Raw genomic sequence first — 72,089 nt, 5'->3', positions numbered from 1 at the left:
TTATGTTAATGCAATGAAAGGGGTTAATCTTAGTATGTGAATGGTTATCATAATAGTCGAAGGTTGGTTAATGGTAATAGGAACATTTGGACTTGGTATATAAAATGAAGCTAAGGAAAAGGAAAATGGCTATGCATTGAAAGATAGAATCTCATATTAACTAAATGATTAGGTAGATTGCATATCATAAGTGTTAGGTGTTGCTATGTTGCACCTATGATTGGATAATGATTAATATTATTAGGTATTGTTCTAGAAGAAAGTGAATGTTTATTTCTTATGTAAGTAGATTTAGTAATGGCATTGAGATACCCTAGGGAGTTAGTAGTAATGATTTGTTATATTCTTCTTGCATAGTTGATTAATAGTTTAAGTGAATTATTCTATGTTTGTATCTTTTAATGTTGATGTGTTCTCACTACATTTCTTAAGTGATTGTTATGTGTTGTATTGAAAAAAAAATTAAATTAGTGTGTGTTTAGCTATATTTCTCTGGGGTATTTTGGCGGTCATTACATGTGTGATCTTGTTCTCCTTATGTTGTGCTATGCAGTGCTCATGTTTGTGACATGGGTTAACCACCTATTGTAGACTCATTAACACTCACTGTTGTATCAAGAATTAACATGTCAATCTTTTGGTGCAACGACAAGCATGTCTCTAACATGAGTACATTTGTCGATCCTATTTGGCTCCTAGAGAAAGTTTCATACAATTAAGTTGTGGATGCCCACACCTCCTTTCACTTTATTTGAACATAGATGTTTTATTTAGATCAAAGGTATCTTTTACTTCTAATCTATATTGTCTTTCAAGAGGAATTGCCTGATGCATTTTTGAAATTGTGCTAAAATTGTTTTCGGAGCTTGGAGAACTACCATGAAGTAGTTGAGGATTGTAGATAGAACCAATTTGAACATGAAAATTCTAATTATATTGAGATCCATCTGTCCTTCCAAGTGGATATTTTGTTTTAAACAACAAGAATGATTTTATTCCAATAAGTTATTTTGTTGGCTTCCATAAAGAAAGGAATTCCCAAATACTTTCATGGTAACACAACAACTTGAAACCCAAGGGTATTGTAAGAATTTGCCAATAATAACCAAGATCTAGATCCGAATGAATAGCACAACATAAGAGAGACAAAGATAGACAATAAAAAATTGTATTTTCATCAAGATGCAAAAAATGATCAACTAGATAAACCATACAATGAAGATGAGCTTTCTTATAAAGGCAAGGCCATATGGTGAGAGCACACAATCATGACATGTGGCCCAATGAGATACACGGGTAGGTAGGATAAACGATAGAATATTCCACTAAAGGTGGATCATCCATTGAAGGTGGAATGTGACAACGAGATATCACCACAAAAGGTAGAATTTCTCCTACAACCACGTTCCCTAGATGCACACTTCCGAAAGTGTCTCATACGAAAACTACAATGAATGCATTATCCTAAGTCAACTTAAGTAAAGTCTAATTATGAGACATAATTTACACCAACACCCCCCCTTAAGTGCAACTTAGGGGAATGTAGACTCAAGCTAACAATGTAAGATGGGTCTTGGCTACCAGGCCATGTTAGGTACCCATGCACAAATACAAGGCAATCTATCATAAATGGAGAAAGGGAGAAAACCCAGTGGTTAAAAACTCCTCCCAAAAGAGAGATGAAAAAAAAATCTCAAAGAAGAAGGACAAAACCTCAAGAGAGGAAAAATTCCTCCCCCATAAGAGAGCAATGAGAAGTCAACTAACCCCCCTAATGAAATATCCCACACCCCCAAGAGAGCTCACAATTGATAAAAATTACTCTCAATGAAGGGTTTGGTGAAGATGTCTGTAACCTACTTTGTTGTAGGACAATATTGCAAAAATGACCTACTCTTGAGTCAACTCCCTCATGTAGTGCATGTGGATCTCGATGTGTTTGGTTTGCTGATGATGGACCGGGTTCTTCAAGATTTGAATGACACTCTAATTGTCACAATGAAGGACTGTAGGCCATGGAGTGGTGAAGCCAAACTCTATGAGATTATTTTGAAGCCAAATATCATTAGTAGTTGCATTAATAGCCCCTCAATACTCAACCTCAATCAAAGAAAGAACAATAGAATGCTACTTCTTGCTCTGCCAACAAATGGGGCCCAAACCAAGATGAAAGTTGAAACCTGAAGTGGACTTCCAATCATCAAGATCACCAACCCAATCTAAGTCTATGTAACCAACCAAGGTAAGTCTTGTTCTTGTTGCATAGTGAATCCCATAGTGATGGGTACCCTATATGTAGTACAAGATGCGTTTGGCATCTTTCCAATGAAGCTCAAGTGGTTCCTGCATAAAGCATGAAACCATGACAACTGCAAAGGAAATATCAAGGCGTGTGTGAGTCAAGTAGATGAGACTCCCAACAAGTTGATGATACAATGAGGTAACAACAAGTGGAGTGGAACACTTAGCCTCAAACTTGACTCCTGAAAGAAAAGGAGTATGAACCAAATTTCTTGCAATATAACCAATTTGATTCTTGGAAGAAGATGAAGAATTACCTTGTTGTGGAGAGTGATAGTTCTGATACTTAATACAGATCCGATAGCCAACAAGATGAGAGGGGGGGGGGGTGAATCATACAAACTTAATCATCAATGAAAACATCATATTCAACCTCGGTAACATATATCAATCATAGAATAAAAACTGTCAAACATGTAAACTCAAAAGCATATGAACAATATAAACCTCATAACACCAGATTTAACGTGGAAACCCAAATAGGGAAAAACCACTATGGGATTTTGGACCCACTAAGAAATATACTCTTCTAGAGTATGCTCAATTAAAAGCCAATCATGTTAAAGATTACAAAACACATTGCTAGATGTGACCCAGTTAAGGGATTTCCCTCAGATCTGTTAGGATCTTCACTTTGTTAGAAGTGACCTTGTCAAAGGATTTCAAACACTCATTTAGAATGTCACCTTGTTAGAGGATTTACTTATAAGACTGTTAAGTCCAATCGGTTAAGAGATTTCCTGTTACTTTCACAAGCTAACAGTAATACAATCTATCTGCAACTTTACATCTAAAATGCTAAAGCAGATTCTTATTTGTTCAACACAATCTAGACATAGAACTATTCTTGTCTATCTACTGGGCATCAATACTCTGTTATTCCAACAGGTCTTCAAGCTTCTGTGCTCGGTGATCACTATGTAGCATCCCTATGCATACACTTGCCCGCATCCACTATTTATCAACAGTTCCTTATTTATAAACAATCATCTAACCACTTAATCTCCTTGATCACATTTCCCATTGTTGGTTGAAAATTTTGTACACTTGGGGAAATATACAAAATTGTGGTTTCAACCACAGCACATGAGTAAAAACTCTCCTAATTAAGGAAAGGTTCCCCCTATCTAACTACAACTTGGAAAGTAAAATGGGATGGGACAACAATCTTTCTTCTTTTTTCAAGAAAGACAATATCATTTTCTCTTCATAGAAAAGGATAGCAATTGAATAACAGTAGTAACCACTTTTAAGTGAAATAGGAGAAAGGAAATGAAGTTTCCTGAAAGTGCAAAGACTTCCGTCACTTCCTTCGGGATGGGATAGCAATATAAAGCTCAAAGACTTGACTATTGGAAGTCCTATCTACCCTTTGCTATACTAAATTTTTACAACGAATAAAAGATAACAACTCAAAGACTGGAAAAATCTATTCTTTCAATACAAAGATAAGAACTAATGCAAGCTCAAAGACTTGCTGCTATTTCTTATCAAATAGTAATTTTTCTCAAGAATGGACGCAAGCTCAAAGACTTGCTGCTCCTTCAAGAGAGTTTCCTATTTTAATTAATCTTCTCTACTTGCAGCTCAAAGACTTCAAATCAGATTGGACTAAGCTCCTTTAGAAATACTTTGCATAGAAGAAATAAAAAGATTCAAACTCAAACATGTAGCTCAAAGACTCAAAACTTGAGTAATCCTTCTTTATTATTCTTCAAAAACTTTCAATCCACATACATAAGCTCAAAGACTTCTTGTTGTAAATTTGACAAAGTTTTTGCTTGCTTTCCAAAAGATGATAATTACAATGGACCTCTCAAGTATTTATAGAAGAGGAGCCTTGAGAAAAAGGTGGGAGGATCCTAACTAACTTGAGAGATTCTCTCAACCACCAAGACTTATTCAATAAATAACTGAGACTTCATTAACTAACTAAGAGTTATTCTAACTAACTAAGACTTATTCCAACTACAGTCCTAATCGGACACAACTTGTAGTTACCTTACATGTAATTACAAAAGTGCAAGTAATGTGTAACTTGCATTTTACAAAAAATACTTTTACATGTAATTTGTCAAAACAAAATTACAACTAAAGAATACAAAAGAGGGAAAATCCAACTAAGTGTTGAAAAACACTTAAGTTGCATTTTGTGAAGACACAAATCCTTGAAATTTTCGGATGCTCACTTGTAGTTCCTCGGGATTTGGTTCATGGGTGTTCTTGGCAACAACCATAGTCTTCACAATAGTGTCATGACAGCGGAGGAGCATGGAATTGTTTTTATCCAAGATAAACTGGATCTCATGCAAAAAGGCTTGGTGTTTCATCAATGCTTGAATTGAAGCTGTCGAGAATTGTTCGCTCCTCCATTCATTATGAATCCTCATCTGTAAATCAGCAAGAACTTCTTCTTCTGGAATCAACTTTCCATCCTGGCTTACTATATTGCAAGAGGCCCTTTCAAAATGTGAGACAATACCTTGATAAACTTCATCTTGGAATCTCCTTGCATCACTGATCTCCTCAATGAGGGATTTAAGAACAAGGGTCTTGTTTTCCATGAGTTCTTCAAATTCCAAGTACATGACCCTGGAAGAGATGATGGCGTGCTCTTGCAAAATACTCAGCTATTGTTGGGGCATGGTATGCTAGATTGCCAGACTTTTCTCAACACTTTCCAGATTCTTTTTGAAAGTGTTAGAAGTCTGATCCAGTTTCTCCTCAATGGTTTCCAACTTAGACATTATTTGAAAAATGTCTTTTACCACTTGTACACATTGATCATGAAGCTGATCAACCCAAGAATCCAGTGCTTGTACTTTCTGAGTAGCCCTTTCCACTCCACGAAACAATTCTTGGGAACCAGAAGAACCTATGGAGTTACTCCCTTTAGTAGCAGGTTTTGTGATTTTATGAATGGCTGCCATAAGCTATCGATTTTCTTCTTCTAGCTTGTCTTTCTTCGCAAGAAGATCGTCACACCTTTGCACTAGTGAAGCAACGGAAAACTGAGCATCATGTTTAATGACCTCATGTGTTTGCTTGCCCAATTCTACCCTTGTAACCTTATAATCAGCAACTGACATTTCATCAAGTGGTTTATCTGCAACAGGTTCCACAATTTCAGCTACTTTCATCTTGTTGCTATCAACAGTTACCCTAGAGATAGTCTTTGCCTTCTTAGCAACTTTGGATCTGGACTGTTTGAGTTGCTAGTAGTCAAAGGCATTAGGTGAGATCTCTTGCTTCTTCCTTTTCGGGGTGAAAGAGCTAAGCCATGGAGGCAAAGTCATCAACTCACTTCCAGTAGCAGCCGTAGGCAAATGAGAAGCAGTTTCTGTTTGAATTATCGTGGTCACCCTAGGAGGAATATCTGTTTGGACAGCGACCACGGTTTGCTCAGTTACCAATGGACATGAAGATTGCCTCATGAATTCTTCAAAACCAGAAGTGGAAGTATCAATTTTTGATAACTGAATGCAAGTGGGATTATCTTCAGGAACTTTCAACACACTTTCTTGTTGCCGATCAGGAGAAGGCTCATATGCTGAAATGGGAATTGCATTCTGAGGAGACTCATCTACGAGCAAATCAGGAGGTGAAAGAGGCGTCTCAATGGAAACTGGAGGAATCACCTCGTGAGGCGAGTCTGAAACTGGAGACTTAGGAGCATCGTCAGATTGCTGCCCCTCTTCTGGATTATCCAGATCGATCACCTGAACATGGAACTGTGATTTCTCCTTCCCACGAATAGTCGTCTCCTCAGGAGGAAGCACTACTGCACGACTAACTCGTAACTTGATCCTTGTGCCCGAAGATGAAGCACCCTCCTTGTTATCAATCTGAATCTCAGACTTCCATCCAAGAGGCCCTGTAGAATCATCTTCTTTACCAACCTTGATTTTGATAAGTCTAATAGCATTACTTTTCAGCCATGCGTTAGTGTTGGCCAAGATAGGCTGAAATCTGTCAAGGATGGAGACGCACTCCTTGTGTGACCATTGGATCAAAGGAAGTGGAGCTTCCTCAACCCTTCGTGAAGTGTATTCAGGATCAAGTATATGCCCGTCATCAATCATCTCTTGGGGGATATCTGCCAAGTTCAAGTCAACAATTTGCTCAACAGTGAGCCTACAGTAATCCATCTTCAGAACTTCGGCTTCCGTGCAGAGATCTACCCAGATGTCTTCAATGCGATGAACATGCACAAAGTATTTCTTGATCTTCTCCTTCATACCTCTATAATCAAAATCAGCTCTAGGTTTGAACCTCTTAAGCTTGATTTCCTGCAATTCAGCCTCCATGGCCTTAGCCTTCACAGATGTGACAAGGGAGTATCGACCAATTTTTAATGGGTTTGTGGTAGAGATCCCCATTCCAACCTTGTGTCTAGCAAACTAAAAAGTATGAACAGCCATGATCTATCTTCCCAACTCCATAAGAATTATCTTATCAGTTGGGTATCTTGGAAGCATGTATGGCTGACCATCATAACATCCAATCCTCATATAGGTGAAGGTGGGAAATTGCAGGAACAAACACCCATACTCAGACACCTTGACCCATGCCTCATCTGATACTCTTTTGTTCCTGAGATCCATGTCAAACTGACACATGAAATATCCGAAGAATGCATCTTGGACTCTTCTGAAATGCAATCTGCTGGGTTTCATTTGGCAACTGGTCATAATATTCCCAAACTGGTATAAGTGAGCGATCACCTTTGGTAGAAAGGCATGGAAAGTGTCTAAGTGACATTGCTAAATATACCAAATAAGAATTCATGAAGAAGGTCATAGTGGTAGGAACTGCTGCAAGTTGTTCACACAAGGCATCGTTGATGATTTCACCCCATGAAATGTGATGTGACTGTCGTATGAACATAATGAATTGATACATCCATGGCTCAAAGACATTGGAGTGCTCAAGGCCCATCATCCTGCTGAGAAGAGTGATGGTGTCTCCTATCTTCCATTTGAAATCACAATGGTACAACTTTGCCCACCTTGAGAAGGAAGTACGTGGCTCTTGGATCCACCTATTGATGTGTCGCTTGCAATCTTTTTCCCTTTTCACATAATACTCTGCTGCACTTTCTTTGGTGATTTCCATATAAACAGGTGTAGGAGGTATTTTGAAGACCTTCTCGATTGTATCCGCATCAAGACGAATTATAGCTTCACCATCATCATTTTTGATGACTCTTGACTCCTTGTCAAAATGATGGGCGCATGCAAGAACAAACTCAGGTTCTAGGGCAGCCATTGGGAAAGAAGATGCATGATGGATATGGCTGTCCAACAACCGCTGCAAGTTGTTATCATGTGGATCTTCTACCCTGTTGATGAATTCTGCCATATCAACATGCCCTATCTCCGTGTCCCTGATGCAATCCAAAGGAGAAGAAACCTGGGAAGGTGCAACCTCATTCTGATATTTGTCATATTTGTATTTCATTTTCTTTGGAGTTGGAGATGCTGGCAAATCTGACATTGATTTTGAACCTGGAATGCTGTGATGAAGACTTAAAAGAGTTAAGGCAACATCATAATCAGCTGCAAATATCATTCTTCCTTCTTCAAATGGGTAAAACTTTGATTTCTGAATTTCACGGTTTTGAGAGAGGAAGAGGGAAATATGTAGAAATGGGAAAATCTTGACTTTAACCAATTTCGGATCTTGGGAGAATTTTTGCAAGTATACAAGTTGGAAAGGACATACATGCAATCCGGATTTTAAAACCCGAATACAAGTACACTTGTAAATTCGAAAATGGAGAAATGGACAGAAAAGGAGATTTTGACTTGCGGGAAATGATGGAAATGGAAAGTACGGATATGGGGAACATGAATGGATAGAAATGGGAAAATCCGGGAAAGTCATTTTCATGAAAATGGGAAGAACTCTTCAACATGTAATCCAGTTTTTAAAACCCGAATTTGCAAGGGAGGGGTATTTCACACTTTCCAACTTGGAATTTTAACCAAAAATGATTAAATTCCTTAACCATAGGGGAAGAACAAAAATTTCCAGCGAACTTGTAATCAAGATTAAAAATCCCGAATACAAGTAAAGAGAAAATTTTGAGAAGAACAATGCAATTTAACAATTGCATACCAAGGGGAAGAACAAAAATTTCCTTTCACAAAAAACAATTTTGGGGGAAGAACAACACATGCCAAAAATGCAACTAATAACAAAAAATAAAGAAAACAAGAAAATAATAAAATGAAGGGAAGAAAGGAAAGAGAACATACCTTTCTTAAAAATGCAAATACTTCTCCAATAATGCAACAATTCTTGGAATGAAGAAGCAAAACCGGTAAAAAGGAGCAATCCAGAAATTCAAGCCCTTATCCCATTTTTTGCAAAAATGCCCCAAACTAATAAATGTAGCAGCAATCCCAATCTTGGAGGACCAAAATGCCAATGAGAGAGTGCATCCAAGTGGATTAGAGCAAAATTCCTAAGGAGGAAGAAGAAGGAATGATGCCAAATGTTAAAAAACGCAGCCAAAGGGAATCACGTGAAAAACGTGGCCACCATTTCAAACTCCAACGGCATCATTAAATGGCTCGAAAATCCTCCCACCCTCCACGCCTAGGTAGGAAAGGGCAAAATGATTTAAGAGAGTGGAGAAAAAATGCCCAAAAAGTGGATTAAAAGAACCACGTTTTGCTGATTTGGCACCAAAAACTAGTTTCAATAAAAGTGCACATGTAATTGGTCAAAAATTCCCCTACAAAGACCAAAACAATGAATATCATTAAAACTTGCAGTTTGAAGAAAATTCTCCACCTGCAGTCGGGGTTTTAAAACCCGAAATTGAAGGAAAGGCATAGCAAACGAACCCAGAATTGGACAAAATTTGAAACGTAGTTCGAGAATGGACTGAAGATTAAGCCAGTCCAAGGATTAGTCGAAATTCTACCTTGGGAAGCATGCCATAGAGTAAAATTTTTCATTTTTTCATAAAAATTTCATCGTAGTGGTCCTTCATTTTTGGAAACAAAAATGAGGACAACACCCATGATCAATCATAGCCATCAAATCTTCAATCTTGTCCAGGTTCATTGTATCTTACGATCTGAAAAATGTTTTACCCTGCCTCGGAACTTGCACAATCATCTTGGAACTTGTGTTAGGGTAATGCGGTTCAATCTAAGTTGTAGATCTTCTTGCCGACTTTCCATTGCCTTAGATTTGTTAACAAACTTCTTCCACGGCTTGCCAATCATTGATCCGCTCTAGCTCAATAGCTTCTTTCATTAAATATCATATGTAAACATTTAATGCATTTTGTTATAGCTCGGTTACAACTCAGTGAATACTAAACTTTACTCGGTAGACATTCTGTCTTCATTAACCGACTGCGATAACCTTAGGGTTTACCGACTAGGTTCCTTAGGGTTTACCGACTAGGTTCCTTAGGGTTTACCGACTAGGTTCTTTGCCCAATAACATAGTGTAGTATTAACCTTTACATTTTACAACATATGTATGATGTTAAAACAATCTAAAACATCAAGATCTCATCATTGTCTGACTCGGTAGAGTTGCCCATTGAATAACTTATCCCTTTATTCGTCATATTCTTTCCTAAGTCTTTACCGACTTCTTTATAATCTTCATATCATATTTCTTAAGATATGGCAACATCATACTGAATTAGAAAATCAATTTCTTGACATCAATGACAAAATAATAATATCAAGACAGTAAAACATCTTTAATCAGTTATGTCCATAATCATCAACAACCTTCTTAATATCCTTGTTATATTGCCAACAGAGAGGATGGTTGTGCTCTATCTTGTTGTGGCTTTGGCTCAGAATACTTTTGGTTCTTTCCTTTTCATTGATTCATTTGATTCCCTTGATTAGCCACCACAGATTTGGACTTTGATGACTTGAGAATCCCCATTTTGATCAACTTTTCTTGCTCAAGTATCAACATCTCTACGAATGCATCAAATGATGGTGGAGTGAATGAGGCACTTAAAGTCAACAAATGGGTGTGGAAGCTAGAAACAAAGGCTACATACTCTGATGGAAGCTTGTCCAATAAATTTTAAACCAATTGAGCATCCTTCTTGTTAATGCCACAATCCTTAAGCTTTGCTCTTAGCTTAGTTTCTTTCGTGACATAATCTTGGATCATATCAAAATCCTTGGGATCTAACATTGTGAGTTTATTGTCAAGCTTGTAGCCTCTAATCTCATCAACTTGACCATACAATTTGCCAAAAAAATCCCAAGCCTTTTTTACTGTAGTACATTTCTCAATGTGAAAAATGAGGTCATCTGATACGCACTTTCTCAAAGTTTCAAGAGTCGTATAATTTTTAGTGAGCCATTCCAATTGAAGATTTGGATCAAATTTAGGATCCACTGGTGTTGTTATTGTTCCATTTATGTAAAAGTGAGTCATTTTCTCATTAACTTACTCCATGCTTTAATTTTCTATGATGCATAATTATGTGGAGTTAGAAGTTGAAATTTAGGAGAACCCATAGCAAAAAAATGAAAGAACATAAGATAGAGAGAGGCACAATTACACTAGACACCCCCCCTAATTCACACAATCAAAGAACCCCCACCCCACGCGCCCCCCCCCCAATAATATATATATATATAGAGTGTGTGTGTGTGTGTGTGTGTACAATGGGCCACTTGCAAACAAGGGTGAAGTGGACTTTTGATTTCAATATTACAACTACCTCAAATAGGCTATAGAAGATTCAAACCAATAATGCACAAGATCTAAGTTGAGATCCAAGCAAATTGCAAGTACCAAGTAGGCCAAAAAATACCAAATTTTGAAAGTGATATTTCTACTCAAAATGGTGAAAAATTGATAGCACTATGTGAAAGTAGACAAAAAAATTATGCACTTAAAAAAAGGCACTTGAAAAGGAGGTTGTATGAGCCTGAACGGAGCTCAAGAAGTTGCAGAATTGAGGATTAGACAAGCACAACTATGAAAAATTAAAAATTATTTAAAACTTCTCCACCAAAATAAAAAATAGCCACACCATTGTAGAGAGCACAAAAAATTAACCCAAATAAAAATAAAAAATTGCATTGAAAAAAGCCTCAAAATGACCAAGTTATGAGCCTTCGAAGTTGGACTACAAAAATGAAAACTCAAATGGTGAGGGGTCAAAAAAATTTCAAAAAGTGTTGACGCAATGCTGATGTTAGCAATTTATGGGATTAAATTTGATGGTTGTATGGAAGTCACTTCAAAAACCCTCCTTTCCTATCTAACAGTCTGTATGGTATGAACTGTTGACGTGGCAGTACGAAAATGTTGATTGGGTTGTTGAATGGACCATACAGATGATGAAATAATGTTGACTAGAATGATGATGTGGCAATATGGTCGACAACTAGGTAGATGACATGGCAATACAAATTCTGACTATGTAGTGTATGATCGATGACGTGTCACCTATACGACTTATGATGTGGCTACTGGCTATGCAACTATAGCTTGTTGATGTGGCACAGACTGGGTGTTGTGCAAACCAATAAAAAAGTGCCATGTTTCACTATTGATGGTGTTAATTGTGAAAAGATTGTCTGCTTGGGCGAATGAGGCAATGCCATGTGTCACTATATTAGCAAAAAATCATCACGTGGTCATATGAAGGGCCACCACATGGCAAATGTGTTGGCATTGGGGCCCTGCCGGAGGCGGAGGTACTGATTGGGGCCCAACTAGAGGAGCCAATAAGTGGTAGTGGTTGCAAAGATCAATGTTGATGGTGGAGGCTGCTAGGGGAGGATGTTGTCACTAGTGTGGAGCACGGGGTGGCTGGAAGATGAGGCATGTAGTAGAGGAGGTGGCGGGTGGTGCGATCGAGCTACGATGGTGAGGACCAGAGAGGGAGCACAGTGGTGATTGTCGGGTGGTAATTGCCAAGAAACATGGACAGTCATCCATGACTAAGGTGATGAGCAATGATAGGACCGTCAATAGGTATGAACCTGCCAAAAACCTGCTACGGATTTGATTGGGGGTTCTGTGAACCCCTCAAAAAATATATAGTTTTTAATTTTAAATAAAAACTTTACAACTCATAAAAACTGCGAATTAGAAAAATGAAAAATTTTAAAAACTTCGCAGAATTTTTTATTTTTTTTTGAAAAATTCGTACTATACCGCTTAGTAGGCGAAAATGTTTTCCTGATGCCCTAGAAATGACTTTTTTCCAATATACGAAAAACTATAGTCAAAATTTATGGAAACGACCTCCTGGATTCAATGGCAATGTTGGATTTGGTGTAGGACACTCCCAATTGACATTCCTCCTCATATCTGAATCTCAAATGCACCAAGATCTCTCCAAAATGACTACGCAATGATGCTCAAATGGCTTTGATACCATGTAATAATTTACCAATAATAGCCAATTTCTAGAGCGAAATGGATAAGATAACACAAGAGAGAAAAAGATAGACAAGAATGAATTGTATTCTCATCAAGATGCAAAAATGATCAACTGGATAAACCATACAATGAAGATGAGCCTGCTTATATAGGCAACACCATATGAAAATTAGAGCACACAACCATGACATGTGGCCCAATGAGATACAAGGGTAGGTAGGAGAAATAATAGAATATTCCACTAAAGGTGGATCACCCAGGGAAGGTGGAATGTGACAATATATAACGACAAAATGTGAAATTTATCCTACAACCAAGTTCACTAGATGCACACTTCCCTAAGTGTTTCATATGCAAACTACAATGAATGCATCATCCTAAGTCAACTTAAGTAAAGTGTAATTATGAGACATAATTTACACCAATAGGTATGAACTATTCATCTCTTGATAAAGACAAGGGTATTGAAGATATAAATTTTGGATTTGGCTAAGTTAAATTTTTTACCCAAAGAAAAAGTATATTTTTATAATGTATTTTTGACATTTTTGGTTTCAATAAGTGAGGATCGTTAATACAATGCGGATCTAGTTAATACTGAGAGGAGGGGGTGAATTAGTATTAACAAAAACTGAAACTTTCAACACCAAAACGGATTTATCTCAGATCTGAAAACATTCAACACTTAAACTAATTCTTCATAACAGATTACCTTATCAGATCTAGACAATCATTTCTACTTATGCAAACTTATTAATTAGATTAGCCATCAACTCAATATTAGATCAAAAAACACTATTACCAACTTATTAGCTGATCAGAATGCTTCATCAACCATTTAACCATCAATACCGGTAACCACTTTAAGATCTCTGATAAAAAAACATAAACTATCTTAACCGGTAATCAGAAATAAAACATGAACATCACAAGAAAAGCATTTCACACATGAACACCATAATTTTGACGTGGAAACCCAAATAGGGAAAAACCACAGTGGGAGTTGGTGCCCACTAAAATTTGTACTCTTTTGAAGTACACCCTGTTAGGATTTTACAATTTAGGAGCAGACCCTATTAGGAGTCATCAGGTTAAGGGATTTACCTATGACTCCAACTGGGAGCTTAATGATCTATTAGGATCAAGCTCATGAGAGGATTTACCACCCTTTTTGAGAGTTTCCTTGTTAGGGGACTTAAATAATAAAGGCATGTTAGGACCTACCCGGTTAAGAGATTTAAGTTGTTGTAATTGTTAGGGAACAACAGTGAAAAGTGATCTGTTACTTTGCACTTTCAGCTTGCTAAATCAAATCCAATTATGCTTCACAGTCTGCAACACTCAGACAGATTGCTATCTTCCTTGGGATGGCTTAACTTGTTTTCCTAATACCACTAACACATAAAACATCAACTGTGTCATCCTAAATAGACATCTTAATTAGGACGGCCAATAAACGCTAATTACATCTTGAGATTACAATACATATCTACATCTAGATCATTACAAAAATTTACAATGCTATATCAACCGTTGGTTGATCATAACTCATCACAAAAAAATATGATCTATACCAAAGTCAAAACCTCAAAACACTCCACTAAGTGTTTCCCTGTTTCCCAAGAAATTCTTCCTTGAATCGTGCCAAAACAACATTTAAATCATCTTCGCAGGTTGTGTTGTGTTATCTCCTCCATGTAGACTCACCGTCAATCACCGTCATATCAAGAATCATTATCAGTTGAGTGATTTAATCACCGGTCCTTAAACCCTACTAAAACCCTAGCAAAACTTCATCAGAAATTCAAAACATGCCTTCTGATAACCATCATAGGATGCGGTTTCAGTTACATACTCAAATCCATCATAAAATATTATGTTTCAAACCACAAGTCACCAAACATCACCAATCACCTGATTCCATCAAAACTTATCTGCTTTACCGGTTAAGGTCCTAATTCCCAGTCTTGTCGATAAACCTTGTCAAACTGTCAAACTCTAACTCTGGTAGACCAAATCACTTAGCCAACAATTCAATCATCGAAAACCATCTGTAATCATCATCAAACATTAGTTGACCCTGGTTTCCATTAATGACACCACAAATAACTAATCATGTCATCTTTCCTCTACCGGTGCAGTCACCCATCATCATCTCATCTTCATCAGTTATGCCAATCATGCCAACATACTCTCCCTTTGGCATTGATGGCAACACCAACACCAATCAGGTATATAATCAAAGTGATCATCATCTACAATTGGCTTGCTAGTAACACATCATCTTTCGGTTCTCATCCTTTTGTCTTTTCCATATCTGGTCTATTCTTCTCCCCCTTACTGATAAATTCCTTTTCTTATTCCTTCTTTTTCTTCTCCCCCTTTGACAACAATGCCAAAGGTTGAAATTCATCACTTGTCTTCAATTATGCTATTGCATTTTCCATTATCTCTGCTGATCAAATTATTGCATCAAAGTACTAAATCAGGACTATATCGGCATATCATATCAGAGTTGTAAGTCAAAACATCTTATCAAACTTGCATCAGAGCTTCTCCCCCTATGGAGTATCCTGCATCTTCATCAATCCTTAGTGAAAGATAAACATTAAATCCACATGATTGATGCATCTCCAGCATCTCAGTTCTTTCGGTGTAGAGATCTAAACCCTAATTTACCTCTAAGAAACTCAAAGGTTGTCTTCAGTAAGGGTTTAGTAAAGATATCAGCTAACTGGTCTTTACTCTTCACATATTCCATCTTCATTCGATTCTCCTGAACTCTTTCTCTTAAGAAATGATATTTTAACTCTATGTGTTTGGTTCTAGCATGAAGTACAAGTTTCTTAGAAATGTTTATTGCACTTGTGTTGTCACAATAGATAATCAATGGTTCAAACATATCTATCTTGAATCCTTCTAGCACATGTCTCATCCATATGGCCTGCATGCAATTCATGGATGCAACAAAATACTCAGCTTCTACTTAGAAACACATGATTGTTTCTTGCTTGTCCATGCAACTAGTCTTCCTCCAAGTAGAAAAGCTCCACCGGTTGTACTTTTCCTAGCATCCACATTACATGCCCAATCTGCATCAGTAAAGATATCCAAAGTGAAATCTCCTTTGCAGGGATACCATAATCCATAGTCTAATGTGCCTTTGAGATACCAAAAAATCCTTTTCACAACCATTATGTGAATTTCCTTCAGTTCCTTTTGAAATCTAGCTACTAGGACAATAACATGAACAATATCCGGTCTGATATGAACAACATAATGTAGCTTGCCAATCATGGATCTGTATTCCTTTTCACTGATAGAAGGGGAATCATCTTTCTTTGACAACTTGCAACTAGTCACCATCAGTGTTCCTAGCAGTTTGCAATCTTCCATACCGAAAGTCTTCAATACTTCTTTGATATACTTGCTTTGACAAATAAAGATACCACCATCCAGTTGTTGGACCTATAAACCAAGAAAGAACTTTATTTAACCGATTAGAGACATTTCAAATTCATTTTTCATAATATCAGCAGAGTCCATAAAAATATCATCATTTCCTCCAAAAATGATGTCATCAACAAATACTTCAGCTATCAGCATCTTGTCTCCATCAGTCTTCAAATAGATATTATTGTCCTCACTAGTACGTCGAAATCCAATCTTGATCAAATGTGCGTGTAATCTCTCATACCATGCTCTTGGTGCTTGCTTAAGACCATATAGTGCTTTATGCAATTTACACACCATGTCCTTATCATTAGTCAAGGAAAATCTATTAGGTTGTTCAATGTATACTTCCTCTTCTAGGATTCCATTCAAAAAGGCTGACTTGACATCCATTTGGTAGACTTTGAAACCTTTATATGCAGCAAATGCCATAAGCATCCAAGTACACCTTCTAATCTTGCAACTGGTGCAAGTGTTTCACCATAGTCCTCACCTTCTTCTTGTGCATACCCTTTGCAGACTAACCTTGCCTTGTTTCTTACAATCCTTCCTTCTTCATCCAATTTATTTCTAAAGACCCATTTTGTTCCAATTGCATTCTTATCCTCCAGTCTAGGAACAAGTGACCAAGTCTGATTTTTCTCAATTTTATCTAATTCTTCATTCATTGCATTCATCCAATCATCATCTTTTAGTGTTTCCTTTACTGTCTTAGGTTCCATTGTAGAGATCAAACAAGAATTTTCTCTAATCTTTCTCCTGGTCTACACACTTGCATTCTTATCACCAATTATCTGATCTTGTGAGTGATTTAATTTGACATATCTAGGTATAGCCTGTGGCAGTTCTACATCTTCCTCTTCTGATTCTGCATTCTCTTCCTCACTGTCATCGCTTACCAGTTGAGCACCTAATTCGACATTCGTTGATTCTTCATTGTTTTGTGCTTCTAGTTCAATGATCACAAGTCTTTCCTCATTATCATCTTTTTCAGGTTCTGATATGCTTGTACCTTCAGATTTTCCAGATAGATCATCTACTTTCACATTAGCACTTTCAATAATTTTCTTAGTTCTCTTATTGTAACATTTATATGCCTTACTCTTAGAAGAGTAACCAAGAAAAATTCCTTCATCTGATTTTGCATCAAATTTCTCAGTGTAGTTATCCTTCTTAATGAAGCATTGACTTCCAAAAAATTTGAAATAACTTACACAAGGTGTTTTACCATACCATATCTCATAGGGTGTCTTATTGTTACATTTCTTCATAAGTACCTCATTTAATGTATATACTGCAGTATTGACCATTTCTATCCAAAACATCTTAGGTACATTACCCTGTAACAACATGATTCTTGCAGCTTCAGCTATTGTTCGGTTCATCCTTTCTGCTATGCCATTTTGTTGTGGTGTCCTCAGAGAAAACATCTATCTCTTGATATCTCGTTCATCACAATACTTAACAAATTCATCAGATGTGAATTCTCCTCCTTGACCTGACCTTAAACATTTCAAGTTCTTACTAGTTTCATTCTCAACTAGAGCTTTAAATGATTTGAAATTACTAAAAGCTTTAGATTTCTCCTTTAAGAATGTAACCCACATCAACTTAGAATAGTCATCGGTAAAGACCATGAAATATCTATCACCCAAATAACTTTTTGTTCTCACAGGGCCACATAGATCAGTATGTACCAAATCTAAAATATTCTCAGATGTACACTTCTTTCTCTTAAAAGAAATAGAGGTCATCTTACCAATTTGACAATCTTTACAAATCACATTATCCAGTTTAACAATTTCAAGCAATCCTCTTACATCACTTGACTTGCTTACCTTCACCAAGTTATCAAAAATCATATAACAACATCTCTTGTGCCACAACCAGCTATCTTATATTCTTGCAACCAGAAAATTATTGACATTAACATTCAAATGAAATAAGTTACCTCTAGTTTGCTTCCCAGTAGCAATCAGTTCACCTTTACCTCCAAGAATTCTGCAGACTCCACTTTTTAACTCAAGCAAATTGTAAGATTTTGCCAAGATCAAGAGGCAATGGAAAGCACAAATAAGAGAGACAATAGAATGACAAGAACAAAACTATATTCTCATCAATATGCAAAATGATCAACTGGATTAACCAATACAATGAATATAGGCCTACTTATATAGGCAAGGCCTTATGGATGTATGAGCACACAAATATGGCATGTGGCTCAATGAGAAACAAGGGTAGGTAAGAAATACTAGGGGTAGGTAGGAGAAATAATATAATATTCCACAAGAGGTGGATGACCCACCGAATGTGGAGTGTAACAGCAAAATAAGACCACAAAAGGTGGAATTTCTCCTACAAGCTCTATCCCTATGTGCACACTTCCCTAAGTGTCTCAAATCCAAACTACGAGGAGATGCATTATCCTAAGTTAACTTAAGTAAAGTGTAATAATATCCAAAATGAATATTTATTTACACCAACACCCCCCCTTAAGTGCAACTTGGGAAAATGAAGACTCAAGTCAACAATGCAACTAAGCAATGCAAGATGGGTCCCGACTACGAGGCCATGATAGGTACCCATGTACAATATGCAAATGCAAGAAAAACTATGCAATGCAAACTCTCATAAACGGAGAAAGGGAGAAAACCCAGTGGGAAAAAACCCTCCCCCAAAAGAGAGATGATGAAAGCACACAATGCTCTCAATGATGAATGAGAAGAACAAACTATGTCCCCCCCATAAGAGAGAAGAAGAGACCATGAAGCCCCCCCTCAATGTTGAATCTCCTGCAAAGATGGTCCAATGATGATGACCAAAATACCTCCCCATAAGGAAGAAAGAGAGCCAATGCTGCACCAATAATGTCAAAGTGTGACAAAACCAGGTACCAAGTCGATGACGATGAATCACTTGCTGCAACAAAAAGAAGATCGGGCATGGAGACAACCTGCTGTGAGCATCATCTGGATACTCAGAAATAGCAGAAATACTGGTACAATCCAAGTCTCACGGGAGCCATGCACAAATGTGTACAATCTAAGTCTCAACTGGAGCCATGCACCAAGTCTCACAAGATATTCCTAATCTGTGTATACAAGAGGATTACATCAAATATGTCAACAATGACAAGATACAAAGAGGTGTGGCACTTTATGATAGTGCGAGTACAACATTGCTCATGCAAGAGCATACAACATGATAGTGCAAATCTGGAAACATGAAGATGATGCCACCAAGAAGCCCTATAGAATACTACAAAAAAGACGCCTCCGATTGGGATGTAGCCAAGAGATATAAAGGAGCAAATCAACCCCCCCCCCCCTTGACTACCGGTTGGAAGCACTGCAAGACAGGTGTGAAGTGACAAGAAAAAAAGTGTTCCCAATTTGACTTATTAAATGATTTTTGTGTTTTTAAAAGATTTTAAAAATCTAAATAAAAACAATTATTATGCCTTGCAAAAAAAACTTTACTAAAAAATAAAGAAAAAAGCGATAGCCATTTTTTTTGAAAAAAAATGAAATCGAAAAAAACTTTAATAAAAATTTATTAAAGAAAAAAACTTTTATAAATTTTTTTTTTTTTTTTAATTATTAAAAACTTATTGAAAAAGTTTTATTTTAAAAAAAAACTTAAAAAAAATTTTAAAAAATAAAATCAATTTACCCCCCCCACATGCGGGAAGGGGCCCGTAGAGTACTGCGGGACCGCCGCAGTGCCTACGGACACCCGCAGGTACACTGCGGGGCCGCAGGTACTCTGCGGTTACCCGCAATGCCTGTGGGGCCGCAGGTACCCTGCGGTACCCGCCGAAAAACCCCCAAAAAAAATATTTTTTTCGCCCCTTTTTTTTAAAAAAAAAAACTAAAACAATAAAAACAACCCCCCCCCCTTAATATTTAATTTTTATTTTTATTTTTAATTTTTGAAAATTAAAAAAAATGGAAAAAATTAAAAAAATATTTTCAAACCTGTACCTGCAAGTCCTTACGGTGGGCTGGGAGGGAGATTTTTTCAACTCGGGGTAATGGAGGCCGATTTTGACGAATTGACAGTCGATCTTGGGGTTTTTGGGCCTTCTGAGCGCAATGGCAATGACAGATTTGACCAAAAATGCTCCAAAATTGCAGATCGCTATCGGGACAAGTCACCACCCTCCACCTTCAAACGGCTCTAGATTTGGCCTCGGATGTCGGATTTGGACGAAATAAAAGGCGATTATTACTTTCTTGAACCTCCTCAATCCAATGATGACCTCAGATCTGACCCAACAAGCTCCAAAATGCAAACCCCAAAATTCTCTCAATTGGCAAACCAATGGCACTCTAATGGCTCTGATACCATGTAAGATTTTGCCAAGATCAAGAGGCAATGGAAAGCACAAATAAGAGAGACAATAGAATGACAAGAACAAAACTATATTCTCATCAATATGCAAAATGATCAACTGGATTAACCGATACAATGAATATAGGCCTGCTTATATAGGCAAGGCCTTATGGATGTATGAGCACACATATATGACATGTGGCTCAATGAGAAACAAGGGTAGGTAAGAAATACTAGGGGTAGGTAGGAGAAATAATATAATATTCCATAAGAGGTGGATGACCCACCGAATGTGGAGTGTAACAGCAAAATAAGACCACAAAAGGTGGAATTTCTCCTACAAGCTCTATCCCTATGTGCACACTTCCCTAAGTGTCTCAAATCCAAACTACGAAGAGATGCATTATCCTAAGTTAACTTAAGTAAAGTGTAATAATATCCAAAATGAATATTTATTTACACCAACACAAATATCCTTTATCATTGAGCTGACCAACACCTCCATCAAATTCATTAAGGGTTATAAAATTGCTTTTGTCTTCAATCATGTGGTGTGAGCAGCCACTGTCTATAATCCACTCATCATTATTCTCCATATGAGATACTAGTGCCTTTTCATCTAACAGTTCCTCCTTTACGGCTACAAATACAATTTCTTCATTGTCATCTTCTTCTTCAAACTCTTCATCGGTCACACCTTCATCTACTGCAACATAATAGTGTTTCTTGCCCTTTCCTTTGAATCTAATAAACTTTTCTTTCTTATTGGTGTTAGGAAAATTAGCAGCAATATGACCAATTTTACTACAAGAGAAACACTTCGAAGGTAGCTTTCATTTATACTTACCAGTGCCTCTTGGAAATCTCTTTGCTAACAATACCTCAAGTTCCATCACTTGATCTTCATTGTCTTCATTTCCCCGGTTACTTCCATGACTTGTCCTGCACTCATGATTATGAAAAATATCTTTTCCTTTTCTAGTAGATGAACCGGTAACAGAAGCTTTAAAGGAAAACTCAATAGATTTTGCCACACTATTGTCAAAATTATTTAACTCAAAATTTGTAAGTTTACCAATGAATGAGTCAACAGTTACCTTATCCTTTGAAATAGATCTAAGTTCTTGGATTGCAGAAACTCTTATAGAATACTGAGGTTGAAGAGTTCTAAGCATCTTACTCACTATAGCATCATCTTCTATCTTATCTCCAACACTCTTTATGCCACCAACAACTTCTTTTATTCTCTAACCATATTGTGCAATATTTTCTCCTTCAATTTTATCTATAGGAAAGACGGGGTGTTGGCTCTGCAACCAAGGATGAATACGAATGGTCCTTGGCTGCAGGTCGGCTCTTTGTTCAGGGGCTCCCAAGCCTACCGAGAGGCCCCCACACCTACTTCTTCTCGTGTCTCCATTAATGGAGAAAAATAGGGTTGGGGTTGGTATTAACACCAACCAGAGCAATAATAGAGTGAAGAAAACATTCCGCCAAGCCGTTGAAGGACACTGCACGACTTTCCCGGAGGATTCGAGGTTCGAGTCGGAGGTCCTTCACGATGAAGTAGCAAGCCAGGCCCGCGAAGAAGGTGAGGTTGCCTTGGCTCCAAGAGTTGTCATTAAACCTAATACTTCCATGACTGAATGCATTTCTAAGGAAATTTCTAGACTTAGGGATTCTGCGGTTTTTTTAGCAACCCTTGATGTAGATAGAATGTCGTCTAAATAGTATTTAAATAGATGGTTTCAAGATATTTGGTGTATAAAACTTGGCATTCATTTTTCTTTTTGTAGAATGTTACAAAAAGGGTTATTCCTTATTTTTTTCAATGATAAAGAAACACAGAAGAAAGTGCTCGATAAGCAATTTTGGAATGTAGGAAATGCTTGTTTTAGGGTCGTTCCTTGCACTCCTGTTGCATGTAATGAGGAAATCATGGCACTATCTAACCCTAAATGGGTCGTTATTAAAAATGTTCCTCCATTCTTATGGAGCTGTATCTCAAAAATTACTAAACCTCTAGGAAAAGTGATTAAAATTGATTCTTTTGCTTCTTTATTACCCCATATGGATGCGAGGGTACTCATTGCCTTCAATCTTGGCTCAAATTTACCCTCTAAAATTGATATTTGTATTGAAAACCAGTTATTTTCATGTCCCTTAGAGTATTTGGGGAGAGTTAATGCATGTCATAAGTGCAGAAGAAGTGGGCACTTCTTCAAAAATTGCCCTCTATTAGGGAGGAAAAACTTTGTTCCTTCCAAGAAGGCCTCTGCTTGATATCCTCTACATTCTGCCTCAAAAGACCTCTCAAACCCTAAATAGACTGGCCCTACTCCTCCCCCATTACACCCTGAATCTTCACCTCCCATCCCCCCGACCCTTCACATCCTAACTTTCCTGACCTGCCACCTCCACCCGACCCTGATCCCCCACTCTCTAGCTACTACCCACAAGATTTCCCTAATCCCTCCAGTGCTCCTCCCTCGATTGCTGAGAATTTAATTAATTATCAAAAGGCCCTAAAAGAGGCCAATTCGGTTGCCAGTGTCTCTATCCCACTGGAATCTGATGTGGTTGGATTTCCCACTACTAATGGTGGACCCAGAACTCAAAATGCACAACTTGTCCTTGAAAAATTGAAAATGGCTGCAGAACACAGAAAACAACTTGAATTATCATTAAGTAATCAGAAAAAGGAGAATGAGTCCTATACCATGCCCTTCCTCCATAAGTTGATCGAAGGAGATGATGGTGGTTCTCAAGATACCACCAATACCATCTGTATTGTAAGTCAATTCCCTCTGAGGTCTGAATGTATGGGCAATTGTGACATTCCTGGGGAGATGAGCATTCCTCCCATTGTTTATGTTTCAAATACTCCCTTGGAGACCAAGGTTGAGGGTGAGGGAGCACAAAACCCTACCAAACCCCTTGAGTTGACATCTGGTGACATTGATGGGGATATGGGGCTTACCATCCTCCCTTCCGACCATACCATAGGGGATGTTCATGGTACTCGATTCTGTTTAAAATCTGGTGACTTTGAGGTTATCAACAATGGTAGGGATAATCCATTTTCCCTAGATCTTAGATTTTTTTATTTTGGATCTAATAATGGGGAAGAAGACCTATCTGGAAATAAATCTAAGAAAAAAAGGAGGAAAAGATCTCCTAAGGCTTCTAAGGAGACTTCAGTTAGGAAGGAATCATTGGGACCAGAACAACTCTCTGAACTTAGGAAGAAAAGAGGTAGACCACTTTCAACAGTGGCTTTTGATGCTAGTTACCTCTCTAATCCTAAGGAATGGCCTAACTGCTTCAAGGGGTTTAAGCCCCCGGCGGACACTCCTAAACAATCTTCCTAACATTGAAAGCCATCTCATGGAACATCAGGGGCCTTGAGGCCCCTAATAGAAAATATGTGGTCAAAAGAATTCTAAATATGCACAAGGATATTGACTGCCTTATGCTCCAGGAGCTAAAATCAGTGGGGTTTACCTTAGAAGTTGGTCTAAAATGCACTTGGAGGGAGGCCACTCCCTTCTGTAGCAATCACCCTAAAGGAAGAGGTGGAGCTGCAATTTTATTAAACCCTAATTGGGTGAATAAGGTGACAAAATGGGGCCAATCCCCATGTGCAAGGGCAGTATGGGCTATCATTCAGAATGAAAATTCCACCTTTGGCATTTGTTCAATTTATGCCTCCAATGACTACCAAGAAAGACGGATTATGTGGGAATGGCTTGCTAACTTGGAGGACATCTCGTGGTTCTTGGGAGAAGATTTCAACATGGTAGTTAGTGCTCAAGATAAACAAGGAGGAAACAAGGTTGAATGGAAGGGTGTTGAGAGAGTGCAGTGGGAAAGGATGGTTAACAAGATGAAATTGATTGATCCTTTAGCAGGAAAGAAGGGAGAGTATAAATCAATATGGTACACCTAGTGTAATCATCAACAATATAATAAAAGAGTCTATTGCAGGCTTGATAGATTTTATTTCAACAAAGATTTCTTCGAAACTGCTAAAAATGATGATGGTGTTCAATATGTTGTCATACCATATACATTATCAGATCATCATCCTATTATGATTGGGCTAAAGATAATTGATAATAGGGTGTCCCCACTAAACCCTAGCTCGAACTTTAGAATGAACACTAGTCTGCTAATGGGTGAGGACCTGAAGTGTGCCCTGTGTCTTGTCAAGAAGTTTAATAAATATGGTAATTGCCAAATGTCCAACATTGATAGATGGAACCAGAATGTTAAAACTTGGACCTCACTCTGCCAAGCTATGGGTAAAAAGAAGGCTAAGGATGCCAGAGCCTCTGAGTTACAATTGCATAATGCCCTCCAAGTGGCTGAGTTGGAACTTCAAGGGGATCCTGAGAATGTATCACTCACCAACCAGCTTATTAGGGCCAAGACTGATCTTAGAAGATTGCAAAATCAGAAAATCAAAGGGTGGAGAACTAGGGCTGAATTAAATTGGTTGGATATTAGAGATTGAGGATCTAAACTCTTCTTCCAACTTCTTAAGATGAAGCAAGCCAGAGAGAAAATTGACACCATCTAGGAGCAGAATAAGAACCTCTCTGAACCAACTGAGATTCTTGAGTGCTTTGCTCAATTCTACAAGGCTTTGTTCTCTGCTGAACCAGTTAGGGAGGAACAGGAAAATGCCAGAAATATTGTCCTGTCCTTGGCCCCAAACTTATTGATAAGGAAGATAGTAGGCTACTTGAAATGACTATTTCAAAAGAAGAAATCGAGAAAGCTATCTTGGCTCTTAGTAATGATAAATCCCATGGCCCTGATGGGTTTCCAGTAGAATTTTATAAGGAAAATATGGGATGGATTGTTTATGATCTTCATGATCACTCCCTATACACTAAGGCGATACACAATGGTTCCTTGGGCAAAAATATTAACCAAGGTTTGATCAAGCTTGTTCCTAAAGAAGGTGACAAAACCCTACTTAAAAACTAGAGGCCTATCACACTTTTGAATGTGTCATACAAAATCTTAGCTAAGTTGATTGCATGTAGATTGGATAAAATCTTGCCTAAGATTGTCAGTACTACTCAAACAGGGTTTGTTAAAGGATGTTATATACTGGAAAACCTAATTACTTGTTGGGAGTCACTTCACTAGGCTAAGGAATCAGGACAAAATGGAGCCATGTTGCTCATAGATTTTGAGAAAGCCTATGACAGGATAGAATGGGGTTATATCATTCAGATGCTTCAGTCATTAGGCTTCCCCCCTGTATTTTGTAATATGGTCAAAACTCTGTTATGTGATGCCAATGCTTCTTTTGAAGTAAATGGGATAAGGTCCTCCAATTTTTCACTAACTAGATCCATCGGACAGGGATGTCCTCTGGCCCCTACCCTATTTGTCCTAGCTGCTAATGCAATGTTTTGCTTGCTTAAGGACTCCTCTATTACTCCTCCTGTTATGGGTATCTCCCTACCTAACAAGGAGGAAATCTGTAATGTTCAATTTTCTTATGACACTGTAATTTTAATTAAGCTTGAGGAATATAACCTTGCTGCTCTGTTGAAAAATATTGAACTCTTCTGCCTAGCATTTGGCAGTAAGATTGCTATGCACAAGTCCAATCTCCTTGGTTGGGATGACAGCCCCCTGGGTTGGTTCTCAAAATTCTCTCTCAAAAGGTTGGGCCCAACACAGGTTGTAAGACATCTAGGTGTTCCCTTTTTTGTTCTTCCAAATCTAAAAGAAACGTGGGAATGGGTAAGGAATAAGATTGATAAGAAACTCTCCAAGTGGAACATGCACTTTCTCTCCTTGGCTGAAAGATTCCAGGTGTGTCAGAAAATATTGGCCTCATATAATATTTATTTCTCATCAGCTTGGCTCTTTAGGAATTACCAATTTAATCATGTTCAAAAGAAGATTAGGGAATTCCTATGGTCAGATGGCAAGGGTACTAGGAAGCAACATGCATTGAAATGGGAGTGGTGCACTATGCATAAACTATTTGGTGGGATGGGGTTGAAGGACTTGAAACTAAAGGGCATTTCCCTTGCCTCCAAGTGGATTCTTAAGGCCATGGAAAGCTCTTATAAGAAATAATATTATATACTTGGTCCCTAAGAAGGCCAAGAAATGGAAAGATCTCCCCATTCTTGACCTTCTTATTGGACAGTTTGAGGTATCTTCGGCTAGATCTGATATCTTTGAGTTCCTATGGAAGGCTTGGGAACATGTGAAACACTTGGTACATATCAAATTAAATAGCATTGTATAGGGGCATATTGTTGATAACAGATCAATATGGTGGAATCTATTCCATAATGGAAAACCTTTAGCCACTCTCCAAGGTTGTTCTACACTGAAATGACATAATATGGGTATTAAATACTTTGAGCATCTTTTTGAAAATGACCAATTGATATCATGGGAGGAACTGGCACTTACGTTCTCTATCCCGACATCCCAGAGCAGGACCTATAACATACTTAAAATGGCCTTATCCTCTGCTCTCTCCCCCTCTCCCCCCCTCTCCTCCGGCCCCCCACTTCTGCACTTTGTTGGACTGATGGCACACCTCTCCCTTCCCTTAAAGCCAAATGCATTTACTCTTCACTCACCGAGGCTGATACCATTTTTCTGCACCTGAACAAATGTTGGGGTTTAAACTGGGAACCAAAGGCCTGGAAAGATAGTCTTTGTAAATTTTGGATGGCTCATAATGAACCAAAAAAGCAATTCTTTGGCTGGTGCCTATTGTTAAATAAACTCCCCATAAAAGATAATGAGGGTACTTTCTTAAGTTGTAACATATGCAGAGTGCCTGAAACTATGAAACATATATTTTTTGAATATCATTTTGCAAAAGAAATATGGAGATTGTTTGGTTTTAACTTGGAATCTGTTTCTTTTGAATACATAGATTTTATTCTAGGCTATATCAAGGGTTGTAGGAGAATTGCAAATATCTTTTGGTCTTGTTTTTCTTTGGAGGTTCTTTGGCTTATATGGAAGTATCGTAATGATGACATCTTTAATAGCAATACCAGGTACCTCACCGAGTCTCTTAGGAGACACATTGTTTACTCTATTTCTATGCAGGTCATTGTTATACTTAAGCTGGACTCGGACAAGTTTGACAGGTGGATCAAGGAGGGGGCTACTATTGTTTACATCAATGAATTATCACACGAATTCACTTGGGAGAGGGATGAACCAGGCAATGTTGCATTTGAGCAAGCACTGATGGCTTTTATGAGGCACCTGGAGTGTAGGTAGATACACATGGAGATTACTCAGGAGGAAGCTGGTCTGATTTGTGAGCGCACCTCCCACCCCCATAAACAGGACATACTTGATGGTTGGGTGGAAGTGTGGCAGGATGGAAACTTGGGGTGGGTGGCTTGGATCCCCTCACTGGGAAACAACACTTCACCGGATGCTGAAATCTCATTTTCCTAGACTAATGCATATGTTTCTTACATAGACCGTTGCTGATATTTTCGTTTACAAATATTTATATCTAATGTAATCATCCTTGTTATAGTGGAGGTGCTCGATAACTGTATATTTTTGTGCATGCACCTTCCCTTGGTGCCCTTGATACTGCTGAACTCAATTTTTTCTTATGCTATGTAATGGTTTTTATGATATCTAATCCAAAAAATATTTTCTCCTTCAAGCATTTTCATGTCGTCAAACTTTCCTCTCAAGATTTCCTTTTTGGCTCTTTGTACATGCTCATCTCCCCCATATATTGTATCTATCTTTTCCCATACCTCCTGTGCAGTTCCCATTCCTTGAACATTAATATATTATGAATCAGATAAAGTACTTACAATAGCTTCTAAGGCTTGCATGTTCTCTTATTGTTCTTTGAGTTCATCCAGTGTCAAGGGAGTAGTAGTAGGAGCAACATATCTTGTTTCAACCTGCTTCCAATATTGTGCACCAAGACCTTTAATGTAGATCTTTATTCTATCTTTCCAAATCTTGTAGTTCTCCTTGTTAAACTTAAGACCCTCTTTCTTCATCATCTTGACTTCCTCAGAACCTTTTCCTCAAGCGGTTAGGCTTTCTGCACACAGAGGACCAAAGCTCTGATACCAATTGTTAATACAATAAGGATCCAGTTAATATTGAGAGGTGGGGTGAATCGGTATTAACAAAAACTGAAACTTTCAACACCAAAACAAATTTATCTCAGATCTGAAAACATTCAACACTTAAACAATTTCTTCATAACAGATTACCTTATCAGATCTAGACAATCATTTCCACTTATGCAAAAAATTTAATCAGATTAGCCATCAACTCAATATCATATCAACAAACAGTATTACCAACTTATTAATTGATCAGAATGCTTCATCAACCATTTAACCATCAATATCGGTAACCACTTTAAGATCTTTGATAAACAAACATAAACTGTCTTAACCGGTAATAAAAAATAAAACATGAACATCACAAGAAAAGCATTCCACACATGAACACCATAATTTTGATGTGGAAACACAAATAGGGAAAAACCATGGTGGGAGTTGGTACCCACTAAAATTTGTACTCTTTTGAAGTATGCCATATTAGGAGCTTAGCCCTGTTAGGAGCTTACAATATGCCCAATTAGGAGCAGACCCTGTTAGGAGTCACCCGATTAAGGGATTTACCTATCACTCCATCTAGGAGCTTAATGATCTATTAGGATAAACCTCGTGAGAGGATTTACCACCCTTTTGTAGAGCTTCCCTGTTAGGGGACTTAAATGATAAAGGCATGTTAGGACCTACCCGGTTAAGGGATTTAAACTGTTGTAACTGTTAGGGAACAACAATGAAAAGTGATCTTTTACTTTGCACTTTCAACTTGCTAAATCAAATCTAGTTATGATTCATAGTCTACAACACTCAGACAGATCTCTATCTTCTCTGGGACAACTTAACTCATTCTCCTAATACCACTGACACATAAAAAATCAACTGTGTCCTCCTAAATAGACAACTCAATTAGGTTGGGCAATAAACCCTAATTACATATTGAAATTACAATACAGATCATATTAGATCTTCATCTAGATCATTACAACAATTTACAATGCTATATCAACCATTGGTTGATCGTAACTCATTACAAAAAAATCCGATATGTACCAAAGTCAAAACCTCAAAACACTCCACTAAGTGTTCCGTTGTTTCCCAAAAAAATTCTTCCTTGAATCGTGCCAAAACAACATTTAAATCATCTTTGCGGGTTGTGTCATGTTATCTCCTCCATGTAGGCTCATTGCCAATCACCGTCATATCAAGAATCATTACTGGTTGAGTGATTTCATCACCGGTCCTTAAACCCTACTAAAACCCTAGCAAAACTTCATCCGAAATTCAAAACATGCCTTCCAGTAACAATCATAGGATGTGGTTTCGGTTACATACTCAAATCCATCATAAAAGCTTATGTTTCAAACCACAAGTCATCAAACATCACCAATCACCCAATTCCATCAAAATTTATCTGCTTTACCAGTTAAAGTCCTAATTCCCAGTCTTGCCAGTAAACCCTGTCAAACTCTAACTCTGGTAGACCAAATCACTTAGCCAACAAGTCAATCATCGAAAACCATCTATAAACATCATCAAACATTAGTTGACCGTGGTTGCCATCAATGACAACACAAATAACTGATCATGTCATCTTTCCTCTACTGGTACAGTCATCCATCATCGTCTCATTTTCATCAGTTATGCCAATCATGCCAACAAGGATTTACCAAATAGGACATGTCATTAGCAAATAAGGAATGGATTGTCAAGATATTTGTACCTAGTACTTGGGTGTCTTTCCATTTACCTTGAACATGTCTAACTTTAAAAGATCTATCGAGGACCTTTGCTATAATGATAAATAAGAAAGGAGATTGTGGGTCTCCTCATTTGATTCCTTGAGTTGACTTGAAAAGGCCAATGGGGGTCCTATTTATAAGGACTACAAATTTTGCTTCTCAGAGACAAGAGTAGATCTACTTACACCACTTTGCTACAAACCCAATTTTTTTAAGTAATTGGATTAGGATGTCTTAATCGACCTTGTAGTAAGCCTTCATCATGTACAATTTAATAATAAATATTGGAAATATTATTGGCTTGAATAGAATGCAAAATTTTATGTGCAACTAAAGCACCTTCTATAGTTCCTCTTCCTGGAATAAAACCTCCTTGCTCCTGCAAGATAATCTTGTTGATGAGGGGAAGCAATCTCAATTATATTGCTTCAGTAAAAATCTTGTAAATTGTATTACAAAGAGATATTGGTCTGAAATCTAAAAAGGAACTTGGATTCTTCATTTTTAGGATTATAGAAATATGAGTTACATTGAACAATCACCATTTTGTCGATGTAAAAGTTGGAGAGCAACAACCCAATCTTTCTATCTATCACCTCTCAGAAGTCTACCTCTTGTAAGTATTGGGACTCATAAAATTTTGAGGAATTTGAGAGGCCCATTTCAAAAATTTTGCTTCTGCACTTTCAAAAGACCACTTTAAAATCTCATTCAGATGGCCTAGTTTGAAGAAGGGTAAAATGGAGTCAGTTGATTCTCAAGAGGTGAAGCTTTGGAAACTTGTTGTACACCTTTCATTTGGCCTATGCAGTGTGTTAAAAATTTCAGAATTCAGTTTAGGTTAGTTTGTCAAGTACCCATTTCAAGGGGTGGACTGAAAGTTGTTCTATGCACAAATTCAGATTTTATTAAGTGGCCTACTTTGAGGCTTTGCATTTTATGACCAGTGGATCGTCATGTTAAAATTCAAAGTGCATTGAATTGTATGCACATAGGTGTGTCCACATGCCAGATTTCAACTCCCTATGAATCCATTTGCTCAGTTTGGCAAGCTCAATCCATTTGCAGTTTGTACTGTTTGCATAAGTCCTTGTTTTAACAGCTAGTCAGAGCACCACTTTGCATATGTGTAAAAGATGCCCAGATGAATGTCATGACATAATGTTTATTCTAGGGTACTTCTAGTATGAAAGACAAGCTATGTTTCCATTTTGAATCTCCTACCAATCTGTTTGATCAATTTTCCAAGATGATTTCTTGAGCCATTTTGTCAAATTTTTGCACTTTCATTGTTAGCTTTGTTAAAGTGGCTATTTTCATGAGCTCACCATTTTTACCCTACCAGCTTCCCAGTCGAACTAAGCATTCCATGGTCTTCCTTGTACTTCAAAGTATCTATGCTCCAAATTTCGGGATCCATGGAGACCATTTGATATTTTTAATGTGTGCACTTTGAGGTCCCTGCACTTGGATTTTATCAAGTTCAAATGCTAACAGAGACATTTAATCAACTTTGTGCATTAATATCTCACCACCCGGGATTCTTCATGAGGAATGGTTTTGCAAGATGAAAGTTAACATATCAGAGTACACGCCTATCAATTTGTGAAGTCCAGAAAGGTGTTCTGACCAGTTTTTGAAATGCCTCTTTGGGTTTAAATGTGAAAATGTGACACAAGCGCCTGAAAGTTGCAAGTTGAGTTTCAGTGATAAAAAAATTGTGTCGATCAATTTTAGAGGTATATGAAGGGTGTCCTGAGGCATTTCAAAGGTCGACTGGATTCAAACGAAAAAAAAATTAGTCAGGCCCATTTTGGGGCCCGATCTGGCTCATATTCGTGCATTAATTTTATAGTGAAATGGTCTCAATTCATAGTAATGCTTATCAGTACCGACTCGAACCACATTTGCAATTTGGTTTATTGAGAGATGATTTCATTTCATTCTTGTGACTGGATAAAGAACAAAGGAATATTTCTTCGCCAGTGGGAAAGTGGGAGGTAACTTCATTTGACTTGTTATATATGGACCAATGGACATATATCCGAAATGCTGCTAAGCAAGTCATTTTTAGAGGGAAGATTTGAAATTCTTGATACATGTCATCAAGTGCAAAAAGTGAAAAGCATGTTGATAAGGCTTTGGAATTTTTCAAGAAAATGTTATCGCTAAAGCCCCTGTCAGCATCCTCTCTGCGTAGAGTAGGCATTTATAAATTTCCAAACAAATCCAATGGCAGGCATTAAACCAAATTCTCCATGTGTGGTATGGGGAAAAGAAATTAATTTTCATGCAAATTCAATTGCCAGGTTTAAAGCCAACATCCTCCCTATCGTGGGTTTTGGCGTGGTAGACTAAGGCGTAAAAAATTTAAGCAAATGCATATTGGCAGGCATAGAGTCTCCTCCCCATCGAGACCTTTTCAGCATCTTCCCCTACATATGAGACACACATGGAGAAGGGTTTTGGAAAAATTTAGGCAAATTCAATTGGCAGGAGTAAAGCTTACCTCTCCAACACAACCCTTACCAGCATCCTCCCTCAACGAGGTGTTTGGAGAGGCATTAAAAACTCCAAGCAAATGCATATTGGTGGGCGTAAATGCAGCTCCACGACCCTTGCTAGAATCCTCCCCCTATGTTGGGTGAAGAGGGTTTTAAAAAAACTTCCAAACAAATGCAATTAGCATGTGTTAAACCAGCTCCTCCCTATCGTGGCAATTGGGAAAGACTTTAGAAAGCTTCAAACTAGTTACATGGCCATTGGCGGCATCCTCCCTTGTTGTGCATGAAGTGGAGTGTGACATAGACGTTTAAAACCTTTGGCAAATGCAATTGGAAGGCTCAAAGCCAACCTCCCCCTATGTGGCGTTTGAGCAGACATTAGTAAAGACTTTATAAACTTTCAAGCAAATGCAAATTCTAGGCATAAGGCCTCTATCCCACATTGGTTGTGGGGAGAGAATATTTTGTATTTAAATACAAAGCCACACACATATCTAGTGTCAAGAGCTTGAAGGCTTTTGGCAAGTGGAAGTTCAATGCCTAGTGGACCCCACGCATGTGCATGCATCTCGAGGCACCTATATTTTGAAGCAAAAATGAAGATTAATGACCGAGAAAGTTGCAGAAGATCCAACGGTGGTCGCTGATCCGTGATGGGAAATCACTCGCCAGTTACCCATCACGACTCAGCAGCAAAGAAGAGCCAAGGTCTGGTGGTGGGTTCAGTGGTGTTGAGGTGGCGGATAGGTGGCACCCAAGTGGATTCCAAGCGAATCAGATTGTGACACATGGCACAGATGGTGCACAATAGAAGGGAAAAATCAAAATTAAATGTATAGTTTCAACTATAGTGAAAAATTCAAAATTTAAATGACTGTTGTGTAGAGAGAGATTAATGGTTGAGGGGTTATTTTTTACCCAAATATGCAAGTGTTATATGTCATTGGAAAGCTTTCAAAATGAGGAGTTCGTTTCTGTAGTTAGTTTTAACAAATATCAGATATTTTGATAGCAGTTTCCACAGGGAATGATGCAGAATTTGTTTAGATGGGGAAAGAGGACACTTGGCAATTTGTGATGCAAATCTGGTCTTTTTCCCTCTTCTTCATATTTTGAGTTTCTTCTCATTTGTAAGGGTTCCATATTTTTGTGAGAAGGCTCCATAATCTTGGTTTCCAATTCTGAGTTTTTCTTCCAAGTTTGTATAGTGTAATGTCTTCTTTCAAATAATGGAGTATAATTCTTGTTGTAGGCGTTTCTAGTTGCGGGTTTCTATGTATTTAAGGCATGCATAAATTCATCACAGAATTGTCTCTGAGATGTATTTTCATTTTATTCAAAGATTATCAAGGGGGATCAAGTTTGTCATTAGCAACTGTGTCTGTGAGTGTAAAGCTTGTTTGTAGGTATTCTTCAGAGAAGAATTTAAACTCTATAAGAAAACATTAATAAACGGGGTTCATATTTTGCATCTAATATTTATGTGAATGAGCTGAGTAATGCATTTATGTAAGGTAGGAATATTCAATGATGAAGATGGATATGCAGTAGAAGATTTCATTTACAGTTTGATGTATGACTCCATGCCCTTGGATAAGGCATTGGTCTTGCAAATTCTGGGGATTCTCAAATATTTTAAAAATTAAATATCCATTTACTTTTATGTTTGCAGTTATAGTTGGTTCCACCTATCTCATGCTCCAATTTAGTTGAGATGTCAATGTAGATCTAGCCCATCTACAGTAACCTCCTTGTTGTTGAGCCTTTTGAGATTTATCTACTTTTGTTGATGTTTTCTTGTGTGTAATGGGTCTGATTCAATGCATCAAAGTTACACCCACCTAGGTTTTGCAGAGCCTGAAGAGTAGAAGGATTTAGATCCTTGTCATGTTGTCCAAGTCCTGAAGTATTTCATAGATTGAAATTTGCTATTTCATAAATAAATTGCAAGTGAACTTGGGTTACTCATTTTTTAGAACAACAGTAAGTTGTTCCCAAAAGTCTTTGCAACATGGCTTATACTATTCCCATTGAATATAACCTTGTAAATTCCTACCATTCAATCCTATAAGAATTACTTTGACTAAATTCAGATCATTAAAGGAGGAGAGGTTATTTCTATTATCTAGAACATCCTCCTGAAAAACTATTTTCTTACCACTACCAACCCTTCTATAAACCCCTTGTCTAATGATATTCTTGACCTTTAACAAGTTGTTCCAAATAACAAAACCATAGGGAAAATCAAACAACATAAAGAAAATGTCCTTGATCCTCATTCCTCATATACTTAGCTTTCAAAGTACTCACCTAGTCTTTTGATCCTTCCAAAAGATGCCAACTGATTTTAGTAAGGATAGATTTACTATAAAAAATAGCCTTCTAACTTCAAGATCTCCATACTTTTTAGGCACACAAACCTTATCCCAACTAACAAGGGCTATTTTCCAGAATGATCCTCTATCCTAATCCATAGAAGCTTCCTTTTAATTTGGTCAATTATATTTGTAATGAAAGCTAGCATTTTAAAGAGAGAAAGGTAATAAACAAGAATATTTTGCAAAGAGGCCTTCAAAAGTAGAGTTTCCTAGCTTGGCCAAGAAGTTTTCCTTTCCACCCTACAAGATTCTTTTTAAATCTTTCATTAATGTGATTCCAATATTTATTGGTAGGATTATTTGAAATTGAATGAAGCCCTAGATAAGTGGTTGAAAGAGTAGAAAATTGACACCCTAAAATATGGATGACTCTATCTTAAATCATTTTGTTTGAATTGAAGAACTAAAGCATACTTTTGTTATAATTTATTAGGATTAAGGCGCCATATACCTTGTAAGTCCTATGAAATGATTCCAAAATCCTTGGAAAATTTCTTGAGATACTTAGGATGCATTGGAAAAATAATTTGTAATATTTATTTCTCGTCATTATTTGTAATACATTCATAAGGGGTGATGGCTTCCACTAGCAATGATAAAGCGGGTTGTCAACATAATTATTTTATATTGTTTACCCCACTTATGGGTGTCTAGAATAAGATAGTTAATAGCTTAAGGAGGTGGAAAAAGAATGACCTACGAGATTCTTCTTGTGGGATCATGGAAGAGGCAACATGTGTCTCTTGGTATTCGGTCATTTATTACATTTGATGTAATGTTTATGTTGCAAGTATGGGTACCTAAGTTGGATGTAAAGTATTAGAAGCTAAAATGGTGTCTTTTCAAGTTTTGTGGAGGAATTCCAAGGGTTGTGGTTGTGAGTAATGAAGAGGCTACTTTCAGAACCTTTTATTGGGTGTTTGGAGCTCTTTCCATTCTATAAATTCAACCTTTGGGTGTAGATTTTATATGTAATAGTTGAATGTAAATTTCTTTGCAGGAACAAAGGATGAATAAGAGGTATAAGGAGGTTGTTCACATGTGCATAGGTGCTTCTATGGTGGAGGAAAAGAGGAGAATGTAATTGATAGTATTGTAAACATTTTTATTGTTGATAATGCAAGGTTGTCCTCTCTTCTTGGTGGAGTTTTTTTCCGCAAGGGTTTCTCCATATAAATCTTGTGTTATGTGTGGATGTTATGTTTCTAATTTATGCATGATTGTTCTTGTCTTATGGTGATGTTTTGGATTAAAGAAAAAATAGGTTTTGAAGGGGTCCTGAAACCCTTTACAAAATGATTCTAAGAGAATTAGAATCAGATAGAAACTTCCAAAATGAAATGGGCTACAAGGATAGGCATAGAAAGTGGCAGCCAAAGAGACAGCAAAAGCTCAGCCAGGCACAAAAAGACAGCAGAAAGACCAAAACTAGACACAGAAAGAACCAGCAACAGAAAACAACCCAATTACATTAGGCTTCTGAGGGTCTCAGCGACCTCAGCCTCTAGGGCATTCATGGTATCAACAACAACCTACATAGCATTATGATCCAAGTTATGAAAGGCCACCTTCTTCTTCATGTTCCCTCGAGTCCTTTTGCAAGGTCCTTCACCACTTTGAGATGCCTCAGCTTCCTCACCAATAACAACAATAACCTTATCCAGTTGGTTCAGAATTTTCACCATGGTATTCATAACCATTGCAAATTGTTTAACAATTTTATGACTGCTAACCATAATGGTCTTAAGGCTGTCCTAGATTTTTTTGTAGCCATCCTCAACCTGGTTGATGCATTCCTCCAGATTTTTCTTAAGTTGGTCAACCCCTTCCCCTATTTTCTTGATATAGTCCATGGACGAATTCTTCTCATCTTCAGTCCAATTCCCATCATTGTGTAGACTAAGAGAAGAACCAGCAGGGAGGGAATCCATTTTGCTACCTAGAGCTCTTTGATTAATCTGGATCTCTTTGAGTTCATGAAATAGCCACTTGAACAAACTGAAGGTGTCGATTGCATGATCGTGAGCCAAACCCAACACATTTTCATAATCCTCCCTCTTATCATTTAGCTCATCACTTTTAGGATTAAGGTAAACAGTACCATCCACACCCATATTACCAGTCTCCTTAAAGGAAAGAGGAGAGGTTAGGTGATGCAAAGCATCATGTAAAACCAACCAACCATCAAGGATCATGCTAATCCAATCATCTGAACAACATTTTAGAGGCATTTCTCATGTAACAACACACCTTATCATTGAATCAATAACAAATATGATAGGTTCCTCAATCCCATCAAAGATACTTACAACCTTTACATTCCATAAACTCAAACATTCAATCAATAACCTTCAGTTAATCACAAAACTTTCACCATATCCATAAAAACTCATACCAATCAATCATGAGTCCATCCAATTCATGCTTCTAATCACCTTCCAAATCTGTCCCAGTTGTGACAGTTTTGATACCCTGCATTCTGTTATTAACATCTTTCAAACCAGACTCTATTTTTAAAATCTCTCTGGTCGAGACATAGATAACTAGGTTTTTTAAAACATATTCAAAAATAGTAACGATCCAATGGTTTGTTATAGATTTATGCCCTCTACACCAAGACTGTTTTGACTGTCATAGAAAAAACAAGAAATGTGCATGTACAGTCCACCTAGGGCATCAAATATCTCCCAAAATACAAACCCATTTGATATGAAATAAAATCCATCTAAAAGCCTCTTGAATCTACTCTCATAATAACTAATATTCAGAATTTTCCCATGGTTAAACTTTGGAATATGTTCAAACCCTTGCACACACACTTTGTAAATGAGGGTTTACAAACTGTTTTTACAAAAACTAACATAACTCATTCATTACTTCATAAAAAAACACCAAGCCAAAGACAAAAGAAAGTTAACTCATTGCCCTAACTTTTCATAATAATTATACACCATTTCCAGGCCTTACATGGCCGTACAATGCCTGGAAATAGAGAAGATAATTATTTTAGGACTGCAAAACAAAGGTTTTTGAATTCCCAATTTCAATCTAAATACAGTCCTTCTTTCTCTTTTTTATGGATCAACATTACATAATTTAAATAGTGATTCCCATCCTTGGGAACTCTCATAACTACCCTTTAACCAATTTGGAACTCCTCATTTATGCATTTTACATCCTTATTACCCTTATTTGGGTCTTTTAACACATTTTGGAACATTTCAACCTCATGAGGACCTTTTGGACAATTTATGAAAAATGGCTTACATAGCCTTACATTATGATTTACAATGACTCAAATAGACCTTATAAGATAAAAAATTATTGAAATTACTCATGACATCACTCTTGACCTCATGGAACATCTTGAAACTAGGTGCTCTTGCACCACCAGGACATTAGGGTTATCAGGGTTCTTATCATCATTTTCCTTCTCAGAAGAAGAGGGGGACCCGATCTTAGCCAAAGCAAAGGAGGAGGACATAAAAAATTTCTTATGACATGTTGAACTCTTCCTCAATTTGGGTTTAGAGCTTGAAGGAATTTCCACTTTATCTTTTTTCAGGGGAGGGGTAGTCTCCTCATACCTAGACCCAGAATCGTCATTCTTAGAGTTTCTTGCACTAGTCTCATCATTCTCAGAAGAAATATGGATAAAATCATCAGGGGGAGGAAGAGCATGAAAATGTGCATCAATACGAACTAGCAAGCCTTCACGCACAATGGGAAACTTAGCAGGGTTCTTACAGTGGTCACTGAAATTAGCCCTAAGGGCAGACATGAGGTAGAATGAGAAAGACATTTTCACTCCATGGCAGAAATGATTCAAAATAACAAAATGGTGGCCATACACCCTAGTATACCAACCATCCAAAGTGAGATAACTCATAGTTACCTTGAGAAGCTTCTGCCAGAAAGGTTTGATGACCGCAATATCATAGTAGCTAGTCGTCTTCTTGACAATTTTAGCCCACTCCTCCTCCTCCTTAGGGAAACCCTGCATAGCTTGCTCCATGTATAGCCTATCTCTGTAATACTTCATTCCATCCATATATAACTCAGTGACCTGATCAATAAGGGCTTCATCTACCAGGACCCTCCGACCGTGAAGAATAATCGAGCCATCCTTCCAGTTTTTAGCAAAATACCTGGTAACATCTTGATTTTGCCCTTGAAGCCTCTCAATGTAATTAGTAAACCCACCTTTCTTCAGAATGCACCAAAGCTTCTCTTCATTCTTAACTTGCACACAACTAGGCGGCTCAATTCTCTTTCTGGCACCACCCATTTTCTCAGGCTCACTGTAATTCTCTCTACAATGAATTTCTAGAGTTAAGGCAATCCTTCAGAAAATGTATGAAATCACCCACGAAATAAATTATGTCCTCTCTGGCCACCTATCTTAGAATGCAAGGTATTGGCAGTTCTAAAAATACGCAAAGTCATAATAGTACTAATAATCATTAACTTTACTCCCCTAACTTCGCTCGTGGAGCAGATACATCGCAAATTCAAAGTCCAACCTGTCACCATGGGTCCACCAAAGTTGGGTTTTAAACGTCACTCCCTTGTTGGGAAGGAAGTCAGAAATCGCATTGGCTTGTCTATAAACATGAGCAAACATACATTTATCAAAGGTTTTAATAATGTCTTTGACTTTTTTCATCCAAATATCAACATTCCAAGCCGGAGTAGAATTTCCTTTAAGGTAATTGATAATGCTCTTGGACTCCCCCTCGACCCAAACAAGCTTATAATTGTTCTATTTTGCAAGTTTAAGACTGTGATATGCCCCTATGGCTTTGGTAACATTATTAGTATGTTTACCAAGAGGGATAGCAATAGCAAAAATGAAGTTGCCATTGTGATCCTGTATCACTCCACCACAACCAGCTTGACTCGGGTTCCCTTTAGCCGTGCCATCAAAATTGATTTTGACCCAACCCTGGGGAGGAAAGTTCCAACTAATGTTGTCCCTGAGGTTGACCTTAGGTGTAACCATATGATGACCAAGATTACAGCCCTTGACAACATTGACTTCATACTCCTTAAGTATGCCACTATGAGAGAGAACATTGGGGCTAACAACCGAGAGGTTATCAGAGATGGCTCTAGAAATTTTCTTGAAAATAATATCAAAAGGGAGATGGGTGTCCCTGAAGATGTGATTGTTAAGTTCTTTCCATAAGCCCCATGCCATATGGGGAAACACAAAAAACCAAATCTTCTTTATGAAGGGATTTCTAGAGGGCGGATTCCATTGGTGCACAAACTCCTTAACTGTTCCCGATAAAGTCCAGCAAAGATCCCATTTCTGAAGCACCAGACTCCAAATCTAAAAGGTGTAAGAGAAATGTAAGAACAAATGGTCCACAAATTCAGCTGCCTGCAAACACAAGTAGCATCTGTTTGGGATAGCAAAGCCCCTCTTAACAAGATTGTTAGTAGTTAAGATTTTATTAAGAAATAGGAGCCAAAAAAATATATTGACCTTAGGAGAAAGGTTCTTAATCAAAAATTTAGAACACCAGGGCACATAAGGTTCCTTACAGACATCTAGAGAAGGCACATAAAACTTCCCATTGGGGTTGAATTTCCAGATTAGTTCATCTTCCACACTTTCCTCCAAACCGAAAGAATTTAGGGAAATTTACAATTGGGTAAAAGAAGGATTAATAGCAAGAAGATTAACCCACTTACCCTCCTTCCAATAGTCAGCCACCATGGGGCCATGAGAAGCCACATAAAGATATTTTAATGATCCCAGAGTAGGATCCAAAGCCAATGAGTGATGCCCAATCCCAAAATCATCCCAAAACCAGATTTTTCTACCATTCCCAAGCTTCCAGTAGGCTCCCCAGCTAGCCACATCCCTATCCTTGAGAATATTTTTCCAAAGATGAGAACCAATAGGGATCTGAGAAGAACTCAAAAAATCCTGCAAAGAATGAACATTAGAAATATATTTATGTGAATTAAAATTGAGGGGCCTGCACTTGCAGGAAGGCCAATAGCCTAGAGCACACTGCCCATCACAAAAGGAGTCTCACTGACTACATGGAAATCTAGACTATAATCCATAGAAATGAATGAACTGCAAAGATAGCATCTCCTATGCCTGAATACAATTCTGGTTAAGCTCAATACCAGAGGACTAAATCCTCTTACATAAACCCAACTTGATCACCAATGATCGACCAAATCCTCTATTTGGATGATTATTACATTATTTGCTCCTTACATATCCATACCATGATGATCTACAATGAGATCTTACATCATATATATATACAAACCCTTGACCATAAAAAATAAGGTCGGCCACCAGACAATAAAACAATTACATAATTACAAACATGTCGTCTATAGACCAAACAAATAATATCCAACCCATAAGACATCCTGGAAATACATCGAGAGGTCTAATCCAGATGTTACATTAAGTTGGTCCATAAATTAAATACATCAGGACCCAATATAGGTCCACACACGCTAAAGCAATGATCCCAATCAACTAAGTCTCTAACCTGATCACCATCAGCATCCTAAATCTTCACCAGAAGTCGCACCAACACCACTTATGCATATCACCAAAGATCTTCATCAAAGCTTTTTCGATGAAACCCTCGTCGACACAACAAATCAAGCTTCCAAGCAAAATGGATAGCATCCAATCACCAGGACAAAACCAACTGACTAAACATGAATCAGAACAACATGAATAAGCCAATTCCATAACCCAAACATACTAGAGCATACTGGATCATGTAGGATCCAATCCAACCAGGACTAGAAGGGTGTTGGTAAAGCATCCAAAATAGCTAGTGTTGACATCAATGCAACACACAATCAATTCCTCCAAATTGACAACAACGTTCTTGGTTTGCAGATTTCACAAGAAGGTAAAGGGATATTTATCTCTCAAACCAAGTATGCCAAAGATATGCTGAAGAAGTTACAAATGGAAGACAACAAACCTGTAAGTACCCCCATGGTGACCGGATGCAAGTTGAGAAAGGATGATGAATCACTCGTAGTGGATCAGACATTGTATATATCCGTGATTGGTAGTTTGTTATATCTTACTGCTTCTAGACCAGATATACTGCAGGCAGTATGCATGGTGGCTAGATTTCAAGCTGCACCCAAATAGTCACATGTTAATGCAATCAGGAGGATATTCGGGTATCTACAAGGGACACTTGATTATGGACTATGGTATCCTAAGAAAGGAGTTTTTATCTTACAAGCCTACACTAATGCTGATTGGGTAGTCTGTATTGATGACCGGAAGAGCACAAGTGGTGGTGCATTCTTCCTAGGTAACCAATTGGTCTCATGGCACAATAAGAAGCAAGATTCAATCTCCCTATCTACTGCTAAAGTAGAATATATTGATATTGCCACATGCTATTCTTAGGTGCTATGGATGAAACAGACCCTCAAGGATATTTAGGTAGAAATGCCTAACCCCATTTCCATTTGGTGTGACAATTCAAGTGCAATTAACATATCAAATAACCCGGTTATGCACTCAAGGATAAAGCACATTTCCATCAAATATCATTTTCTCAGGGAGAAAGTGGCAGATCAGGAAGTTAAGGTAGAATATGTCCCTACAGGTGAAGAAGTGGTTGACATCTTCACCAAACCTTTACTGGTAAGTACATTTGAGTATCTGAGACACAAGTTAGGAGTTGTGTCACTAGCTTCATGCACTTAAATATGTATGAAGATCTATGGTTAAGGGGGAGTTCACTACCATATCTTTAGATTCTTGGACCATATGTTGGACTCGGGGGGAGAATACATAGTCTAACCGGGGAGAATGAACCAGATACAGAAATGACCAAGATGAAGAAATGTCCTCACCCTTTATCATTGTTGTCAAAGGGGGAGAATGACCGATTGAAAAAATGCAGTGTGTGTTGACATCAATGCCAAAGGGGGAGATTGTTGGCATTGTATTGTCATTGATGTCAACCGGTATGCAAGCAGGTAAGTAAGGTATGCTACTAGTATGCAGACATAAGTATTATATATCGGTAAGCAAGCAAGGGACAAATAGAAAGGAACATGATCACCGGTATGCAAGGAGATGTGTAGTCAACCAGGATGCATGAGGAGATTGATGCATAATAGTTGGAGACAATTGAAGACTACAGACTATGGGTATGTAGGCAAGAGCAGTATCAACCGGTAAACAGGGCCACCAGTGAGCATGTATGAACAAGAAAAAGACAAACTAACAGAGTGAATGATTGACGAATCACATAGAGTGTGAACGCATAACCAGGAGCAATCCAAGTTAGCTTGAATTAACCAGAAGAACAGTGAAGAGATGATAAAAGGGTTGATCAATCATTTCATGACCGGTAGGGAAAGAAGACCGGTAGCATAAGGCGATAACCGACAATGTGTTTAGCCGGTGACTAAGTTTAAGCCGACACAGTGGACTGAGCTAAGGTGGATGTTGACTAAGATGCCACGTGGTCTCTAAGTGGCAAGTGAACAATGCATCATCGAAGTAGTTGGTGATTGGTAAGACATTTAATGCAAACTGCATAAACCACGGGATGATGACAAAGGTTTGCAGCTTGAAGCAGAATGATAGAATAAGAATGAGATTGGTGATGTAAGGATCGATGCAGGACATCGAGTAGAAGATCATATTTGGTGAAGAAAAATATCCAGAGCATTTATGGTGATTGACAAAAACAAGAGCCATGTTTTCCAATTATAGTAAGCATGTTCTGGAAGGAATGGAAATGGTGGTGAAGCTTGATTTGTTGCAGGTTGTCGATCGTGGAGAGGAGATCCAATGTGATCTGATATGGTTTGTGGTAGGTAGAAGAAACCCTAACCACAGATAGTTTGAACCTCATTTTGGTGGGAAAACTTATGTATAAATATGCATATTGAAGAGATGACATATGATGTCAGTTGCAAGAAGAGAGTGTGCTTGAGAAAGCATAGAGATAATCAGTTTGAGAGTTCATCACAGAAGATTGAATTGACTGAGTATTTGAAGGTAGAATCGGTAAGAGGCTTTAACCTGTAGAGATAGGGAAACCGGTGAACTGTTATAGAGTTAACAGTCAAGGGTACCAGCAGAGATTGAATCGGTACGAAGGAATCACAGAGTGAAAGAGTGCAGATTGAAGATCAGGGGAAGTTAAGAAAGGCAGAGGCTGACTGGTAAGGGATCAGAGAGAGTGAATTGATAACCAGTAGTGAAAGAACCGGTGAAACAGAGAAGAGTTGTAACCAGTAGAGAGAAGTTGAATAGGTGTTACAAAACTCATTTGTAACAAGGTACTTTCATTGTAATAAGTTGTTATTTCATTGTATATCACTGATTTAGTGCATGGTGCAGGGGTTGGTTCTCCTTTGGGTTGGTGCCCATAAATAGTTAGGGGTTGGTACTCCTTGGGTTGGTGCCCTAAATCAATAGGGGTTAATGCTCCTTGGGTTGGTGCCCTAAATCAGTATAATATTGTTGTTTCATTGTGAGGCTAGATTGGAGCAGTAGACTCCAACAACTTTTCTCACTGAGGTTTTTTCCCACATTGGGTTTTCCTCGTATAACTGGTGTTATGTGGTGTGTCTTTTGTGTATGATTGATTGTTAGGGTTCTCATTGTTACTGATCACACACACACACACACACACACACACACACACACACACACACACACACACACACACACACACACTACTTGAGTTTGTTTGAAATCACTGATTCACCCCCCCTCTTAGTGACATGTTGTGTTCTACACAAAATCACTCTTTTATGGCCAAAGACCTGCAAACACATTAAAAATCATGAAATAGATCAAATCCAGGACATGGAGTCCCACCAAGTGTGCCAGAAATGTAGACCAGAAAGTGGGAACACCATGGGGGATTCACTGGATAGGCAATATTATATCACATGCATTCATATTGGGGGGTTTAATATCCCAAAAATGAGGGTACAATATATTGCCTATCGATAAAAATAGGGGGTTTTTTAATTTGGGCTATGAAAAAAGAAATATTTGGTGAAAATGAGGGGGCTTTTAATTCAGCCTATGTATTGAGAGGGGGTGACAAAAAAGGAGTTTAGGGGAATATTTTTTTTAAATATGGGGATTCTTTAGTATGCCATGAACGCACGTGCTATAACCTAGGTTCATTAAGTGAAGGCCCTATGTGGAACACTATGTTCATTCTTAGATAATCACCAAATTCTCACATCAAATCTTAATATCTAACCTATCCTACAGAGAATGTAATATGGGAGCAAAGAACATAAACTTCAAATCCTCAAGCATGTCATGATCAAAGCAAATGAAATTCTAATACAATGACAATAGCATCATAAAGCATAGAAAACAAGAGGAGATGAACATAAAAATCATAAGAAACATGAACAATAACATCAAATGCATAAACATGAATTAATAACTCCATTGAAGATCTCCATAGTTCTCAACACTCCTTCAGAATGATAGTAGTGTTGCCCTCATAAATATGCAAGCACAAGTATTCAGACAAAATGAAAGCTCAAGCATAGTGGTTAACCCAAAATTAGAGGCAAAGAGTTGAATATATAGACTTTGAGGGAATTTGATCAACGATTGAGTTTGAATTGGACATAGAAGAGATTGAATGACTTAGATTGTGTACAAGAAACTTTGCCAAAGATAGGGAGAGAGTGGATAATCTAGTGAAAGGAATCCAAAGGCAAGTGGCAAGGTTGGAAGAAGAAGGACAAGTGATAGAGATTGTAAGAGAGTGGAGAGGTGGAGAAAAAGGGAGTATTAAATAATAAAATTATTTAATTTCTTTAGCAAGTGGTTAAAAGAATAAAAATTTCATCTATTTACCGAGTTGAAAAGGGAAAAGAGGAAATATAAGGATAAATTAAAGAACTTATTCAACTATAGAATAATAAAATTAGATATTTAAATAATTAAAATTATTTAATTTAAAAGGGATAGAGGAATATGGTAAGATTTAATTAATTAATTAAAGGTAAATGATCAATTAATTAAATAACAATTTTTTTTAATTAACATTAGAAGAAAGAAGAAATATTAATAAGGCAATGAAATTATTGAAGAGAATTGGCGACTAGAAGAAGGGTTGATTTTTGGTGTCTACAGATGGAAATAAATATTTTTTTTAATCATAAATTTGCCTAAATTGTATATTTATAGACATTGCTTACAACAGTAAACAAATTTAGATGGTTAATAGGCTTTAAGCATTATGATTCCTAAAACTACATTTACTAATCATATTGAGGGTCAAAGGGCCAATTGATTTTTTTGTCACTAATACCCAAAAAAGAGTAATGTTGAAAAGATTTGAATGTTCACCTAAGTTTCATGTATTGTTAGGTCATCCAGTCATCTTGTTATGAATAATTTTTTAAAAAATTGTTGCAAGAGAGAAAAATACTTTGAAAATCTAGCTCCCTTAGAAACAAGCATGAGTGTTGACTCTAAAATTTTCATTCTAAATGATGCAATTACCAATGAAAGACATATGTTAAAGGGGTCTCTCTCTCTCTCTCTCTCTCTCTCTCTCTCTCTCTCTCTCTCTCTCTCTCTCTCTCTCTCTCTCTCTCTCTCTCTCTCTCTCTCTCTCTCTCTCTCTCTCTCACATTGAGGGTCAAAGGGCCAATTGATTTTTTTGTCACTAATACCCAAAAAAGAGTAATGTTGAAAAGATTTGAATGTTCACCTAAGTTTCATGTATTGTTAGGTCATCCAGTCATCTTGTTATGAATAATTTTTAAAAAAATTGTTGCAAGAGAGAAAAATACTTTGAAAATCTAGCTCCCTTAGAAACAAGCATGAGTGTTGACTCTAAAATTTTCATTCTAAATGATGCAATTACCAATGAAAGACATATGTTAAAGGGCTCTCTCTCTCTCTCTCTCTCTCTCTCTCTCTCTCTCTCTCTCTCTCTCTCTCTCTCTCTCTCTCTCTCTCTCTCTCTCTCTCTCTCTCTCTCTCTCTCTCTCTCTCTCTCTATCTCTATATATATATATATATATATATATATATATATATATATATATATATATATATATATATATATATATCTGTGTCTGTGTGTGTGTGTAGTATCATAAATTTTAATAAGGTAGGACTATTCTAATTGATACCTTATTAACCAAAGGGGACAAGTCTTCTTCATTTCTTTAGGGTGGGTTATTGAAAGTTTTGAGTTTATCATGAAATTTTATCATTTGAATTAGTACATGGGTTTCTTATAAAACTCCTTAAATTATCTTAGGTCACTAACTTTAACCTTAGTCATTTTTTAGCATCATTCTATTCTATAAGAGTATCCAACATCTTATACTTTATGAGACCATTATGTATTGAAGGAAAAACAAATAAAGCCTCTATTTTCGATCCCTTAAGTGGTTTCTTGAGCACTTCCTGCCTTAGTCATCTTCAAAATGACAAGACATGTCTACCTTGTAACTTAAAAGTTTAGTTAGGTTTTATGAGCAGTTAGTGGTATATTGAGAAGGTCAAGTTATGAAAAAATAAGGCAACAACTAAACAATAAGTGAACTAAAGTGTTATTAGAAAGGATTAATATCCAACCCTTTATGAAGTGGTCTATTTTTCAAAGTTGATGTACTCCCTATCATAAGGACTAGCTTAGACTCACATGTATGCTCCACAAAACTCTTAGGTTTTATAATAATTTATGATGTGGATCTCTTATGATTAAAAGGGTGGCCACAACTAACCTATGTAATTATTTTTATTCTCTATTATTCCCTCAAGAAGGTATTGAAGTCTCTTCTTTGCTTTTAACCTTAGGTTGACTATTAGGTAATAACTGAATTTTTGAGCAACCACCTTGTGGAATTCATAGTTGCCTTATAATGTTTTATCCCTCTCAAAGAGTACAGAAGTATCACAAGTTCAAAATACCAAACATATGCCAACAAAAAAACATTGAAAAGGCCTCAAATAAAGAAATTTTAGTATTTAAAAATTTCAATCAAAATCAACATATGAAATTGCATACAAATTGTCACGATGACCACCAAGCAACAATCTTTAATTTGAAACATGAAGGTTATTCTATTTCCTTTTATCAATAACATGAAAGTTATTAACATTGAACTATTGTTGTTGATTGGTGTTAAGCGGTAGCATGGAGAGCGGTCGGGTCCATAATTCAAAATTTCTGAGTGGGAGTTCTGGTTCGGCATCAGGATAGCTTGTTGCAAAAGATTCAGAGAGTCCTGCAGAAGGGGGGAGCTCAGGTTGTAAGGATCCCGATGATCCCTTGGATTCGGGGGACCCAGGGGGAGGACCAAGACCACGTGAAGAGCAGATAGCAGGAGGCAGTGGGAATGGTCAGGTTCAAATTTCAAAATTAGAAGGCGGCAATTCGAAAGGGGCTCTAGGACAGCAAGCAGCTAGCGGTTCAGAGAACACGGTGGAAGGTAAATTATCTTCCGGAAGGGACCTCGAGAATTCGACGATCCCAGAAGATCTTAAGGGGGGACCCAGTTTGAATGGACATATTGGCAAGTGGTCCTCTCTGTTTGGGGTCAAACCCAAAGGTAAGTCTTCACTGCCCCCGGTCAAAAATACCTCGAATGTGTCTCAAGGCAAGTTTGCCATCTCTGTTCCAGACCAAATCATAGACCATAATATTGCTAGAATGGAAAATACTTTGATTGGTAATTTTTTTGGGACGAGACCGAATATAGAGATTGTCTGAGGATTTGTTAAAAGAAAGTGGAACTTAAAATGCCAGGTAGATGTGGTTGCAATGAACAAAGGTTGTCTGTCCTTCTCTTTCTCTTGTGAGGAGGATAGAAGAAACATTCTCTGTAGTGGATCCTGGGCAATAGGAAAATATATCATGTACATCCAGAAGTGGTACCCTAATGTGGGAAGAGAAAAAAAAATTCTGGTTCAAGTTCCGGTCTGGATTAAACTCCCTGGGCTCCCAATGGAATACTGGGAGGAAGATGTTCTTGCAGGAGTAGCCAATACCTTCGGGGAGCTTATTGCTATTGATCAAGTTACAGAATATAGAAGAAGGCTTATTTATGCCAGGATTTGTGTAGGAGTTGGACCTGATACGAACATACCAGAGGATAGAGATAGAATCTAAACTTGGGAAGTGGAGGCAGAATATTGTTTATGAATCAATCCCTTTTGCCTCCTTTCATTGTAAAAAAGAAGGACACTGGGCTAAAAAATGCCCAAATAATGAGGTCAAATCTCATCCCCAAGCTAAGGTTTGGAAAAAAGTAGACAACTCTTTGAAACCTTCAGATTCTAATAATCTAGATCAGGAAAAACAGTCTCAGATTGGAAGGACAGAGGTAGAACTCATCAGTGAAATGGGAAATGAATTGAAGAAAGGAGATAGTGAAAAAATAGATCATCAAGAGATGGAGCAAAGTGGCAAGAATCCAGGGCATGGAGAAAGAAAATCTAAAGAAAACAAACAGAATGAGGAATCAAAAGAGGATAAGATAGAGTTAATCTTAGATAAGTATGAGAGTAATGGAGATAAAAAATCCGAAGGCAACAAAGAGGAAGGAGATAATTTTAACTTAGTATCTAATTCTCTTGAATTAGATAAAGAAACAGACTGGATTCAAGATGCCCAACTTGATAACATTCTGGATCAAGGGTTTTTGGAGATCTCATTAGCCTCTCCAGTAAAGGCAAAGCTAACCTTTCTGGAGAAAAAAGAACCAAAATGGGGAGATGAGGAAGACATAAAAAAGGCACTAGGGAAGAGTGAATCAAAGCAGGAGGAAGAAGAAGTAGCAGAGGACAAAAGAAAGAACAAGCAAAAAAAAAAGAATAACAATAACATTAATAATAGTACATTGACTAGAAACACCAGAAGCAGGCTTGGGGATGTGGGGGTACAACATACTTCTCTAGGAAGACATTCAAATGCTAAAAAGAGGTCAATGGAAACAAGCAGGAATATTGCAGATGGGACTCAAAGAACCATCTTTGAGGCAGGTATTTCTAAAAAACCACGAAGATCATCTCTTGGAATATTCGAGGACTGAATAGTCCTCACAAACATGATTTAGTTAAAAGTATGATTAGAGACAAAAACCTTGATATTTTTTTTATTCAAGAAACCAAGATGGCAAAAGATAAAGTAGAAAGTTTGAAGATGTACAAAAATGGAGGAGTTAGTTGAAGGAGTTCAGAAGGTGCCTCGGGAGGTATTGTTACTTTCTGGAACAAAAATAATGTAGAAGGAGAGGTGCTGATCCAGGACAACAATTTATCTTGTATCAGATTTAAGCATCTTAAAAATTGCACTACATGGGTCTTAACTAATTTGTATGCTCCTAACACTAAGACCAATAGAAGTGATTTGTGAAGAAATCTTACTTTGTTAAGAAGCAGGTTTGTTGATGATAGCTGGGTTATTATGGGAGATTTCAACACCCGTTTGAATAAAAATGAGAAAAAGGGAGGGAGTCAAGCTAATCTGGACAGTAGATTGGACTTCATGGACTTTATTAACAATAATGCTATACATGACCTGGAGCTGTAAGGAGTTAAATTGACCTGGACTAATAGAAGGATTGGCAACGATTTAATTCAGGTTAGACTTGATAGAGATCTTCTATCCCTAGATTGGTTTAACTCTTCTATCCCTAGATTGGTTTAACCTTCATGTTTGTTCTTTATCTTCTCACATAACGGCAGGATCAAATCATTACCCAATTAACTTTACGGTGGAGGCAAAGAATAGAAGGAGGCATTTCCCTTACAGATTTGAAAGAATGTGGACTAAACACTCAGATATGGAAAGCAAGATTAAGGATTGGTGGCAGGTCAATATTGAAGGAAATGCCATGTACAGAGTGGTTAAAAAGTTGAAGATTGTAAAAGAAAATGTTAAGAAGTGGAATAAGGAGTGCTTTGGGAATATCTTTGCCTCGAAAGCCACAATCCTCTTAGAGCTAAAGGATATTCAGGATGAGATACAGAATAATGGTTATACTAATACTTCAAGAGATGTTGAAGATGTTATCCTTATGAGATATCATGACATAATAGCCAAAGAAGAAACCTACCGGAAACAAAGATCAAGAAATGTTTGGTTGAAGGAAGGGGATAGGAATACTAAATACTTCCACATGTCCACCCTAAGACATAAGGCCATTAATAGAATATCTCAGATTAAAGTGAATGGCAGAAGTGTTGAAGAAGAAGAACCCATGAGCAGGGCTGGTATGGATTTCTTCTCCAATCTACTTGCTAAGGATCAGAATTTGGATATGCAAGCCCAAAAGAATCTTTTGGAATGCATTCCCACAATCTTAGGGGATGATCAGAATTCTCACCTGATTGCTATCCCTTCCCATGATGAGATTCTGAAAGTTGTCAACTCCTTTGAAGGCAACAAGGCCCCAGGCCCGAATGGTTTTCCCAAGTTCTTTTTTCAAATGTACTAGCATATTATTGGAGATGATGTGTCCAGAGTTGTGAAAGAGTTTTTTGGTGCTAGAAAAATTTTGAAAGAGGTAAATGGAACTTGTATTGCTCTTATCCCCAAAAAGATGGGGGTTGATTCTATGGATCTCTTCAGACCTATAAGTCTATGCAACTCTCTTTATAAGATAATTTCCAAGGTTCTAACTTCTAGAATCCTGAAGTTGCTTCCCTCTATCATATTTCCTTAGCAAAGTGGTTTTGTCCCGAGTAGAAAAATCTTGGACTTGATCATCTCAGTCCATGAAAATATCCATTCTTTGTCTAACTCTAAAAAAGAAGGCTTTTTTCTGAAGCTTGACCTATCTAAAGCCTATGATAGAGTGGATTGGGATTTTATGATAGATGTGCTCTCTGCTTTTGGCTTCGGCTCTAGAAGTATTAATCTTATCAAACAATTAGTTTCCTCAGCTTCTTTCTCTATTTTAATGAATGGATCTCCTTCCCCTTTCTTTAAAGCCTGTAGAGGACTCAAGCAGGGAGATCCCCTCTCCCCGGTTATCTTTATTATAATGGCAGAGTGTCTGGGGAGACGTATTGGGAAGCTGGTTGAGAAAGGGGAGTTTTGTGGATTGAATCCATCTTCAGCGGATCAAATCTATTCCCATCAGCAGTTTGTTGATGATTCTATAATAATGGGGAAAGCTATGGTGCAGGACTCTAGAAGTTTAAAGAATGCTCTGGATAGTTATGGTTCAGCTACTGGACAACTTATTAATTGGTCTAAAAGTTTTGTTTATTTTATCAACACCCCGGAGAGAAGGAGGATTAAAATAAGTAATATCCTGGGTTGTCAATTAGGGAGTCTTCCTACTTCCTACTTGGGGTTCCCCTTATGCCATGAACCACCTGACACTTTTTGGGGAGCTTTGGTGGATAAATTCCACAAGAAGCTAACTGGCTAGAAGGGTGCTCTTCTAAGCCAAGCTAGTAAGGTCCAGCTGCTGAAATCTACTCTTCAAAGTATCCCTCTTTATGCCATTAGTCTCTTTAGAATTTTGGCCAAGTATGCGGAGGCTATTGAAAAGATTCAAAGAACTTTTTTATGGACAGGGGTTGAGGAGAAGAAGAGAATGAATCTGATTGCCTGGGATAAGGTATGCAAGCCAATAAGAAAGGGAGGACTGGGTCTTAGAAGAATAAGAGACATAAATGAGTTCCTTATGGCCAAGAAGATTTGGAGAGGGTATAAAAATTAGGGAGAGTGGAAACTAATATGGGACAACAAGTATAAAAGACAATGTCCAACTCTTCAAAGCTTCCTTAAAGCACAAAATGGAAAATGGGGAAAGGGAATCTTATCCAATTCTAGGATGATTCTTGGTTGTTGGAGTCCCCTTTGACTGAAAATTTTGAGTCGAGTAGATTTCAGAACCAGTGCAAGGAAAGATTTGGATCTATGGTGAGTGATTACTGAGAAGATGGATAGTGGAAGGACTTATCTTAGGTGGATCAGTCCTTGGGAAGTCTGAACAAAGTTATGAACTCTATGGTAAGGGTTGAAGAGGAAGACCAATTAATTTGGAAACTCGCAGTAAGTGGTACATTCATTGTGGCTTCTCTTTATTATCATCAGTACTCTAACATGGAAAGCCCATGCTAGGCTAAGGCATGGGTGAAAGGCCTCACCCCTAAGATTAACATTTTTTTTTGGACAACCCTTCAAGATAAAATTCTAACAATTGAGAATATCAGAAAAAGAGGTATGAGCATGCCAAGTGTTTGTACTCTATGTAAGAAGAATGAGGAGACCATTAATCATATGCTCTTTCATTGCCCTTTCGCTACTGATGTTTGGGGAAGATGTCTGGACCACTTCAAAATCAGTTGGGGCTTCCCAGAGTCGATTCAGGAGGTTTTCAACTCTTGGCATCATCCTTCAAGGAATAAGTCTACTACTTTATTGTGGAAACTTGCCTTACCTCATATGTGTTAGGGTATATGGAAAGAGAGAAATGACAGAGTTTTCAGAGAGAAGGTTTCTAAGGCTAAAATTGTGTTTGAGAAAATAAAAAGAAATATAGTGGAAAATATGAATATCATAGGAGGCATTGATAATCCTCAAGACAAGGATGATCAATTTATCTACAATAAGTGGAGATTAAAGGGTCGAGAGCACTTTCAGATCAATCCTAGAGAGGGTGTGATATGGGTCAGCCCTCCCAATGGGTGGATGAAAATTAACTTTGATGGTGCTTCAAAGGGTAATTCGGGTATTGCAGGATATGGAGTGGTCCTTAGGGATGAATGGGGAACATGCAAAATCATAAAAAAGCATCCCCATAGGAAATCAGACAAACCATGTAGCTGAAGCTATGGTGACTTACCATGGGATGATCCTTGCTAAGGAAGCCAGTTGCACTAGAGTCTGGTGTGAAGGAGATTCATTGAACATAATCAATTGTTTAAATATGAAATTCCCTCCTTCTTGGTCAATTTGAAATGTGTGTTTTTACACGTGTATAGGGAACCCAATTCTTGCGCTAATTGAGCTGCCAACCTGGCTTGCCAATCAGAAGACATCATTACAAGTTATGGCGAGAGTGAGATTGCAAGTGAAATGAAATCCCTGCTTAATCTGAACCGCAACCAGGCTAGGCAACGTGGTACTTATAATCATAGTTTCTAATGCCTCATCCACTTTTATCGATTTGGGGTTATTTCAGAGGTAATGAGCATTTACATAGGTGTCTTCTCATAATTGTCTAGCACGGATTCTGGGCATTTTTATAGGGCATCCATAGAAACTAGAGAAGAGCTTTTGAAGCCGAGAGAAGGAATTTTAAGGAAAGTGCAGAAAAAATGGGAGGTAATAAGAAAAGATTTGAACCCACCTCTTGCTCAGACTAGAGAAAGAACATCGAAGTGTAGGATATCCTTTAGTAGGGGGGTCTAAATGTGTTCATGGAGAGGCTAAGTGGGAAAGATCCCACAATTACCAACTATTTCATCAAGAACTGGAAAAATGGCAAAATCCTGGTCGGGTCCCAGATGATGAATGTTGATGAGGAGGTCATTGCTGAGGCTATGGGGATGATTACTGAGGGCATGAAATTTTATAGGGACTGCAGCATATTAGATAAAGCAGTGGACAAGTTCCTAGTCACGGATGATGAGAGGAGAAAGATGGTGAAAATCGATAATTCCTACCATTCCCCAAAGAGGATATGCAGGCCATGGAGGTTTGTTTTATTTGCTTCTATCACCTACATTACTTTGGATGGTAGGTTTACTAGAGCCTATGGTCATCACTTTGTCCTGCTCAACCATTTCTGCCATGGGGAAAAGGTGAGCTTTCCTTATTACCTAGCCTGTTCTATGGACCATACTATCAAGGAGGTTCAGAAAGATCCCAAAGGTGACCATGCCCTCCACCAGGGGCTTATGGTTCTGGTTTATAAAATGCTTAAGGGGAAATGCATTGAAAAGCCTATAAAAGGCAAAAATGCAAGAGATGAGACTACCAAGAGTGAAGCCAACGGATTAAACTTTGATTCGGAGACTGAGGGAGAATCGGAAGAGACTAGTAAAAAAGGGAGGAATATGGCTAAGAGGAAAAGGATTGTGGTGGATTCAGACATTTCGGAGTCTGAAACTGAATCCTTTGAGAAAAAATTTATTAAAAAAAAGAAACGGAAAGCAATTGGAAAGTAGATTCAGAGGAAGAACACTAAAAAGGAAATAATAAAGACATCAGCCATGTTCTGGTTGATTCTGAGGAGGAAGTTGAGGAGAACAAGAAGGATGAGGGTCGGGATAAAGAGGGGGAGGAAAACTCGGTTATGGGCAACATTGAGGGTTTGAACACCATAAGTCTGCAAAAGGAGGATAAAGGGGATAAAAGTGGTATCGGTGATTATGATACTATAAAAGCTTTCTGTGATACCATCGGAACCATGGTGAAGGATATTAACAGTTTGAAGACTGATATGATGGCTATTACAAGAGTAATGATTGGTGATAAACCCCTGGCGGAACATGTTAAGGAACTGGTTGTTGTACTTCACAATGTGGAAGCAATTGAATGTATGGTGGGAAAAATCATAGCAATGGAAAAAAAGGTCAATGAGATGGAAGATAACAAGGAGATTAAAGGAATGGAAAATAAAATGAACAATCTGGGTAGCAGAATCGACAAACTGGAACTCAATGTTAAGAAGATTGCAAAATAAAATTTTCAGATCCTCAAAGCTTCGGTGGATAACATGAACATCCTGATCAATAGATTTGAGAACAACACAGTGACAAAGATTAGTCGAACAAGAAGGATCATGAAAAGAGGACCAGAGCCAATACAAGGACCAAGGGCAACATCAAAGGTCGTGAGCTAGAGGAATTAAAGACCTCGGCGAACAACATGAAACAAATGGTTGTTCATGCCGAGGATGTCATGAAAAGTATTTAGGTCTTTGTCTCTGTTTCTGCGGGGGTTCTAGGTCCTGTCTTTTTGATGTCATTGTGTTGTCCTTTCGCTATCTGTTTCTGGTTTTTTACGTTATGTAAGCTGATCTCCTTTTTGTTCGAGTGGGATCTTTTTATTTTTTGAAGTGATCAGGCACGTTTCTTTCATGTTCTTCTAATCTCCTGGCTTGTACAAGGTTCGGGTACCTTTCAATTACCTACTTTTACTTAATCAAAACAATATTTAATTTGAAAACATGAATCACCATAATTGGTTCTTGACGCAAAAAAAGGATGATTTCAAGATTTAATTGATGAAATGACTTAGTAATTTAATTGCGTTGACCCAATCAATCAAATAAATAAAATATAAGTCCAACAATCGCACAAAATTACAATAACACAATTTTCAATCAAGTCACTTAAGGGGAAGAAGGGGGTACTCTTGTTAGCAAGAAATCTGAGGGACATAGAATATAGTTCTGAGCCTTGGTGATTTTCTAGTGTTGTAGTCTTTATACCTTAGACTTAGTCTTATTGAGGGAACATGAAATTAGATTCAAACAAGAGGTTAATTGTTAATCAGAATAATAAGAAAATACAAGACATGATATATCAAGACTCAAAAGTACATGGGTGATCCCATAATAATAGGCTACACTTTTGGCCAAACTCGACATTGAAATCAACATTTTGCACTAGATCTTCACTTTCTAACACTTCTAGCAACTCAATCACTAAGAATTTTTTCTCTTTCTTTTCTATCTCTTTCACTCTTGTGTAGTAGTTTTCCTCTCTTTCTCGAGTGTACCTTGCTTTTCTTTCACCAATATTATTTCCCATTTCTTCTTCAATTAGTCCTCTAGTCTCTCGTGAGGCCTTATTATCTCCTTTTGCCAAGACACTTTTCTTCGGTATTCTTTAGATCTTCATTTATATAGTCCATGGCCTCTTCAAATTTGAATAGTCACATCATTTTGGGGGTCCTTTTGGATCTCGATCCCCTTTTCATTTGCCATCCCTAACTACCTAACCCCTTCTCATTGAGGTGGCCCTTAGGGTCTGACACACTTTTATTTTTTGGCCCTTTTTCTTCTCTTTTATGCTCTTAAATTTTCTTTACCATCTCACTCCAGGGTCCTATAAACGAAACCAATGTTAGCAAGAAAAATGGGGAAGTACAGTCTGAAGATCTATACCCTAAAGATATCTTATGTAGTCAATTTATACCCTAGAGGACACTATATGAGTAATTAGCATATGTCAGAGTGACTTAAGGTAGTAACTCATCAATATATCATCATCAACAAAATAATAGTCATTCATCATTACAAATAAGACCAACAACATCTATTATATTATCTCTATTTCAAAATGCAGGTCTTAGTCTTTGCTTCATACATATATCTCAATTATATCACAATTTGGTTCTATTATGGTTATCATTTTCAACCAACATATATATAATATCCCATAGAGGGTCATGACTCCTAAAGTCACCTGATGATCTACAGTGGCCTAAAGTCAACTTTACTCACTTTATCTAATTGTATTTTTATCATAGCTAAGTCTAGAGCTTCAGTCACATGACACACAAGCACTTGTCTCTAGACTTCCCACTAGTTGTTAGTGTATATAAAAAGTGTACGCACTTCTTCTAGTAGGGTTTATTTTATTTCCCTTTAGTTGTTCTTTTACTACTCTCTAGTCTTTATGAGACAACTTTGTTGATCTTCTTCCCCCTTTAGATTGTACACTACCCATGCATACATGAATATATGTTCTAAAACTATAATGACTCTGTATAACTTTAATCCAATTAAAAAGAAAAAATTTCTGAATCATGGGTTTTGTCAACTAGGAAACTTACGACAAACATGCATACGACACTTGAAATACTCACACCTAAGTTATGAAAAATGATAGGCCCATAAGATCTTAGATGTCGGGTGTAGGTTAAATCTCATAAGAAGTGCACAAGTATTGAAATCATAAGTTGTTTTGTGTCTTATACTTCATTTAGTCACTTTGATGACTAATTATGACACTTATTTGTTCATTTTTATTAATGCAACTATGGTGTCATTTTTTAGAAATAATATTTAGAAGTTCCCAACCAATCTCTCTAAAATAAGAGAATAGAATTAATCATTAGACTACTTGAATGGATCACAAATTTGTCTTTGACATTCTTGGAAATGTGGTTTCTAGATGGGAAATCAAGTACTTCTAGTTTAACTCTTTTTTTTTTTTTTAAATGCTAAGATTTTTTTTTTCCATAACTAAAAATGCATATTCATGCATGGTTCTTGCTTAAAGAACCCTTGAATTCCCATGGCTTGAACTTCTTTCATGTTGGAGCCAAAGAACAAGTTTTGAGTGATGAACATTCACTTCCCAACTACAAGCAAGCCTATTAAGATCCAATTGTTCATCTTTAGATTTTATAATAAAGCTTTTAATAGCTAGAGACATCATTGAGTTACAAGGCTTCATTTGGTCTTCTTTTTTTTTTTAATTTGGATGCTTCGAATTGCATATATAATACTAAATGGCCCAATGGAGTGGTAGAGATGGACTACGTTCTACAAGTTTCATAAATTCTCATAAGATCGGAGATTGGGATCTAGAGCACTACTCAACCTTCTAAAGGCTATTTTTTTAACAATTGGATTCTCTAGACCTTTGATTGACCACAAATTCCCTAAATCGTGTATGGTTCAAGATAAATAGATGAAATGAAATTGATTAGGCTGAATTTGACTAAAAGAGGCGTAAAAATTTATTCAAACTTAAAAAGATTACAAAGCCTTACACCACCATGTCATGCTCCACTAAGTTATCTAAAACATGAGACAATACTGGAGGCAAAGTTTGTCCCCGATCCACAATATTCAAATTCAACACATGATCGGGGACAAACTGAGCAAAGTTTGTAATGACAATCTGCAACTTCATTCCACTCCCTAGGAGTATGACTAAAAGTAACAGATTCCAAAGAGCCACACAACCAAAGAATTTGTTTGATAATCATAGCTAAGTGCCAACTAACATCATCAAGTCGTTGACCATTCAGAAAAGTCACCACCACCTAAGAATTAGATTCATAGATAATCCTATGCCAACCAAGATCACAATCATGCTCCACAACATACAAGATAGCAAGAGCCTCCATTAAATTATTAGTGTGAATACCCTTATAAATAAATAAAAACAAACTGAACATCACCAAAACTATTACGACCAACCCCACCAATACCAGCATGACCAAGATTCCTTCTTGATGAACCATAAGTATTAATTTTCAAAACATCCTAAGGAGGAGGAGACCAATGACCCTCCCGATTTTTTCTAGGAAATTTCAAATTAAGTTCACAATATTAAGGTTCTTGCAACTTAAGACATCTCCAAAAACCTCAATTATCCAAACCACAAACCTTGAAAGGATTTTTTTTATACTTCCTCACATGAAATTAGCCATTCATTTTTTAGTAAGTACATGATTCCTCAATAGCTTCTCAAGCAAGAGTAGGAAAAACTATAAAAAGAAAATACCATGATTGCAAAGCTTAGATGAATCCAAGCATTCCCAAGCTAAGGCACACAAGATACTAAAAATTGTTCCAAAATATTCAAGCAAGTGAATTTAGATAAATAAAGGACAATTTAGAAGAAAAAAAATTAGGAAATAGTATAACAATAAAAAATAAAATAGAACAATTTTGATTGGAAAAATTACATGTAAAAAACTAGAAGCTATTATAATATTCTAAATTGTAAATTTATTGTAAATTCTCTAGATTTTTTTTTTCGTTCAAATACCAAGGACATTCTAAGGATACATTGAAAAGTACCAAAACCATTCTTAATTTTGAAAAATGCCCTAACCATTCCATGAACATTCTTGAGATAAAGGATGTTGTGGGGATGACCAAGCATCCCTAAAATGTTTGGGAATGTATCAAACTTATCCCTACTATCCCAAGGTGTTGGATAGCAAAACAAAATAGCAATATAAAAATCTACATTATACACAAAATCAAAAAGATGTTATATTATTAGCATTCAGTTCTATCATTACATCCAATGTAATGGCTTTATAAAGCTAGTATTTCCCGTACAAAACTAACTTACGGAAGTGAACTAGCCAACCAATTAACTAACCTAACTTGATTTATTAAATGTAAACCTTGTTTCCTAACAACCCCCCTTTTAAGGTTTACATTATGAAAAAGACAAAAATTGCAAACAAAAGATTATTAAATGAAAACCTTATTTCCTAACAACCCCCCTTTAAGGTTTATATTATGAAGTAAAATAAGAAAAAACGAAATCAGCATTGGCCTAAACTTGCTAGTGTAGGCAAATGTCTGGAATCTCCAACTCTTCATCAACATCAACCTAAACTTCCTGGTCTAGGCAAATGTCTTGAATCTCCAACTCTTCATCAGCATCAACCTAAACTTCTTGGTCTAGGTAAACGAATCTCCAACTTTGTAGCTGGATCAACCCAAACTCCTCATGTCTGGGTAAATACGCTGATCATCCAACACACAACTGTCCATAATTAGTTTGTGGATTCCAACTATGCACAGACCAACAACTCACCAATTTTGTGGATTCAACAATCCACAAACCAACATACCACTACATGACCCCTCTTTCTCTTGGAAGGACTAGCGACAAAAAGATGCTTCTCATGCAATGTACCATCCCTGAATGAGAAGCTAGTCCAGGATGATAAATATCCTCCAACCTCCAACAATTATTTTTACACTCTATCTAGCAAATTTGACATAGAGTCTCTCCTACCAAGTGTTCCATTGATAGCCCCCATAATACAATCAATATGTGTAACCATAATTAAAATCAAGAGAGGTGTCACATTCAAACGATAATACACCTTTACAATGAAATTCTTATAAGCCCTCTTGTAGAAAAAACATAAATTTGATTACAATTGAACACTTCACCTCCTAACCACCCTAATATATGCAAATTCAAAATTTTAAAAAAAAATCATTGCATCTCCCTTGTAAAATTTGAAATGTATAAAACAATTAATTTCCTGCTCCACCAGAAAATCAGTATGCCACTTCAAAAATGGAAGGCAAGGTAACCATTAAATCTTCACATAAAACCAATGCCTTTCTATTTATTTATTAGTTCCTGCCAGGAAACTATAGCAGGAAACTATAGCAGAGACTATTTTGCTTAACCCGTTATTAATCTGAGTATGCCCAACCAATCAAAGATTGTTTTGTTGCAAAATTTCCTTATTTCCTTAGTTTCTTTCCAATAAAGATGCATATTATTTAAGCGAAATATAATGCTTGAACTTTATTGGCGTGTGGATATTCGATATTTGGACGGTTTGCAGAGTTTGTGTGGTTCTCAACGAGAGAGAACGCACATCTCCAGAGGCAGCTGCAGGGCCGTCAAAGCAGAGTCACTGACGGTGGTTTGAAACAGATGGCCATCGGGGGAAAAATTGCAGAGGTGAGATCTATTTGAAGCTTACATCTTCAAAGGCAGGGCCGTCAAAGCAAGTTCCCTACGATAGCTTGGAACAAATGGCAATCCAAAAAAAACTTGCAGAGGTCAGATCTAGGGAATGTTGTGGAATGCAGGATTTAGAACAATTGGTAATAGAAGAATACACTGGTCTGCATGCTGGACAGTTGTGGGTTGTCCCGTGGGCGTTTGCATCTTCAGCATTGTTATCATCTTTGCTAAAGCCTTGACTCTCTGCTTTTGAAACTGATGAGTGAATTTTAACATTTTAATTGTTCACACTTTAATGGTAATATGTTTGCTCCGCATGCGATTCTCGCCCAGCAGATTTCAAACTCCCCTGCTGCGTCTGTTTTACCTTCGTCTGCGGATGTCCACCACAAGGTTGGTGCCTCCCATGTTGCCGCCCCTACACCTTCTGCCGCAGCTGTTGCCCCTACCCTTGTTGCTGCAACTTTTGCAATGGAGGCTTCGGGGATTGTGGCTAGTCCCCCACCTTCTCCTCAGGCTGTGTAGGTTGCTGCTGTTGATGGTGGTCAGGTTCGGGCTTCTTTTGGTGTTGGGAACCCCTCTCAAGAACAAATGCCTTAATTTTAAGAAAATGCTTACTTCACATACTCTGTTTCAGATTGTTCAACTAGAGTCTTCCTCAGGTATACCACTTTGAGGAAAAATAAATAAAATAAATGGCTACAACAGCGGTGAGGTCTCCCTCCTGAGTAAGGATTATAAAAGATCCAGCTCGAACCGCTGAGATGAACTGAGGCATTTCAGGACAAGCCTTTGCTGTTGGGGACTTGATCAATCCACCAGATTAAGAAGAGCATTTTCACTGATTCTGTTTATTTTGTTTACAATTTGTGTTCCTGTTTTTAGTTCGATCTTTGTAGAATGCCCTAAATGTGATGAAAAAGGCTATGCCTTTGATAATCTCGTTCAGATTCCTCAGTGCATACTTGCTTCCATCTCTTTTATTGTCCTTTCCCACTACCTGCAGAAATATGGTCTCAGAAAATTCTTGTTCTTGGACCAACTGTGCGATGACACTGCTCAAGTGCAACTGGGGTACACAACGGAGCTCGATAAAGCTTTCAAACTATTAGCCTGGATTCTCCTTCCTTCCTTCCTTATTGAAATTGTTCACAAAATTTTATGGTACTCAACTGTAACCGTCTCAATTCCCTTCATCAGTGGCCGGATTCTTAGCACTTTGTTAGTCTTTACAGCTGTTATTATGTCGTGGCTTTATAGAACCGGTGTTTTCCTCTTAGTTTGTATGCTGTTCCGCTTGACATGTCATCTGCAAATTCTCCGGTTTGATGGTTTCAGGAAGTTTCTTGAAGAGTATAGTTCTGATGTTAGTATTATTTTGAAGGAGCACACGAGAATTAGGCATCAATTGTTTCTTACTAGCCACTGTTTTCGATTTTTCGTTCTTGCTTTACCATCAGTCAGTTTGCTGCTCTTCTGATGACATTGTCCTCTCGCACCGAGATCAATTTCTTTAATGCTGGAGATTTAGTGGTATGTTTTCTCTTCCCTGTTTTTCTTTCATCCTTTTTCAAAATTTGCTCTTATTTTACCACTATATGCTCATAGCATTTGCTCCGATTAGGAATTAGGGTATATGATCTGAATTTTGAAATGTCCTGATTTAGAAATAGCATACGTTCAGTCACAGGTTAACTAATTACAAATATCAGCAAAATAATGAAATTATATAGTCAGGACACAGTTTTTTAAGTGCATGAATTTCTGATACAACCATGTTCGCTAGAAATGACCTGTTAATTCAATGAATTGTTTTTCATTTATTTGATTGTAGTATGTATCATCAAACAAGGTACAGGGCAATGCCCCTTGGATTACATGGACTAGTGGATTAATTATCAAATTGTTCAACAGCCAAAAGTAAATTTTTGTCAATAAAATTACGACAATTATTTAAACTTTTGTGCATAGATGAGATGTAAAATCATCATTGTTTAAATAAGACGGCTTTGCTCTAACTGAGAGAAGTGAGAGAAGTGTCTGGTATTAATGGTTGGACATTAGAATCTAAGATTTGTTTAAATTGATTTGTTCAGGTTTGTTCTGTTGTCCAAGTCACTGGTTTCTTGCTTTGCTTATTGGGAGCTGCAAGAATTACACACAGAGCTCAAGGAACAGTCTCTGTTGCTACAAGATGGCATGTACTGGCTACCTGCACCTCCTATGGTTCCTCTTATCCTCAGACAGAAAACTTACCATCACCTCAGTCACATGTAGAGAGTTCTGTAAATCCTTTCTCTTGTGTCGACTCTGCCAGCGATTCTGAAACATCTGAAGTATTTTTCATGTTTCCATCCAAAGATGCTTCAGCTGCCTTTGAGATTAGACAAGCATTTGGTAAGTGATTTCCACTGAATAGATTGATTTCATTAAACACAATATTTCTGTCTCTTGAATTGAAAAGATTTGAATAGAATGTTATATTGATTTTTTGGATCAATGATTTTGATTATACTCCATGATCCATTAGCAGTATAACTCCAGCAAATAAAATGTAATAAAATTACAACCGAAGATGTGTCTCTGAAATTGATATAATGAAATTTGTGACCAGTTGCTCCTCGCCATGGATCTGTGGTAATATTTCTCCCAGTTAGAACTCAAGAGGAATCTTTCAAGCGTACAGAAAACCTACAATAGTTGTTGTCTACCCCCTCTGAACTAGAACTATCATTCTGAGTTTCACGGAGCATTGTTGACATCGAATTACTTTTGGGTAACAAATATTGAAGGAGATACAAACGAATTTTCCAATTTCTGCTTTTGCTAGTTTAATCTTGCTTTCTCTTCTAGTGCACATAATCTCCACTCTACACGACATAATCACATAATATAGGGGAGTGAGCCTCATTTTATTCAACAAAACACTGAAAATATGATGGTTATAACCAATTTAAAACCTGATTCATTAGAGTATTTCACCACTCTATTCCTCATCTCCCCTTTTTAATATACAAAAATCACAACACATGTCCTATTCTGTTTTAAGCCTAGTTAACAAAATGTTGATGCTATTAGTGTAGTTTCCTTATATATTAGTGAAAATATTGTGCATACATAAGTTCTGTGAACAGAAAAGAAAGAGAAGATACCAATATCAATGTTTTAAGGGACTTTGTGAGACTTTGTGACAATCTATGCATAAGCTATCTCTTGTTCTTGTGGATTTGAACTTCATCATGTTCTTAAGGCCTAAGCACAACAAGCAAAATCCTTTTATCAGTAATTTTGGACGACTAGATTGAAGAAAATTGATGCAGGGCTTGATGCTTAACTTTATCCAAGCATTTCTGAGCAAAACACTTAGTAATTTAGTTTGATTTTAGTAAACTAATTAATTGACTGATATTGGCACCGATTCTGTTGTGTGTATCAAACGAAATTAACAAAGAAATGTTGTTAAATTTGCAGGTTTAGGAATACAAAAGCTCTGAACAGCCAGAAAGCTCACAGAAAAGCCTGAAATAAAATACACAGTTTATTATCATTGTACTCGTTTGACTAGTTTCATCTTCAGAAAAGAATGGAAGCGGATACATTTGCTAAATATTTGCATTGCATATATATATATATATATTCTTACACTTTGAATTGCAATGTTCTGAATGCTTGTTTTCAGATTTTCACTGTTCTGTATGCTTGTTTTTTTTGAAAGTGTAATATATCTCCTCTTTCTCAATGGCTTTGCTACTTGCACTACTCTGCCACACCAGACAAACACATTCCCTGCCTGCCAAGCACTTATTTTTGTCCTTATGCTACACTATTTGAAAATTCAAAACAATTTTTTTTTAAATCCCTTCTATTGCTTTTGAATACACCTTACAAATTTATTATTCATTGACTGGCTGGTAATATGGAGATGCAAAAATGGGCAGCGTTCTGAGTACAACTTCAATGCCACTCAAATAGAATCCCATGCTTCCACTAAAATACGATAACTGGTGTAGGTTTATTTGCAAATGATAAAAAGGCTTTGCAGATGTTTTGGATGCCTTTCTCTTCAACGAATAAATATGTTGATTTGATTCACGACACACAAATCCCTGACCCTTTTATGCAATGAACATTGGAGCCTGGAGGGAGCCTCTCCATACAAATCCCTCGATCTTGCCAGGCCTGAAATCATAGCAGCTCTGATACTAATGTTGGACAGCAGAACAAAATAGTAATATAAAAATTTAAGGTCATTATTTCCCCTATAAATTAAATTATTCAGTCAACTAACTAACCTAACTTAATTTATTTATTACTTAATTTATTTATTAAATGTAATTGTCCCACGACAAATCAACCATTTTTTCAAATTATTTTAAATTCTTTTTATATAGATTCCTGCACCAAACTTACCCAAAATGAACAAAAAGAAGCCCCCCTCATTCTATCTCATTTTTACATGAAAAAAATTGCAGCCAAGTTGAATGAATTTTTTTTATTTTGAACGTGGTTTGAAGATACAATTTGAGAGATCAGCATTTGTGAGGAGTGAGCTAACAAGAGATGTAAGATCCCCTATGGATTTTGACCCAAAATTTTGCTTTTTCCCTCGGTAATTTTGTCAAACGGTTTGCAACTTCCAGAAGTACTTTATTTGCAGTGGTGTGTTTTACTTTGAAAGAGTTAATATGTTTAAGCAGAGTTCTTTTAAAAATGACAGGAACATCCATGCAAATAAATCCCCCAAAGCCCAGAAACTGAAATGATAGATTTTCTGTGTATAAATTTCTGCTGTTCGAAACAGAAATAACAAACTGTATCTGACCTGATGCAAGCAACAAGGAAATGGAATTTTCAAATGCTCAATATATAATTTGATGTATAAGCTGGATGGAGTATAATATATTTTCGAACAGCAGCAAATGAAGTTTAGCATAAACCCCACGATCTTGCTGAAGCTTAGTCATTTCCAACCCCAATCCAATATATAGCAAAAATGCTACCTTGCAGGTGTACGTCCAACTGTTCCACACGCAATCAGCAAACAACCCACTTGTTGTGCATGAATGATAGCTTCTAACAGTAAGATGAGGATCCACGTCTGTGCAAGAAGTAATGGCGTCTAAACTGCTTACCACGTCCCACTACAAAGCTTAAGCGCTGAATATAAAGTGCATAGGGTTTCCAAATTAAAAACCTTTGTATAAACGCCACAATGATTCACGTCTTAGACTTGTTGAGAGTCGACTCAAACAAACTCACATGATTCACAGTAGTACCAATGACCTCCTGAGAATGCAGAAATATTCCCGTTTATGCACAGTGATAAGGAGTAAATACACACTATAGTCTTCTATGCAACAGTCGACTTGGAGAAATAACACGCCAATCTCCAGCAAGTTTCCCGCAACTCCAAAGTGGTAAGCATTGATCATTAATAAATATTTGAATTTATTGCTCAAACCTTTATGTCCAAACCCAATGTGAATCGCCCGACATATTCAAATATCATATTTTCCATGGCGTCCAATAAATACTTGCCTATGCATATCAGATGGCAATGTGTCTTAAAAGTCTCCGAGTCTTAACATAAGATTTCACAAATTTCAAAATAAACTATCAATGGATTGATTCACCTAAAGAGATTTCTTTTTGTTTACAAATAGGAACTCTGAGTGAGCCCGCCTTAAATCTGGTCCAAGAGCGGGGAATTTCATCTCCACGCCAACCTTCAAAAGCCATGTTGATCCCTATGTGGAACCGCTCTGTTGCAGGAGAGTTTCTGTCCTCAGCTCCACGAAACTTTTCGTCCTGCAGGCACAAAAGTTTGAATTTCCATAGAAGAAAACAACTCACGTCTCTTAATGTGATTTTTTGGACAATCTGAGGGTACCGACATATTCAGAAATTCTACGGAATCCAAAAATGGAGACATTACAAGAGGTGAATGATTCTTCCATGATTTTTTTTTCTCTAGTTTTTTTTCAAAGTTTTAAAGTAAAAATATATAGGGGAAAGGACCCAGTAGTTGAGCATGTACCAATTGTTGTGAGGGTTGTTGATACCTTTTGTTCCAAAAATTGAACAAATAAAACCTATTGTTTGAAACAAAAAATATCAATTTTTGTTAGGAAATGTACCAACAGTTGTTAGGAAATGTACCAATAGTTGTTAAGAAATGTACTAATATTGTAAAAAGTAACCAATCAGGTGATGCCATGTCAGCTGCACAACTATTGGGGTCTCTTTTGCACGCCTATTGGTCTCACTTTTTTTTGGGGCTGTTTTGGACACCTTGGCAAAAAGCATGCTGATGTGGCATCATATTTGATGATGTGGCCCTGAAACCTTAGTTATTAGCAGGGGACTTGCCAAGTAAGCTGCTGTAAAAAAATCGGAGTGATTTGAAATTTCCAAGTAGGATTTTGAGAAGCGCGAAGTTAGGGTGCACGACTACTGGGTCCTTTCCCCTAATTTCTTTTTTTCTATTAAGAGTAATGAACATGAAATGGAATAAAGCAATATGAGAGTCTTCCAACAAAACTCATTTGAGTGTCTTCCATTATGGGGATTTTTTAATTTCAAAAAACTTTTCTCTAATATGCTTTAGATCTAGATAAAATTAAAATTAGAAGGATTGTGAAATACAATTGTGCTGTATTTCTAAAAAAAATTTCAAAAAAAATTACACCAAGATATGTTCTCATCTTTTGGGCTTCACAAGCTATGGGATTAAAGTGTGTTGATATATAAAGGTGGATGAGAAGGTAGAGGTGCTTCACAAGCTATGGGATTAAAGTGTGTTGATATATAAAGGTGGATGAGAAGGTAGAGGTTCATAGATTGCATATAAATGTCAAAGCAAAGTCTAGGAGTCTACCAATGCCAACGTAATCTATACTATCAATATACATGTCTTCCATGGTTGATACATGTCTTCCATGGTTGATGGTGTTAGTGGTTAGGTTTCTACAAGTCGAAAGAGAAGGACTGCTACCAATAAAAAGGCATTAACAATTGCAAATGCATTTAATATACAAGCATGGGATGTGGCAAAGTCTCCCATAGCCAATTTTTTCTATGCCCATGTCATCCTATTTCAAAATTCTCATATCTTGGGCTTTACAAGACATGAAGGTTTGTGAAGATATAAAGGAAGATGAGAAGGTAGAAGTTCATAGGTTATATATGGATACAAAAGTAAAGTCTAAAGGTATTTTAATGCCAACACAATCTGAACAATCAACCATGTTTGTACCTTCCATGGTTGTTATGTTAGTGGTGATATTTCTACAAAAGGAAATGGGAAAAACTACTACTACTTAGAAGGTAGGGAGAATTGCAAGTATACTTAGAAGGTAGGGAGAATTGCAAGTATATTCAATATGCAAGCACAAGATGTGACAATCTTCTATTTCCAAATTTTTCTATGCATACTATCCTTACTTCAAACAAATGTTTAAAGATGTAGCTTTTACTGGTCTCACATTCACCCCCCTAAAGAACATAAACTATTTACTACTCTCTACAACAAGCATTCTATCAAGAGAAATAAGCTTACCTTCAGACAAACAAAAAAATTTGGTGAGAATGCACATAGTGTATGCCAGAAATGTGGTATCAACCTGCAAGAGGGGAAAACATCTCAAACATACACATGAAACATTATGTTAGAGGTTGGAAATCAAAATTCAAAACCAAAAAGTTAGCTTGAAAAACTAAACTCTTAGCACGTCTCATGTTCCTCTATTTCTAAAGATCCTTAAGATTCAAGGTGGCCCTCACTTGGAAGAGCACTTGATCTCTTGAATGACAACCTAGAGAACGAGATTAATGAGAATGATTCTAAGGGTCAAAATGGATGCAACTAAGATCCTAGTGAAATGCTAAGATGAGATGATGAAGATAAAATGCAAAACTAGATGATTAAGATGCTAGATGAGTTCCAAATTGAAAGTTAAGATGATGCTAGATGAGTTAATTAAGCTATGTGAGTATGCAATGCTAGAAAAGATGTGGAATTAAGCTAAAAGATGAGCTAAAATGAATCTAAATGCTATGAGATGGATGCTTGGATGCTTGAAGATGACTTATGAGCTCCTTTGATAACCTGCAAAAGACTATAATTTTGATGCACAAGATTGGGGATTTATGAATTGAAGAAATGAGTTCTATTTATAGGCAAAATAGAGAAATTGATGGTTGTGATTGAGCAATCTCAACGAGGGCTAGGATTGAAAGTTATCAATCTAAGGGAGAGATTCAATCCAATCCCAAGTTGACAAATGTCACCTTGAGAGGGCTTGAGAGGATGCTAAACAAACATTAGATGCTAAGTAAACAATTAGGGATAACCTCAAGGAGTGACATCATTGGATAATGTCATTAACCAGGGAGGCATGCTATTACCCAAGAGGTAAACTATGTGCAACATGGGAAAATGGTTAAAGGGACAACCATCATGGCTAAGGGGTGCGGGCTTGTAAGAGGCATTAAATGCCTTTTGGAGACTTTGGAGGCTAACTTGCCCAAAGAGGAAAACCACTATTGGTTTATATAAGAGCCTTACATGTTTGGAAGACTCGACAAGTTAACTTGTTGAAATAGATAAAGTCTTAAATGCATTTTGAAGACTTTGTTCTAAATTTGGAGAAGTGACTCCCCCAAATTTAGGGAAAGGATATGATTAGGAGATTAGACATGATTAGGATGGGATTAAGAGAGATTATGGAGGCAAGTGGGAGATGTAGGAGAATGCAAGTGGGTGAGGGAAAATGGGATTTTTAGTTGAATTTAAAATGATTTAATTTAGCCAAAAGGGACGCAACTTGCATTTGTAGGATTTTGCAAGTGGGGGAGGGGAGGGGGGGGGGGGCGGATTTACAAATAAATTTTAATTTATTTAAACGCAAAAGGGGATTTAATTAAAATGGGAAAGGGGGTAAATGGAGATTTTTAATTAAATGTGAATTTAATTAAATGGCTTAGATAGAAGAAGGGGATTTAATCAAATATTTAATTTGATTAAAAAGTCAATTAGAAGAATAGGGATATTAATTAAATCTTAATGTAATTAATTGGAAGAAATAGGGATAATTAAATGAATAAAATTCACTTAATTCATTGTGTAACTTTTAGGTGTCTAGATTTTGCCCCTCTTTGAGTCAACGTGTGACAACATGTTGATTCAAAGAAAAACACTTAATTTGTCGTCGAAATTTTCTGATATAATGTCGCTAAAATTGTCAATATGATTCTCTGGATATGAAATTTTGATTTCGATATGATACATTGATGTGATTCTGTCGATATGAAGCTAATATGAGACTCATATGGAGATTTGATATGATAATGATGATATGCCCCCTCGGGCGATAAATTGAGAAAAATTGCGGTTTTCAAGAAAGCAATGCGAAACACGGCGATTTTTGAATTTTTAGTGATGTTTAAATTTTCGAATTTTTTTAATTATTTTTTAAATTGTTGATTTTTGGGGATTTTTTTTTTTTAATTATTTTTGGGGATTTTTCAAATTTTTGATTTTTTTTGTTTTTTGTTTTTAATTTATCGCCCAATAGATTTTATTAAAAATGATATATAAAAATGGGGTTAGAACTATGTGGGGATAGCGCGTACATGCCCACACGTCCACCAAGGCATCACAGCCACCTGTGTCAGCATGGGCTATATAAGCCTCCAAGGGCCCATTTCCACCTCATTTGCACACTTGTGAGTTGAGAATTGGAGCTTTGGAGTGGAGAGGAGAAATGTCATCCCCTTAGCATCTTCATCGATTTGAGTGAGTTCGGCGATTTCAGAGGCCACCGGAGTACAGCCCACCGCTGAGTTCGATTTTCTAACCCTTCTTCTGAGTTTTTATCTTAGATTTTTTAAATTTTTATCGCTAGGGTTTGTTTTTTTCTGCCTTTTTATTTTTGGAAATTTTTAGCGCATATGATTTTTATTTGAGCACATTCGAATTTTCTTTTTGCACATTTAAATATTGTCATAGCACATATGATAGATATTTTAGTGCATATGATTAGGACTCTAGCGCATTTGATTAGGATATTAGTGCATATGATGTTTATTGTAGCGCATATAATGAAATTGTTAGCACATATGACTAGGATTTTAGTGCATTTGATAAAAGTTTTAACACATATAAAATTGTGCATATGATGATTGTGAGCGCCAATTAATGTATGTCAGAAATGTGGGATCATTCTGCAATGGGAGAAAACACCTCAAACACACACATGAAACATTGCATTAGAGTTAGTAATTACAAAAACATGTTAGTGAACCAAAAACTCTCAAAATCGTTCCATGCTCATCTATCCCTAAAGATCCTTATGATTCAACGTGGCCCTCACTTGGAAGAGCACTTGATCTCTTGGAAGTCAACCTAGAGAATGAGATTTAAATGATGATTCTAGGATCAAAATGAATGCAACTAT

General features: G+C 37.1%; 1 protein-coding gene across 1 annotated transcript; it reads left to right on the top strand.

Annotated features, from left to right (window-relative positions):
- The first annotated feature begins 61,456 nt into the window (after positions 1-61,456).
- LOC131047189 (uncharacterized) lies at positions 61,457-65,283 on the top strand. Its single transcript, XM_057981050.2, has 3 exons — positions 61,457-63,165; positions 63,729-64,029; positions 65,104-65,283. Exons 1-3 carry the CDS (start codon positions 63,112-63,114, stop codon positions 65,124-65,126), a joined length of 378 nt encoding a protein of 125 aa, XP_057837033.2. The 5' UTR covers positions 61,457-63,111; the 3' UTR covers positions 65,127-65,283.
- Positions 65,284-72,089: the final 6,806 nt, after the last annotated feature.

Source organism: Cryptomeria japonica, chromosome 4, assembly GCF_030272615.1.
Source record: "Cryptomeria japonica chromosome 4, Sugi_1.0, whole genome shotgun sequence".
Classification (NCBI taxonomy): Eukaryota; Viridiplantae; Streptophyta; class Pinopsida; order Cupressales; family Cupressaceae; genus Cryptomeria; species Cryptomeria japonica.
Note: the sequence above shows the minus strand (reverse complement) of the source record. Positions and strands in the feature narration are given on the sequence as shown.

Excerpts from the sequence above, each read along its gene's own strand:
- LOC131047189 (XM_057981050.2), top strand. The coding sequence starts at position 63,112 with ATGACATTGTCCTCTCGCACCGAGATCAATTTCTTTAATGCTGGAGAT. Across the intron at positions 63,166-63,728 it reads TTAATGCTGGAGATTTAGTG|GTTTGTTCTGTTGTCCAAGT; the intron begins GTATGTTTTCTC and ends TGATTTGTTCAG. Across the intron at positions 64,030-65,103 it reads TGAGATTAGACAAGCATTTG|GTTTAGGAATACAAAAGCTC; the intron begins GTAAGTGATTTC and ends TTAAATTTGCAG.